Raw genomic sequence first — 72089 nt, 5'->3', positions numbered from 1 at the left:
AGGTTTTATTTTACATTACTCACATTTATACCATTCATATTGTCTCTCAAATGGTAACTACAGGAGGCGAGAGATGTTCTTATGTACATTCCAGGGTAACTGTGTTTTTAGAAAATGTTCTTATTCTAATCAAAACAATCAATAGTAACTGACCTAAAATAATCAAAGCTACAAGATAGATATATTTGTGCTAAGTAGAGATAGAGGGATAAAATGTACATATTTGAAAATGATTTTACTATCTCAGTATTAAACCTGAATTGTTTTATTTGTAGCCACCAAGAAACTATATTGCCTCACAGTTTGAGGAAACTAACTTACAAACTGAAAGAGATTGGGGGAAAAAAATCTTATTTTTAAAATTAAAATGCTTCCAAGAAAGTGTCCCACGCAAAATAAACCTGGGTTCCTTCTCACTTTTCTCTGTTTCAGATGATGCCACACACTCCCATTTTACAACACATCATGAAGGATCTCTTCAAGTGCCCATCCCATGTGCTGTGATGGGTGTGGTCTTCACCACCATTTTAATTATAGTTCTCATCGCCTTATCAGGTGAGTGTGGGCTCATCAGCTGTCAGCATCCCACGCTCTTGTTAATTTGGGATTATCCCAGGGACCACACATGGCTAACTTTCTACTGGAAAATAAATAACAGTCCCTGTTTGGGGGAGGAGTCTATGATTTATGCATTATTTAGGCACAAAAATGACTTTTGAACACATGTTTCCAACTGGAATGAAAGGTGATCATTGGGATTCTAAGAAAGTAAATAGATGGAAAAAACATGGACCTCATGTTCCGTGTTGATGGAAAAACTGATATCAAAGCCATGAATTAACTAGGAAGTAGCCAATTTTTGCCTTTTATCTCAAAGCCCACAGAAGAGTAGCTGAGAATTCTTAAGATTGTATTTAGAAAGTCCTTATTAGTAGTGACACATGTAATGATACAGCTGCAATAAGAGACATTGGTGTCTTGCAAATCTGAAATTCTGTGATTTTATGAAAGATCCTCAGTAACAGATATTTCTGAATTTTGGATTTGTTTGCTGAAATTCACTTTTTGAAAAAAAATTTCCCCACCTAGTATAATAGCTATTGCTTCTTTAATTACCTCCACCTGGCATTTTGATTCAAACTTTTACTTGGAATTGATAATGCACTTTTTACACTTTTCAGTCCAAAGACTCTGGGTATTAAAAAATAAAGAAAAGAAATACCCACACTTTCTGATATTATGGCCCTAAGTTCCTTGCCCCCCAATATCCTGCACAATAATGTTTAGTCACCATGGAAGTCTGATTGAGGCGGGCTTTCTTACTTAGAATTCTCCTCCTGGCTGTGTGCTTTACTTTGACACCCAGCACAGCTCAGTCTCCGCAGCGTTGCATGCTGTGGGCAGGTGGATTCTTCCGTTGCTAACGCAGACCTTTTCGCCTTTCACAGTGGGCAAATACAATTGTCCTGGCCAGTTCTCAGTGCCTGCACCAGAGGGCGCCGCTTCTTCATGCTCAGATGACTGGGTTGGTTACCAGAGGAAATGTTACTACTTCTCTGCTGAAACACACAGCTGGCCCCTGGCCCTCAAATCCTGTTCCAGACTTGGTGCTACTCTTGCAGTCATTGATTCTGAAAAGCACATGGTAAGATCAAAGGCTATTTCATGAGATTCTGCTGTTGGATCTACTGGAAGGAGTCTGTGCTTTCCTTCTGTTTCTTTGTGAGAACACTGTACCTATTTTGTGTGCAGGAAACCTTAGCCACAGAGAGTCATAACATTAGCCTGCAATCAAAATGAGAGTTCAGTTTGGTCTTTTAAGTTTGATTTTATCACACAGCTTCCAAGATCAGAAATTCAAATGAGCTGATCTTATTTAGAACTAATAAATGATCTTAGTTTGCAATTTTGGGAAACAGGATTTATTATGAAATCTTCCAGTGATTTGTTTAACACAGCAATTCTTTTGTATTTTAAAAAAAGATCTTTCTAAAGCGATATGCGGGGAGAACAGACCATTGGATTGGGCTGAAAAAGGAGGCTGATCAGTCATGGAAATGGTCAAATGGCAAAGAATTTAACAACTGGTAAGCAAAAATCTTATTTTCTCTTTTGAGCATGAAGGATGAGCTCTTCATGAACAAATTCGAGCAGTTTTCCTATGATGATGCAAAATAAAGCAGCATTTTTCATCTTGTATTTCTGTTTTGGTGGAAAACCATTCCAACAACTTTTAAAGATTTCTTTATTTATTGGAAAGTCAGAGTTACAGAGAGGGAGAGATGGAGAGAGAGAGAGGACTTTCATGTGCTGGTTTACTCCCAAGATAAGTATGATGAGCAGGAATGACCCAAGCCAAATCCAGGAGCCAAGAGCTTGCTCCAGGTCTCCCACGTAGATGTAGGGTCCCAGCACCGAGGAGTTATCCTCCACTGCTTTCCCTCGGCGATCATCAGGGAGCTAGATCGGAAGCAGAGCAGTCAGGACTTGAACTTGGGTCCATACTGGCTGCCCACTTCACAGGTGGCAAGTTAACCTGCAATGGCACAATGCTGACCCCAATTCCTTTTCACTCTTTGCTAGTTTTCATCTCCACAGGGACAAAGTACATTTTCAATGCCTGTTTTTAAGTTTCCATGGAAAACTTCTCCCAGAATTAAAACGACTGACTTTTCATTACTCATATTTATATTTGATCTTTATTTTTGTCACTTGAGAACCCAACTTGAATAAATTTCTCAAGAATTTTTTGCTACATATTGAAACAGTAATAAGGCTGAAGCTTCAGCTCTCTAGTAAAGGGATAAATGTCTGATGGTTTTATGTTCACGGATAGGTCTCAGCGGCATAGACTCCTACATGTGCATGCACTGGTATGCATGATGCTGGGTCTATATAATTTTGGGAATTATTTCTTGATGAATCTATGAACTCAAAAAGAATGAAGAATCATTCCTGTGCAAGCCAACTGAATGGATGATATACTTTTATTTCAGCATGTTTTCTCCACGTGTTACTCCTTTCAATTCTTGTCTGTTGGACTTACCGTATACATCCTACTACACACACACACACAGAGAGAAAGAGAGAGAGAAAGAGAGAGAGCAAAGCAGAGCTCACCACCACTACAAAGTTTATCCTCACATAGCTGCATGGAAATGACATTAATTCTAAGTTTCTTTATGATTTCACAGGTTCAACTTTACAGGATCCGAGAACTGTGCATTTCTGAATAGTGCCAGCATTGGCAGTACAGAATGTGAAAGGAATTTACACTGGATCTGTAGCAAACCCTCCAAAGAATGAAGAAATCTTTTTTTTAACTATAAACTGTTGTATGTGAAGGAATGCTGCTCTACTGCTAGAACTTTCCGAGAAAGACTTTGTGAGAAAGCTTTGTAGCATCCCGGAAATCTTTAAAACAGGACGGTGGAAAAAGGGACAGACATTTCAGGAAGGTCTGCATTGAACACTCTTTAGTTTTGTTTTTGCCGTGAGATGCAAATGTCACGGGTTGGCTGATCATCATGCGGAAGAATGAGAATGAGGATTTTTTCAGATGCACTTTATGTCTATTTTAAACCCAGGAGTGATAGGCTACCTGGGTTTGGAGTCATTATTTATTGTTGAACCACCACCAGTGAAGGGCCCTTCACATACTTGCACTATTTGGAAGAGATGGAGGGTTGCTTTGCAAACTGAATGTAAACCAAAGGGGTTTTGAGTGGGGCTCAGTACGGATCAATGCCTTACACTCAGCATTTGCGAGTGGACACATGCTTATGGAAGGAAACTTTGTAACGGATCCCATTTTTTGGAGAAATTTGCCAGTTTGTCACTTTTCCTCTCAAAAAACAGTTGATTATGTACATGCATACTTTCTTAATTGCAGGGTATTTTTGATATCTCTGCTTTAAAGCCTTCTATGCAATGTTCTGCAGAGAAGCCATAAAGGCAAAGAATATGATGAAATTTGTAAAACAGATAAAATTGAAAAATGTGCCATACATGGTATGGTAAATCTCTATCAGGAAATATTTCATAATGATCAAACATAGACTAATACTATAAGGTTGTACCTTCCCTAATAGATGTTATCATGTGCAATATACATCATGTGAAAATATTTTCCTATGTGCAATAAAGCATGCCAGTCTGTTCATATTTCAAATTGAGTACAGTTAAGCTGTTTTTGTGTACACGAAAATAAAAGTAGAATCAGTACAATGATTTCTGAGAAGCATTTATTCATCAAATTACATTAAAAACAATGTCTCATATTCAAATACAAAACAGAACATCCTGACTTTTTTTTTAAAAGATTTTATTATTATTGGAAAGCCGGATATACAGAGAGGAGGAGAGACAGAGAGGAAGATCTTCCATCCAATGATTCACTCCCCAAGTGAGCCACAATGGGCCGGTACGCGCCAATCCGATGCCGGGAACCAGGAACCTCTTCCAGGTCTCCCACGCGGGTGCAGGGTCCCAGTGCATTGGGCCGTCCTCTCCTGCCTTCCCAGGCCACAAGCAGGGAGCTGGATGGGAAGTGGAGCTGCCGGGATTAGAACCGGCGCCCATATGGGATCCCGGGGCTTTCAAGGCGAGGACTTTAGCCGCTAGGCCACGCCGCCGGGCCCCTGACTAGTTATTTTGTTGAGACTCAGAAACTCAGTTAAGATTGAGCTTATACAAATGAGCATAAGACAGTATCTGGATAGTAGCAAACCCCAGAGATGATGAAATGTTAACAGTGATGCTTAGCAATGAAAACACGATGCCATCAGATATTCAGGTTGGGCATAGGCAACGTTTCTATGGAATAGATCTAATGCATTTTTTGGAGGACTTTCTAAAAATGTGTTCTTGGTAAACTGATAAGGATGCTGCTTGGGGTCCTTTATCTTTCATTTCCTGGTGCCTGGATTTGAGTCTTGGCCCCGTTTCTGAGCCCGTGTACTTGGGAAGCAGCAGCTTGGGGCTCAAACACTTGGGTTCATGCGACCCCCATGGGAGACCTGAATGGAATTCCTGGCTTCTGACTTTAGCCTAGTCCAGTGCCAGGTACTGTGGGCACTGCAGACATGGAAAATCTCTCTACTTCTGCCTGCTTCTCTAACTTTCAAATTCAAAATGAGTAAATTTTAAAAATAAAGTGAAAATATTCCATTTATGAGAGCACCTGCTATTGTGGTGGATGTGAGAGTTAAAATACTGGAAAGATTTGGCTTGACAGTTGGCTTTGTAGAATTTGTGGTCTATTTGTAAAACACACAGGAAGATACGTAACAAATATGATGACCAATAGAATATCACATAGAGGAAATGGAAGGTGCCGTGGCAGCCCACCGCAAATGTATTGCCCTTGCTTGTTTAGGGTTTTGAACTTTTAGTTTGTCTTCAAATACTAACTGTAAGATACTCACCTCAGAATTACATGAATGTATACGTATTTAAAATATTAATCACCTGTGTTTCAAGATAATTTCATCTTAATGGTTTTCATCTGCTGCTTTCACATAATTACAGGGATCCAGTGAGATCACTTAAAGATTTATTTATTTATTTAGTTGAAAGAATAATGATATTTCTATGTGTGATAGAAAGGGTGAGATCTTCCATCTGCTGATTTGCTCCTCAAATGGCTGCAACAGCTAAAGTGGAGCCTGGAATTGCACTGGGTCTCCCTCGTGGGGATTAGACAACCAAGCCTTTAGACCATTTGCTGCTGCTGCTTTCCCGGGTGTGCTAACTGGGAGCAGGATCCAAAGCGAAGCAACCAGGACTCAAACCAGTGTTTGAACTGATGCCAGAATCACACGGGACTTAACTCCCTGTGCCACAATACTAGCTCCTCAATGCAATTGTTTTTAGAAAGAGCAATTTCTATTAGAAATTATAGTAATAAACATAGCAAACGATTTCCTAGGGGAAAATGTTGGAAAAATAAATGAGCAGAAATTTTGTTAGCATTAAATTATGTTGACTAGTTCAGCTTTTGGGAAAGTGTTTGAAAATATTTATTGATGACTCTATGATATAGAAAATGATTCATGGTTTTCTAGTTTGGGGAAAGGAGGAAGTATTTTCACAGACTAATCTTGGATATGTAAAACATAACCACAAAATTGTTTAACAAAGGGTTACTTATACTTGTTAAAAATTTAAAAGCCATTTAATTTTCCCAAACTAAAGATTGATTTCCGTGTGATTCTGCAATATGATGAAAGGCTACGGAAACACTAAAAAATATCATTTACAAAGAACATTTATGTACATGCAAGAACACAAAACCTATTATTGCTGCAAGTTAAAATAACAAATGCAAAATGACTTCTGGATAATATGTAAATGTTTTTTGGGTTTGTGTATGCAGAAAGAAATTACTGAACGATGTTTTTTCTCCTGGCATAGTAGGAATATAATTGAAAGCATTTTTTGAGGCATCTTTATAATTTAACATCTTTCTACATTAAATAGGCTTTTTATTCTTAAGAAAAACTTTTTACAAAAAACACAAACAGAATTCGTAGAGGGAATAATTTTGTTATTGACACAGTTTTGTTTCCACGATCTCGTAACATTGTCCGCTTGATCACCAGTGTGCTGCAGCATCCTCTAGCGGCTGAATAAAATCATTGCATCTTTTAATTAGTTTTAATCAGCTTTTGTCTCATTTGCTGAAGCTAACAGTTAATGTAGATTTCAAAAATCTTTTTTTAAATTTTATTTTTGGGGCCGGCGGCGTGGCCTAGTGGCTAAAGTCCTCGCCTTGAAAGCCCCGGGATCCCACATGGGCGCCGGTTCTAATCCCGGCGGCTCCACTTCCCATCCAGCTCCCTGCTTGTGGCCTGGGAAAGCAGTCGAGGACGGCCCAATGCATTGGGACCCTGCACCCGCGTGGGAGACCTGGAGGAGGTTCCTGGTTCCCGGCTTCGGATCGGCGCGCACCGGCCGTGGCGGCTCATTTGGAGAGTGAGTCATCGGACGGAAGACCTTCCTCTCTGTCCTCCTCTCTGTATATCTGACTTTGTAATAAAATAAATAAATCTTTAAAAAAATTTTTATTTTTGATGACGTTTACATAGTTGATTAGGGTGGGAAGGGCCAAGAGTTAGGGGAACATAGACAAGACCATTGTTTCTATATTGTCTTTTTTTTGTCCTTCTGTACCTGGAGGAAGGGGGAAGACAGAGCATCCAGCCTTCCAATAGTCTCAATACCAAGGGTGAGAAACAGCCACCCAATGTCATCCCTGGGTCCCCGGTGTGGAGCATGCTCCTAGAGTCCTGCGTAGGTGATTTGGATTGTTCTGAAATGCTGTTGATGTTGCCAATCCAAGGATTGGGAAATCCTTCCAAGGTCCATTGGCTGACACAGTCCACCTTTGAGTCTCCGTTCACCCAGATGGTTTGCTGCCAACGCTCGGCTGGGGTAGTTGATCAATTTGTTCTGCCCTCCTTCCCTGTCTTATGGTAAGAGATGTCCTCTGCAGGCTCCAATGGACTGCCATATCCTCCATGTGTATCTGGGCATGCTGTCCAGTGCTCCACCTAAGCCACTGAGGAGGCCCAGTTCTGACACATGCACTCCACAGTCAGACCACAGAACCTGCAATTCTTTCCCATGGTTGGAGTTCTGAATCTAGCAATTCAGTTTGGGGGGATCCCTAAAGTAACCTCGTCTGAGATGATCCCAGACCTGACTCTTGTGTGTGCTTTCCAGTGTGGGGTTCAGCTCTCTCGGTCACCCACATCAGCCTATGTGTGCACTGGTAGGTGCAGTAGCTAGGTCAGTTCTGTTTTTAGCTCTGTTTCGTATGCAAACCAATGGTGTGCTACAGCCAAGCCCAGCCCTGCCCACCACACACTCGGCCTTCACGTATACCAGCAGCAGCTACAACCTAGCTGCAGTGACCCCCAATAACTCACACATGGCCCACTCCCAGCCTGGTTCCTATGCTTGTCAGTATGTGCCACGGACTGGTCCTCTCTGTCCCACAACCCATTCAGCTCTCGTACATGTCAATGGGCATTAAAGCCTAGCTGAACCCAATTGATCCCACTATCCAGCCCGCACTTGTGCCGGTGGGTGCCACCCCCTGTCTACCCCTGCCAGCCCCTAGTCCTGATTCCCATGCTCACCAGTGGGAGTTGCAGCCCATCGGAGAGGTGCTCAGAGTTTCCCTACCGGGCCCACTGTCAGTCCTGGATCTTGCACTCTCCAGGTGGTTCTGCAACCTAACTTAACAGGATTTGCCTGCTGATGCTGTGGCAACGCCAACCAGCTTGAATCTACTCTGACTTATACATGCATAAGTGGGTACAGACAGTGAACCCAGCCTGGTTCTCCCCCTAGCAAAGCTAACATGCAAGCCAATAGGCATTGGACCTTGATGTGGTTTATGGGTGTCACAGGCAGCAGCTGACCCCAAGTGACACAAAGCTGACTCCAACATCGCCTCAGTTTGATATCAATAGTAAAGCATATAAGAAAAGAAACAGCTTTAAGAGAAACTTCTATTAGCTTAATAAATACAGTGTATTTCAAGAATGAAGATACTATAAATTCTATTCCTTTCTATCACTTCTGTAATAAAATCCCTCCCTTTCCTTGTCTTCTTCCCAAATTGCTATTTCACTTTGGAGAATTGTACTGGCCATTTACAGAGTATGTCAGAGGAACATAGCTTGAACTGAAAGAGGAAGTGGGTTACAGAAGGTAGTGATGAAATATATTCTGTCACATTAATAAAATTATCTCATGTTTATGCTGAAAAGCAACTTCAGGAAAAGAACTATGGATAGTCATTTCTGTATTATCTAGCTATTCAAAGATCTATGACTTTGATAAGACTGAGTACAAATCTCCACCTCTGAAATGTGGTTAGTTTTACTAACATAAGAATAATTATTTAAGAATTGCTAGCTTCTGAAATCTGACAGGAAAGAGCTGGCGTGGATTGGCTCATGCTTCGCTGGGTGGGACACAAAGATTAGTCACTCCTCACCATGGTGTTGAGGATTTTCCCGCACACCTCCCCCCCAAAAAAATGTTCTGCACCTTAAATGTCGACAAATATCTTGTTAGAGTTACAAGCCAGTCTAGCTTATCCTAAAATCTGCCAAGATCAGCAAAATTATACTTCAACACAACAAATGGCTAAATACTAAAATGAAATAGACACGAGACAGCTGAATGGTACCTTATAGCCATTTTAAGGTATATAGCAGCCGGTCCTGTATATAAACTAAAATTGAAATGTCAATGAGCTAATCATAGGTTGTGGTTAGGACTTGCTTTTTTTTTTTTTAACATGCTGGTTACTCAAAAATGTCAATTCCATAATATTGCAAATTGCTGTTGATGTTATATTGGGACTCTTAATTGACTGGGATGATATTCTACCAGCTCTAACTTCGGACCAGAAATGGTCTCCCCAAGAAACTGTTCAACCCATCTGGACAATAAGTAGCTGGACTCTATGCTTGGTATATGTTTGCAAGGAAAGAATCTTGATTGAATTTGAACTGTAATACTGCATCAAGGTGGAGAAATCCACCAGGGGGGAGGGGAGGGAAGGGGTGGGGGGATTCCCAGAGCCTATGAAACTGTCACATAATGCAAAATAATTAATAAAAAAAAAAGAAAGAAAGAGGGTGGAGTTTGAAAAAAAAAGAATTGCTAATTCACATGAGATAAGAATTAATGAAAGCCTTTGTGTGACATCTGCGTTCTTTTGGGGTGTGAAAGTCTCTGTATTCTCAAATAAAGTGCATCATCCTGAAAGTGTGGATGATGGCCGCAGAGTAGAATAATAAGGTCATTTTTCTGTTAAGCTTCTTCTTCTTGTCTGTTTGATTAATGCTAACAAGAGAGAGAGGGAGAGAAAAAGACAGAGAGAGCTCTTCCATCCACCGGTTACTTCTCAGATACCCACAATGGCCAGTGCTGAGCCAGGGCAAAGCCAGGACCCAGGAGCTTCACCCAGGTCTCACACATGCATGGCAGAGGCCCAAAACACTTGGGTTATGTTCCACTGCTTTTATTAAGCAGGGAAATGGATTGGAAGTGAAGCAGCTGGGGCACCAGCCAGCATCCACCAGGGACCAACAAAACAGATAGCAGTATTATCCACTAGGCCTAACACTGACCGCTAGATTTTACTTTTAATCTGGGATCTGAGTGAGATTTATTGAATGCAATAGTATATTCTATTTGTAAAAAAAGATTTACTTATTTATTTAAAAGGCATAGTATACAAGGAGAAAGTGACAGCATGCGAGGGAGAGGGAGGGGGGGATGGAGAGAGTTGCTTGCAGCAGGTGGAACTAGGCTGATTAGAAGTCAGCATCAAAGACTAGGGTTCCCACCAAAGTGCAGTGATCCAATCATTTGGGCCATCTTCTGTTGCTTTGCCAGGTGTATTAGCAGAAAGCTGGATCAGAAGGGGCACGCACTTGAGCTGGTGCCCATATGGGATGCTGGCACTGCAGGTGGTGGCTTAACGACTATACCATGATCCTGACCTGAAGTGAATGCTCTTCATGAAACAACGGATATGCTCAAGGTCCAGCATGATGTTCTTGTGTGGAAATCCTCACCTTGCACCCACCAAGATCTCATGTGGGCACTGGTTCATGCCCCAGCTGCTCCACTTCCCATCCAGCTCCCTGCTTGTGGCCTGGGGAATCAGTAGAAGATGCCCAAAGCCTTGGGACCCTGCACCAGTGTAAGTATTCTAGAGAGGATTTACTGTACAGGGGAGAAGATGCGTTGGTCCAATGCTAATAATGCTGTGTCTCGAAGGGCTTTTGAGCGTCTATGGATTTTGGTGTTGACTGAGAGACAATTGTGCGGTTCAAAGAACGCAGGTCTTGTGTTCAACCAAAACCCTAGGCAAACCAGTGCGCTCCTGTCTATGTCCCTGAATTCCTGTGTGTCATCTGACTAGTTACAGGTGGCATTCGACGAGTTTCCAATAAACTGGCAGAGTCACGGGATGATAGAAACAGAAGCTGTTCTAGAAATCACCGAGGTGCAATTTGAGCAGGGGGAAGCCCAGAGATAAACAAGCTGACTAATTTCCTGAAGCTAACTGGTGCCCTGAGTGGGGCTCTGCTCTGGCTGGGAGGAGAGCCAAAGCAGTTAGCATGACTAGCCTCTGCTTTGTGTCTTGCTGTTCGGTTACAGCTCCAGATCTGTCTGCTGCTGAAACAACTGTAAAGCTGGCTGTTTTACTACCATAGATATATATATATATATTTTAAAGACAAGAGTTCTTTTTAACTGACAACATTTTTAGTTTAACACTTTTGTTTGATACTTTTCCTGGTAAATTCTGGTATAATGAGACTAGAACTGTTTAAAAGACAAACAAATTTAGTATATTAGTAATTTGGAATTTTTTTCTCTCTATATATAGTCTTTTCACAACCATAGATGTGCTTGTTGGGCAATACAACCATCACAGAATACAAGGCAGGAGAAATGGAGTTGGAACAGCCACCAGACAGGCAGGCTTGGTTCCACAGGCGCTACTGCCAGCTCTAAAATGGCACGTTGCTATGGAGCTGGAAGATCCCAGGGACTGAGTACGCCTCTGATAAAAAGCAAACCCTCCAGGACCTTATGCTTAAGGTTTTATCCAGCACACATAGGCTCTTCGTAAGATCATAAGACATTTTCCCCTCCTTTAGCTGAGCGGTTGCAAGGGAACTAGATTCCAGAGTTTTTCGCTAGTGGCCAAGGGGTTTAGTCTACTTTCTGTGAGCGCTGGGCCTTCCTGCTGTGTCATAATTCAGTTATCTGTCGCCCAGCATTTCCGTGTCTGCTGCTGAGTTTCCTCAGAGGGGTGATGCTAGACTCCTGCGGTCCTGAACTTTTGAGCCCCAAAAGTCAGCCTGAACTGGCAGAATTACTGTAACTGACGCAACATAACCTCTGTAACTTTCTGTAGAACTTTGCAACAGAATTGTATTTCAGTGATAGTTTTTTTCTACCGGATGACACTTTCCAAAAAGTGACACATGATTCAGGGGTGTGTGTGTGTGTGTATGTGTGTGTGTGTGTACGTGTAGAGTAACAATGAACAACAGTAACTAAGCCATGCACTGCAGCATAGTGGAAGATACAACGAGTAGATACCATACAAGAAGCTCAGGTGAGACGGGGATTTAGCTTTTCCCTGTTGTAAAGACCACCACAGCGGTCAGTGTTATATAACACACCTAGTTAAACTGCAGCTTGCATCACGACCTTTCCATCTCAAAGTGCCGGTTTGGGTCTGAGCGGTCCTCTAAAAAAGCCTGTGGCGCCACCTTGTGGCATTCCTGTCTCACACACCACACATACGCATACTGATTATTTCCAAGTACCACGGTAACCCTTGCAGCAGCTTCCAGGAAACTTGACTCTTTCTTTCCTCCCGCCGCTCCTACTTCTAAGTTTACTTTGCTTAGTTACCCGTTCCCGTTTATATCCTAAATGGAACTGTTGCTGTTGCTTTTGTCCTGTCTCTGTCCCGAATGCAACTGTGTCAAGTGAGTTCTAAGAGAGGATTTGGAACCTTTGCAAGCCCTGTAGGAGTGCCGGGACACGATGGGAATGGCTTCAGACTTACACGGCCGGGCCTGATGGTTCCACGTTTGCTCTACCTTTTGCTTGCTGACGATTTCACGCACTGGTTTCTATTGCGTGATATTCACCATTGTCATCCGTACGAAAGCAAGACCTGGTCTTCGTGTGCTGGGAGAAAGTTCTCTATACATTGTGGACAGAATCTGCACAGACACCTTATGAATGCTTTCCGAGGCAGAGAGAAATGTGTCCTAGACATTTTGTGCATTCATTCTCTTTTATCAGCTGAATGAGTCCCTTTTATTTTGACATTCCAAATCAGAACTGATTTGCTTTGGCATATTCTCATTATAGTATTTCTTTTTCAGCTCCTTCTTACTGTGACTAAGAGTATTTCCAAAACCCACCTCTAAATTTGGTATTTTTACTTCATGTTTAGATAATATCCTGATGCATTTCACTGCAGCATGCTTCATTTAGCCTATCCTGTTTGTGTTTGTGAGAATGACCTTTCAAAGACCTAAATTCTCAGGCGAATCTATTTGGATATAGGTCCAATGCTGTCCTAAATAAAGACTGTGACGTAGCCCCTCCACAGTTCAGCATTACCTTATATTCTCAGATACCTCTGAGACGTCATTTGTCTTTAAGCTTATCATACTTCTGCCCACTGCCAGTCCTTCGAAACCATTGCCCATCCTATATGACTCAGTTCAATGGTCAGAATTTGATTGTCACATTGTCTTTATCAAGCTTTTTTTCTGGCCCTATAATCGAATTAGTTATTTGCCTCTTCGACAGAAAGACAAACATGTCTTTTTTTCTCATTCATATTGATTTTATGTGTGTGTGTGATTTCAACACACACACATGCACTGTATACATACATGTAGTGTTGAAAGTCATGATATTTGGTACATTGGTATTTAGAAATGCTTTCTTCAGTTATGCTCTTACAACCATGTATCCTCACTTTCTCATTTTATGATTTTTTTCACGAACGCCACATTATGCAGTATTAACACACTCACGCCGGCTTTCAAAACACAGACTCGGGCCCGGCGGCGTGGCCTAGTAGCTAAAATCCTCGCCTTGAACGCGCTGGGATCCCATATGGATGCCGGTTCTAATCCCAGCAGCTCCACTTCCTATCCAGCTCCCTGCTTGTGGCCTGGGAAAGCAGTCATGGACGGCCCAAAGCTTTGGGACCCTGCACTCGTGTGGGAGACCCAGAAGAGGTTCCAGGTTCCCGGCTTCGGATCGGCATAGCACCAGCCGTTGCGGTCACTTGGGGAGTGAATCATCAAGGAGCATGTAAGGAAAGCAATTTCATCATGTTTGTTTTGTCTAGATAAACCAAATAGTATCAAAGTAATTTGCACAATACCAGATCAATTAGACAGAGTCCAGTTGCTAGCAGAAATGTTGACGCGTCTTTGCCCTTCCCGGAACAATGCGAATCACAAACTGGAAATCTAACATAAGAACCCAGACCTGAAACTCAAGGGAGTAGCACAAATGACTGTAAACAAAGAACCAAGTACCAACTGCAATAAGTAAACTCGAACTACAGGCCTGTGGGTGACACAGCTTAGAAACCTGCCATAAACAGAAGAAACCATTAACCAGAAGTACAGTGACTAACCCCTGCCAAGGAGCAAAAGCCTTTGCCTAACTTAGAGTTAACTGAAAAAGACATTGAGAAAATGGGGGATACAGAATTCAAAACACTGTTATAAAGTTTCTTATCAACAAAAGAATCACATACAGGAATTCAACGAACTTAAGGAATATGTAAAATAGGAAATAGTAACACTGAAACAGACATTGCAAATGAAGGATGCAACACAGCAAAATAAAGATTCAGTGGAAATTTTCAATAATAGAAAGAAGGAGGCAGAAGGAAAAAAAATCTCAGAATTGCAAGATATTTCCTGTCACAATATTTCCTAAAACAAACAAAAAGCTGAAAGCAAAACTGGATCAAGCTAAAAAAAAAACAAAACAAAACAAAACACGTATTCAAGAGTTAACAGACATTACTAAAAGACCAAAGGAGTTCCGGAAGGTACAAAAAAGAGAAACAGGGTTTAAAAATGTATTTAATGAAATAATAAGGGAAAATTTCCCTAATCTAGAGAAAAAATTGAGAAACAGCATCCAGGAGGGGCACAGAACTCCCAACAGGCTTGACCAAAAGCAATCTTCACTACAACACATGATAATCAAGCACTTTTAAATTGAACATAAGTAAAAGATCCTGAAATGGGCTTGTGAAAAAAATCAGCTGACATGTAAAGGAATGCCAATCAGATTCACAGAGTTTCTCACAGGAAACTCTACAGGCAAGAAGGGAATGGAGTGACATTTTGGTGTCAGGTGGGCCAGGCTGCAACATTCACCAGCTCATACTGGCCATGATGGAGGAGCTGGCATTTATGACATCTAGGTCTGGGAGTGGGCCGAGTGGGGAAACTTGGGAAACTCCCCTAGTGGGTCATAGCTCTTGCTGGTGAATACGTGGTCCAGGCCTGGGTGTTGGTCAGGAGAGGCAAGGTAGCTCCATTCATTGGCAAGTGTGTGGCTTGATTTTGGAAGGGGGCAGACTGGGCAGAGCAGAGCTAATCTTAGCTCACTAGCAAGTACAGAAACCAGGCTGGAGCGCAGGTCCTGCTGGGCTAGGCTGTTATATGTACCAGTTTGTATGAGCCAGGGAAGGAAGCAGACCGAGCACGGCTAGGTTCCACCACCTGCCAGTGATGATTCTTGGCAGTGGGACCAGCTACAATAACAATAAAAAAATTGCATAAGGCAGACATGTGTCTGAATTAATGTGAGTGATTCAGACAGAAGAAAGAGGGGTATATAGCAGCAGGTAAAGAAAGGGAGATCATAATAGGGAACCGGATTAAGTGGAGGTTTGAGGGGCACCGTCAGGTCTTTCACTCCCACTCTGAGAATAACCAAGAGCCATTGCAGGATTCTGGGTGAGGATTGATGTCACCTGGCTGTGTTTTAAAATGATCACCTGGATATTGTGTTGACAATAGGCTATAGGAAGGAAATAGTAGAAGAAGACAGCAAGAGTTGTCACAGTAATCCAACCAAGTTTAACAAGCACTTGGGCAATCCTCTGCTGCTTTCCCAGGCCATTTACAGGGAGCTAAATTGGAATTGGAATAGCCAGGATTCAAACTGGTGTCCATACGGGATGGAGGTTCCTCAGGAGGAGGATTAACTTGGTATGTGACACCAGAGCTGGCCTAGGAATAATGTTTTTAAACTAATCAGATTATCATGGTCTCTTCCGGGAGCCATTGGAACTCAAATCAGGATTTACGCAACACAGGCACTGTGGCAATGATGTGTCAATGATGCTTTGTTTTAAGAGAAGGCTAAAGAGGAGGAAGGGAAAATTTAAACAGGACTGCAAAGAAAAAAAGTTGAACTACAATGCAGTACCAAATAAACATCTCATTATATCCCATAGGGAACTGTGGTAATAGGACAGTCTTTCTGAACTAAGACAAAGCTGCCTGGCCTTCATGCCAACACAGTGTCTATTAATGCCCACTGAGCTGCCCTGGGTAGGAGGGGACCTTGGGTGAACTTGAATTAACATTCATTTGAGTGCTGATCAAAGGACATTCACAGGGTTATGAGCACATCTGCTGTAAAGAGAGTGTCCTCGTGGTACCCCCAACTCCCCTACCCAGAATTCACTGCTCTGATCTGATACATGCCATGCCTTGTCGAGGAGTTGTCTGAGAGTTTGTCCTGACATGACCTCTATAGTCATCTTTCTTCTACTTTTAAAGAGGGATGACACAGAGAGAAAGAGAAGGCAAGGATGAGAGAGAGAGAGAAAGGAGGGGGAGAATGAAAGTAGGGAAAGAAGAAAAAACAGAGACAGAAAAAAAAGTCTTTCCCATCTGAGTCTTCTGACAGAGTAGGATGCTGATGGGAACAGACAACCTTTGGTACTTTCACATCCAATAGAGACAAGAAAAGCAAATGACACTGATATAACTAAGGAAGCAAAGCAGGAAGAATACAAGGAAATCCTTGACGGTGTTAGTGAGCTGTTAAACCAGTCTCCAAATCACCATCTTGGCATTTGAGCAAAATGAAATAACAAACATTAATATTTTGGGAGTTTATTAGATGCTCCCGAACCTGCAAATGGCAAACTTTTGTTTTTAGTTATTTTCTCATATTTTCTGCATCGGGATCCCATATAGCATGTGAAAGCTCTCTCTCTCTGTCTCTTTTTTTTCCACTCTAAACTTTGAATCCAGGGAATTCATTTTGGTGAGAGGCAGAGCCAAGGGCCTGGCTCACATGAATTGAGCCCTTAGTGACCAGAACCTTGCAGTGTGTATATGAAATATTTAGATTCTGTAGGGAATTATCCAGTATTTTCTATGCATCAGTCACCATGCTGGTGGTTTCACATATATTACTTTATTTAATTTCTCAGACCAGCTTGTAACGTATTATCATCATCATTATTGTTATTGATAGAATTCCCATTTATAGACAGCAAAAGAAGCACAGGGAATTTGAGTAACTCCTGCCAGATCACTCCTCCAGTAAGTAGCAAGGGCAGGATTTGAACACCAATTGTGTGACCACAGGCCTGTTGTAACATACCCGGAAAGGACAGAAAAGGGAGTTAGACACACAGACCAGGCTCTACTACTATTAACATGCTATCAAGTGTAGCTCAAGACTGAAACGTTGCTATTTCCTGCAATGATGCTGCTTGAACAAGGGGGTTGCCCTCCCAGCAAATCTTGCCTGGCACAAAACACTCATGCCCACCCACGCTCTATGGAAGACTCCACCTGCCTCTACAAGCAAGAAGGCTCCAGAAAGGTTTACCGCTTGCTGTGCCAAAATTTAATGCCAAATCAAACAACTTTACAGATCCCTAATTATATGCAGTAATGGCAATCAGGAAAAGAACACTGTGACCCTGCAGCCCCAGACACAGCCATCCCACAGGTCCTCACAAAGCAGGGCCTTCAAGGAGAACACAACGTGGCATTGCTTACCGGCAGTTCATTGCACACATCCCTGCCCACTCCTTAGGACACAGCGCTGTTGAGCAGGGTCTGCAGAGCGGAGCACAAGTCCTCATTTGTTACATGACTCGCGCTAAACTCCTGGCAAATTTCCCTGAAGCCTTCTGACTCTACCTAAGCAGAAACACTGAATGTGATGCCAAGTGACACAGTCAAAGGTGCCACAATGGTGGAGATCTTCCCCAAAACTTCATCTTTTCTTAATTTCAAGATTATAAGCACTACCCAAGGAATCACACTTTAAAGAAAGTGAAGCAAGCAAGAAAGGAAAGAAGTAAGGCAGGAATTACATTCTGAAATTTACTCTGCTTTTCATTTTGCATTGTATGTATTAACTATTTACTTTTTCTTAACCTTTTGAAAGACAATATGTTGGAGAGAATCAAGATGGTGGAATAGGGTAAGAGCACATTTAAACAGATAGGGAAACATTAGCCAGGGTGAAGCAGAGAGGACACATTCCAGGAAACAGGAGAGGACAGAAGGACAGCAGAGGAACACCTGGATACTGACAGACACAGGAAAGCAGTGGACACAATAGTGTGGTATTACAGTGACTGATACCCCAGTGGCATTCAGGAAATGGTGATCTGAACTGCACCAGCAGCTGGAACTCCACCAGCAACAAGGTGGGAAGTGGCATTCACTGGGAGCTTAGGAAGTGAACCCAGAGGAAGAACTGCCCATCTTGCTTGACTGATTTGACCAGGAGCAGAGACAGAGCAGCAGATCCTAGATGGGCAGTGCAGGAACAGGGTGGATTTCACAACCCAGTACACCCCTAAAATCAAATTGGGCACCATTTTGTTTCAGGAGTCAAGATCTGTGGACAGTACTGGGCATGCACTGAGCTGGGAGTGAACTCATTTCTGGTTCAGTGAACTGCAACAATGTGGCATCCCACAGGTTCCACTCAGAATAGACCCAGGTAGCTCCCAGACCTGATGGCCAGCAGATCAAGAATTCTAGTAGTAGCGCATTGAGCACAATTTTGTGGCAAAGGCTTTCAGACTGCAAGGACAGTGGGAGAGAACTCCCTGAGCTCAGTACATTGCACTAGTCCCATAGGGAAAATAATACTAACTTTGGCATCATATGGGTCAAAATAGTTCTGTGTAGCTCTCAGACCTAAAGGCCAACAGGTTCCAGCAAGATCAGCACCACCAACAACCTAGCTGTTTAGGACAACTGGTATCTCCCTAATCCTGGGAACTGCTTGAATCAGAAATGGAAGAAAGGATATATGGACAATGTTGCAGCCTCAGCATGGGATAACAGGAGGTGGAGACTGGTGAGCCAGGAGCTGGGACTACGGAGACCATGGTGGAAATCTAACATCAGAACCCAGACCTGGAACTTACTGGAGGGAGTGGCACAAGTGACTGCAGACAAAGAGCCATGTACCAACTGCAATAAGTAAAATTGAACTGTAGACCTGCGGATGACACAGCTTAGTAACCTGGCCAAAGAGAAGAATCTGATAACCGGAAGTACATTGACTAAGAGAAAAAAGAAGAGACACAGGCACACTGAATATTACTGAGGAATCCCCTGCAGAGGAGCAAAACCCTTTGCTACCCTAAGAGTTCGCTGAGGAATACATCGAGAAAATGGGGGATACAGAATTCAAAACACTTGTTACAAAGCTTCTTATCAACAATGAGAAGCACGTAAAGCAGGCATTCAATAAATTCAAGGAATATGTTACACAGGAAATGAATCAAATGAAAGCTGGTGTGTCAGAAATTAAGAATAGAGTGGAACAAGTTAAAAGCACAGTGGAGAGTCTCCAAAATAGAATGAATGAAACAGAAGAAAGAATCTCAGAATAGGAAGATATTTCCTGTCACCAGGGGGAAAAAACCAAAAAGCTGGAAGTAGAACTGGGTCAAGCTAAAAAAAAAAAGCATTTAAGAATTGAAAGACACTATTAAAAGGGCAATTTTTAAGAGTTATGGGACTCCCAGAAGGTGCAAAAAGAGAAACTGGGTTTACAAATATATTTAATGAAATAATAAGGGAAAATTTCCCTAATCTAGAGAAAGAATTGGGAAACAACATCCAAGAGGGGCACAGAACTCCCAACAGGCTTGACCAAAAGCGATCTTCACTACGATGCATGATAGTCAAGCTCTCCTCAATCGAACATAAGTAAAAGATCCTGGAATGTGCACATGAAAAAAATCAATTGACATGTATATAAAAGAATGCCAATTAAATTCACACAGTGCAGTGTTTTCCTGCTGTTTGTTTTCCTTTGTTGTCTAAATTGGGATTATCCTGTACTGAACTTCTAGCCTTCCCTTTTTAAAATCTAACATTATATGTCATGATCCTGTCATGTCAATTTTATAAATAAAAACATGAAATCAATGGCTTTACATTTGCCATCATATAAATAATCCCTAACATATTTGTTACTCTTGTTGAGCTTTTGATAATGTTAAATAAAAGCAAAGCTATATATATCTAATAATATGTTTGTATCTTTTCACTACTTTTTGTTTTTAGTGTTTTTTGTTTTGTTTTGTTTTGCTTTGTTGTTGTTCTAGGAAGAACAAAAATTTGTTTTATCAGAATTTTATCAAGAGTGTTTTTTGGGGGCTCGGTGTGGTGGCCTAGCAGTTAAGCCCTTGCCTTGAACACACTGGGATCCCATATGGGTCCCAGTTCTAATCTCGGAAGCCACATTCCCATCCAGCTCCCTGCTTGTGGCCCAGGGATCCAGTCAAGGACGACCCAAAGCCTTGGGACCCTGCACCTGCGTGGGAGACCTGGAGGAAGTTCCTGGCTCCTGACTTTGGACTGGCGCAACACCAGCCATTGCAGTCACTTGAGGAGTGAATCAGTGGATAGAAGATCTTTTTCTATGTTTTTCCTCCTCTCTGTATATCTGACTTTGCAATAAAAATAAATAAATCTTTTAAAAAATTATGTTTTTAAAAAATCAGATTTACATGTCCCAAATGGCATCATAATTCCTGGACCAACTGTCCATCCTTAGGAAAGATTTAAGGACATGAGGGAGTTAACTTGTGAACCTATCAGAGGGTGGGATATAGGAGAGAATTTGCAAAAAGCAAAAGGGCTTTAAATTAAGTGTAAAGATACTCAAATGCTAGAGGAATGCAACGGATTTGGTTTGATTAAAGCAGAGACGGTAAAGAAGCAAGCAGCTTGAGCAGGTAGGGATTGGGAGTCCTGGCAAGGCTGTGTGTGTGTGTGTGTGTGTGTGTGTGTGTGTGCGCGCGCGTGCAGGCTTAAGAACATTCTATTCTCCTGGACTAAACTTTCACTGAAGACTCAGTTGGAAGACGAGGACTGTCCTGTTGCTGGTGTAGCAGTTTGTAATGAAGTATATTGGCAAAATATTACTGCAATCTTGAATCAAAACAGGTTGGAGAAATAACAGCTCAGATGGCCTCATCACTAAGTACTAACACAGTATAATTTTAAACGTGAGACATTTTAATCAGAGCAAAATTGCACATTCCTCAGATTCTTGATTATTACTTTTAAGATTCATTTAAATGTTTTTTAAAGCAGAGTTACAGAGAGAGAGGAAGAGATCTTTCATCCACTCATGAAATGGCCCATGGATCAGCTAGAATTGGGCCAAGGACGGAAATGAGAAACGAGGAGCTTCTTCCAGGTCTGCCCAGGGATACAGGGGCTAAATATTTGGGCCAGTCTCTGTTGCTTTTCCAGGCACACCACCAGCGAGCCAGATTTGAAGCAGAACAGCCAGGACTCGAACTGCCAACCACATGGAATGCGGACATTAGCTTACCCACTGCCCCACAATGCCAGCCCTCATATTTTTTTTAATCATTTTTTTCTGTTACTCAGAATCTGCAGGGAAATATTTTTTATGCGTATATAAATTTTCTATGCTGCTCTCTACCAGGCCAATAATTTACATAACAAGGAATACTGTACATCAGCAAATCACTATCACAGATAACTAACATTTTTGCTGCATTTTTTCATGGATATGATTACAGTTAACAATGCCCACCCCATGCGTTAATACGAGCTTTGGTTTCATTCTGCATGTGCAAACTGTCCCAACTCTGCCTCCCACTCTGTACACCAAAGTGGCAAGGACACTTCCTTTCATGTTTCAACCCACTCACAATTGTGCAACACTCAGCAAACATATTTCTCTTCAGTTTAGAAATGCTTCCAAAGGTTTGTCACAGAGGTTTTTAATAACTCTGATAATTTTTTAAAAAATTCTTTGTTATGCAATTAGCCAAATTATCAACAATTGCAACATCAGCTCTTTACCCATGTACTTCTCAATGAGTTCCTTTTCACAGTGCTGTGTCACTGCCATTGTAATTTAGATTTTATATCTGGCTAAATCTACTTCAGATTCAGCTTTGGCTTCTATTTCAACGCTATTTCAGGAATCCTTGGAACCATTCAGGATCAACAATTCTATGGATACTGCAGATAGTATTTGATGGCGTTAATCAAGGGTCTATTCTTGTAGGCAAATATTCTTTTACAGCTGTCATCTCATTTTAGATGTATCAGGGGATGACAAGCAATTTTCATTCAAGACTGCATTAGGTTTCCTTCTGTTACAGAATGGTCTGCTGGAAAATCATCTATCGAGAGTTCCTCCATTTAAGTCCTCAATGGAAGTTTAGTTCTGGAGAATAAACGTATCTAAGCCTGCACACATGCAGCCTTGAACTCTCAGTCCTCACATGCACAAATTTCTCTCTTTTCTACCTTCTCTACTTCAGTTGTATGGAATCCCTTACATTTGAGAATCTTTATGCTTGACTTAAAGCCCTCGTGCTTTTGGTAATTTTTCTGAGCTTTCTTCTGCATATTCTCACAGCACTAATTTGTAGTCTTTTATAAAGACAATCAAAAATATTAGTATTTGCAAAACCTTTATGCTGATAGCATATTAAACTCATTGCAGATCGCACATCCATCTCAAGCCTATAACAGGAACATAATATTATAAATGTGTTCTATCCCATTTTTATAATTTTCTGTAGTCACGTATGTTACAGAGGTAGATGGCACAATGTAGAAAATCTTGATTTAAAAAAAAATTTTTTCTTTAAAGTCAGAATTGCAGAGAATGGTAGAGAGGGTGTGGAGGAGAGAGAGAGAGAGAGAGAGAGAGAGAGAGATGTTTTACCTGCTTCCAAATGGCTGTCATGGCCAAAGCTGGACTGATCTCAAGTCAGGAACCAGGATCTTCTTTTTGAGCCTCATATGTGGGTGTAGGGACCCAAAGCCATTGCAGGGATCTGGGTTAGAAGTGGAGCAGCCGAGACAGGAACCAAAGCCCATGTTGGATGCCAGTGCCAAAGGCTGAGGATTAGCTCACTGTGCCACCATGCTGGTCCCAAAAATCTCGATTGTAAAACCGATTCTGCTGTTCTCCAACTATTGCAAATGTAAATCGGAGTGATATAGAATACAAGTTTGATCCTAGTTTTTGTTCCCAATTCCAATTTTCTATTAATGGACATCTTGGAAGACAGCAAACGAATGGCTCAGTTGATTGGATCCTTGGCTTCAATGTGGCCTGGCCTTGGCTGATGGGAGCATTTGGAGAGTGAATCAGTCTGCTTGTCTTCCTATAAGATAAACAAAATAAATATTTATTTTGAAAAAAATATGAAAGTAGAGATGTCTTACTTCATCTAAGGAATAAATACTTAACAAATCTAGTATAAGCATGTGTTAGTGAGCTTAACAGAATTAAAAATGAAGCAATATTTTTCTTATCAGTAATATAATCTGAGTAATTATTTTCATAATGTGTACATATTTGGCAAAGTAAATTATTAGTAAACATTCACATGAATACAATGGACTAAATATGTAGGTCATGGTTTTGATAAGATAAACACTTATTTTTTTTGTGGTGGTATATTGAAAAAAGGACATGCAATCAATATTACAAGTTTCCCAAATAACTTGAGTATGCTGGAATAAAATTGAACCTTTTTTTAAAGATTTATTTATTTTTATTGCGAAGTCAGATATACAGAGAGGAGGAGAAATAGAGAGGAAAATCTTCCATGCACTGATTCATTCCCCAAGTGACCACAATGGCTGGAGCTGCGCCGATCCAAAGCCAAGAGCCAGGAACTCTTCCAGGACTCCCAGGCAGGTGCAGGGTCCCAAAGCTTTGGGCCATTCTCGACTGCCTTCCCAGGCCAAAAGTAGGAAGCTGGATGGGAAGTGTGGCTTCCTGGATTAGAACCGGCGCCCATATGGGATCCCAGTGCGTTCAATGCAAGGACTTTAGCTGCTAGGTCACTGCACTGGGCCCCAAAATTGAATCTTCAAATAAGAATTTAATAACTGATAACCATTTATAAGTCTCGGTAGGCCTTGTGTCACACTCTTTAGGAACCAAGAGTGAGAATCAAACCACTGATTGCCCCAATTTTTTTAAACAACTAAGCTGGTTTCTAATGCTCTGTTTTAAGCAAAATTAATGATAATGTATTTAACTTACCTTCTTGTCAATAACTAAGATTATTTTAATTATAAGGTGATTTTTATTTATAATGTAGAAGCCTTAACAATTGTATTACATTGTTATATCAAAAGCTTTCCTCATTTCCCTCTCTGTGTGAACAATTTTCTTAGTACTTATATCCTCTTGATAGGAAACAAAATATGGCTATTCTAGACTAACAACACAAAAAATTTAAAAACCAGAATGCAGTAAAATTGAACATTTCATTCTAGTAATAATGATAGTCACATAAGGTCACACAGTTCTGAGGTAAGCAGATAAAATTCCAAACTTATTTGATGAAGAAACTACATTCAAACAAAATTCTCTTGTGTTTGATATTTACTGGTTCTGGTATAAAGTGTTACTAATATTGATTGTACTATTTTTTGCAAGGGGTTTTTATTGTATTCATTGTTTTGTTAATTTTTTAAATTGGCATTTATTAAAGATTTATTTTCACACTGAGGCTTGCCTTAGAGAACAGCCAACTGATTTTTTTGAGTTTAAATTTTTTTTTTTTTAATTGGAAAGGTGGATATACATAGAGGAGGAGAGACAGAGAGGAAGATCTTCCATCCGATGATTCACTCCCCAAGTGAGCGCAACAGCCGGTGCTGCGCCGATCCAAAGCCAGGAACCTGGAACCTCCTCCAGGTCTCCCACACGGGTGCAGGAACCCACTGCTTTCCCAGGCCACAAGCAGGGAGCTGGATGGGAAGTGGAGCTGCCGGGATCAGAACCGGCACCCATATGGGATCCCGGGGCGTTCAGGGCGAGGACTTTAGCCGCTAGGCCACGCTGCCGGGCCCCAAGTTTAAATTTTATTTTTAAATTTATTTGAAAGACTGACAGTGAGCCAAAGTGAGAGAAACGCTCAACCTAGAAAATGCTATTGTTATTCACAAGCCCTTTGCAAGTCCTTTTGAGTATCTTTAGTTATAAATGGTAAAGTTATCAATAAATATAAAAAAGCTTTCAACACCAACGTTACCTGGAGAAATAGAAAGCAAATACTAATCATCCTGAAGAAGATGTGGAGAAGGTCCCACAGAAGACTTTGTTTCACACCACAAGTGGTTAATATGTTACAAAAATGAATGTTGCGTACTTTACTTTCACTTCCCATTAGATAAAACAAAAACAAGTGAATCTGGAGCAAGAACAGAGTTCAAAAAACCAGGGGACCGGACCCATTGCTTCCGAAGCCCTCTCCACACCATGAGGGGGAATCTACTGCCCTTATCCATCTTGATCCTACCTTTTCTACTCCTTCCCAGAGATGCTTCAGCTGCAGAAAAACCGTAAGCAATATTCTAGAAAATTCTGTCACTCTTCTTTTTCAGGATGGTATCTAAAGCTTTATTTATCTATTGATTCCTTATGTAATGATTTGTTGCCACAAGTGCTTGGAAAATCAGTAAGCTATAGCTTGTGTAGAAAAAGATTGTTCCAATTCCAGAAGTCTTAGAAGCACAGGGCAGTAGTATTTATGAAAACGTCACCAGACAAATAGAATTTTAACAAAAACATAGAACAGCTCAGAAAATGGACACCATGGTTTTGGTCAATGTCTGCATGAATTGTAGAAAATCTAGAATTTGTGTGTCTATTAAACCTATCTTTCAGCTAACCTTCGGAGGCTGGCATGAGATCTTGGGACTATATAGATGAATGAAATTCAGATACTGTCCTCAATGAATCACACTACAAAGTTTCTCTATAGACAAAGAAAAAGTTGTGCACAGAAAATTGAAAATTTTACATGTGCATATGTGTGTAGCACAACAACACATATTTTCCATTATATATTAAATAAGGTATATATATATACACACATAAACACATAACCAGAGAAGCGGCCATTGCAGGATTCTGAGAAAATACTAACAAAGAAATCCTACCTCTTCCTAAGGCTTGATGTAACAGAATGTTCATGACCCAAATTCTGCATAGAGGAAAATTTTTTTGCTTTTTGAGATAAGTCCTATGAAGCAACTAGATATTTTCCAGCTAGACAAGGACACCCAGAAAGACAGCAGCATGTGCAAACAGGCAACATTACAAAGTACAGTGTGTTGGGTGGTTGCAGGTGAAAGCAAACGGGGACAGCAGGAGTTGAGTGTGTCTGAGTAGCCACTTGTTCAGTAGAGAAAAAAAGCAATGCTAATGTTCCTTCTGAAATGGAAGTGGAAAGCAAGCCAACTCCCTCCTACATATTAAATGTCGCTATTTTAGCTTTTTTGGAACAAAAGGATATTTGATATCATCCATTTGACATCCCAAAACACCTACCGACAAACTCTAAGTTCCTTCCCTGATGATTGTTTGTAATTTGTGAATGGTGAATTTTAATTGCTTGCCCGTAACGATTACAAGGAAGAGTATTTCCATGACAACCGGAAAAGTGCAAGGCTTGATATGAGGTTCCTTGAGTTCCTAGTACCTTCGGGGTTAGATTTTGAGAAGCTCCCTTCTGCTGTCCTCTGGCTCTGTCCTAAGGTTAGTCATCCATTGTAAAATGATCCTGCAAACATTGAGAAATAGCAGTGACTTTGAACTTTTCAATGGTTGATTCAGACTTCTCTACTCCATAGGCATTACCTAGTGTTGGTTCCATCAGAACTCTTTGCTGGCGTTTCTGAACAAGCCTGTGTTCTCCTTCAACACCTGAATGAGACAGTGACGTTGACCATGACTCTGGAGTATGGAACACAGAAGAAAAACCTCTTTACAGGCCCGGTGACCCAGAGGAACTCCTTTTTCTGCAGCCCTTTTCTTGTCAGTATCACCCAGGCATATGGGAGACTGGTAGACAAAGCGCATCATTAATCGATAGTATGTGTTCTGATTCCTCACAAATGGAAGCACCACCATAAGGAACCAGGAGAATGAGGAAAACAGTGATTTCCAAATTAGATGCTGTTCATGAAAATTCTACTGTATATGCTCAGGCCATACAAATAGCTCTAGGGAAATATATGAAAGGCAACAATACTTATAAAAAGGATTTCATTTTATCTTAAACTTCTGGTGAATGATACTCCTTCCATTGCAAAGATAAATACTGGGAATATTAAGATCAAGTCAAAGATTCACAAGGAAACTGTTCAATCACACTGGGTAGCATACTATAAAAGTAACATAAAATTATTGTTAGACTTTGAAAAATAAAGGTAATTAACCTTTTAATAATACTATATTGCTGTGAATGTGCAAGTATGCCACTTCTTTTGTTGTCATGGTTTGAAGAATTAGATCACTTTATTGCAATGACGTTTTCCCTTGAAATCAAATCAACCCATCGTTACTTAATACAGTCTATATATCTACTTAGAAAACTTAGGAGATCTAATTCCTTAGATCTTGCCTCTTACCAATTCCCTAGGGGGCTAACCAGGAACATCCTGAGCATCCTGACAGCTGGGCAGACGGGGCGCCTCAGCTCATTTCTTTTCTGCAGGTTTCAGCGTTGCCTTTCACACCTTCCTTGTCCCTCATCACGGTGCAAGTAAAGGGGCCAACTCAGCAGTTCATGCAGAAGAAACCAGTGCCCATCACAGAGCCAGACAGCATAGTCTTTGTCCAGACAGACAAGCCCATATACAAACCAGGACAAACAGGTAGAGGCGGACAAAACAAGAGTAACTGGGTGGGGAGTAGGGCTCTTCTTTATGTATTCTGCAGTCAGTCCTGAGCATTCTGGTAGGCTGCTCCTATCCTGAGCTACCAATTCCTGGGTTACACGGGGAAAATCTTTGTGTTTCAGTGAGATTCCGCATCGTCTCTGTGGATGTCAATTTGCACCCTTTGAATGAAACGGTGAGTCTGGGAACAGCGGATGAACTTGGGGAAAACAGATAAGAATGTAAGGTTTATCCCTTGGAAAACCTGAGATAGGCATAAAAGATATCAAGATCTACCATTGGAAAGATCTCGTAAGGCTACCTGTGGTGAGCTGGGAGGATGTGAAGGGTTGGAATCAAGGCAGTTCATCACCCACATTCTTAAATTCCTAGCAGAAGTTCCATTCCTGTATATTTCAATTCTTTTTATGAAGTAAAAGGAAAGAAGTGCACTTGGTTTCTTTCTTAAACAAAAGCAAATGCCACTTGCAAAACAGTCATCAACTTATTATCTAGGCTTTCTAAAAATCTGATAAAATTTCCTTTCTTTTGTCATTTGACAAAAGAAAAGGCATGACTTCATGAGAGGGGTACATCCCAAAATTAAGTATGAAAAGGACTGTGAACCAAATGGGACATTTCCTTTTTTGGGTAAGAAATGAAGAGGCTCACTTGCTTTGATCAATAAACTCCATTAATATTGAGCTCATGTTTTTTTCCATGTTATATCACATGCTCATTTTATTTCTTCTTTTTTTTTTTCCAGTTCTCTGTTGTTTATATCAAGGTGGGTACACTACTATACAGTTCAATTGGAATACGAACCCTTGCAAGTTGTTAAAATACTCCTTTCCCATAGCTTCCCCCCTATTTGCACCAAAATTAAATAAGCATTCCTTACATTCTTTGGGCAAGATATAATTGGAGGAATAAACATTTCTTGAGATGATGCAGTTTAGTGACTTATTGTATATTTCTGAGCAAAATGGATATGCATAATATCAAAAACTGGTATCAGTATGACACATCATCTGTAGTATTTCTTAGTTGGTAAACTTATTGCTCTTTGTCCATCATTCTTAGAAAACTTTGCTGAATCCCTTTACAGTAATTTACAAGCCACTCAGCTCCCAATAAGGTTCTGATCTGAAAAGCTGTCCCTTTATCCTGAAAGTATATGTTTTCAGTGTTTCCATGAACTAACAATATTGTACCTACAGAATCCCAAGAAGAATCGCATTTTCCAGTGGCAAAGTCTCAAACTGCAAGGGGGACTCACTCAACTCTCTTTCCCACTGTCAGTGGAACCCATCCTGGGTTCCTACAAGGTTGTGGTGCTGCGGCAGCCAGGAAAAAGAACAGAACACTCCTTTGAGGTTCAGGAATATGGTAAGAATTCTTACATAAGGCATTTGTGACATTGAACTAGTTGATACTGGGGAATTTTTGCACATTGGTAGCAAGCAAAGGTGTAGCATATAATACTTTAACAAAGTTCTTATCCACCTGAGTATTTACTAAGCACTTTTCATGAACTGTCTCATTTAATGTTTACAATTGCCCTCTATGGAAGACATTATCCCCATTTCAAAGAAATATATAAGTACATGAAAAGTTAGAAATTTTCCCAAATCAGTGAGTTATAAGATTTTTGAATAATACTCTTTGGCATTGAAGCATAACTTATTAAGACAATGTTGCATCCATATGCATTATACACCTGCTTGTTACCTATATCTTACAACTTTAAGTATTTCTTGGGATTATCTCACAGTACTCTTTAACCTATTTTGCATCAACTATGATTCTTAAATTATAGTAATTTAGTAGCCAAGTAGACGGTAGTTCAACTAAGTAATCACCGAAAGTATAACATAACTGAGTTAAATCAGACAAGTAATCTTACATATTCTTTAAAAACTATTTGATGGGGACTTGGTGCGATAACCCACTGGCTAAATCTTTGCCCTGCATCTGCCAAGATCCCATATAGGCACTGGTTTGGATCCCAACTGCTCCATTTCCCATCCAGCTCCCTGCTTGTGGCCTGGGAAAGCAGTCATACCCGTTTGAGAGGCCTGGTAGAAGCTCCTGGGTTCAGATTGGCTTAGCTCTGGCTGTTGTGGCCACTTGGGGAGTGGACCAGCATATGAAAGATCTTTTGCTCTGTAGATATATCTGCCTTCCCAAGCAGAAAAAAAAAGTTGATGAAAGAGAGAGAAGAGGTCTGTGTTGTTCCAGGACAAAGTTAGGACCCATGAACTCAGTTCAAATTTCTCAGCTGGGGATGACAGGGACCCAAGTACTTGAACCATTGCTTTTTGCTTCCTGATATGAATGTGAGCAGGAAGCTGGAATTGAAAGTGGAAGCAGGATTAGAAATCAGACACTACAATCTGGGATGTGGGTGTCCTAGCTGGCATGTTAAGTGTGTGGACAAGCACATACTCCATGCGAATTTTCTAATGTAAATTAAGTATTTCATGATGTGATCAAGGAGTTCTGTCATAACACGTGATTTTTGCAAACTATCCAGAACTATCTTTATAATCCAAGAATAAAGTTATATTGTAGGATTAGCAATTTGCACAAGTGATGGGAGCTGGGCTAAGAGCTCTTACCATGCATAGCTACCACTTCAGCAGGCCCAAGGCATCTATCTGGTGGTGGGCCTCAGAGCTCCATTAGTCAACAGAAGCTGCGTTTGGGAAGAAAAGAAAGAGTAAGGACACACAGGAACCCACTGCACCTGCTGTTACCACAGCTATGATGATCTTGTGTTTAACGGCTCTGTATTTTGACCTCTCTACACATTCGAAGCAGAATGCAAGAAACATGACAGAGATAACAAAGTACAGAATGCTTACAGTAGTGAGTGACAGCTCCTTGTTGGGACGGTCCCTGGCGTTCCCCGCTGCAATCCAAGTGCTTTCTTGTGAGCCTGTCTGACAAGGTTCTGCAAGAGTCCACTGCTGGTATTTAACACAGTCCGCTGCCCGCTCTCACCTCTTTTTCTCTGCTGTTTTTTCAACAACACAGTTTTGCCCAAATTTGAAGTCAAAGTAAAAATGCCCAAGACGATTGGTATTCTAGATGAAGAATTTCCAGTGACCGTCTGTGGATCGTGAGTTTTTTCATTTAAAAAAAAAAATCCCACTTCTGTTTTCTACTTTTATTGATGGGTTTGTTGGAAATAATGGCTACTTAACTTTTAATTATTTTTTATTAGAGTGTGAATTACTCATCCAACTTGTTTAACACGCTCCCACTCAGGAGCAAGAGATGGTAGCATATGACACTTTTAATAATATGACACTTCTAATAATAAAATCATTTACTGGATATTTGAAATGACAGCGTCAGAGAGATAACTGTATTCACAAATAGTTTTAGTTTTACACTAATCTGTCATGTTGGGAAAATTATCATTCTTACTTTATGATGAGAAAACTCTCACATAAAGACATTTTTAAAACTTAATTCAAATGATCCTAGATCATTCATGTCAGGCCGCAGTTAACTACAGCAGTCTGGCTCTGCATTTGGAACGCTGCACCACTGTTAACGGGAATGCATAGTATGAAAAAAATAAGCAGTTTTCAATTTAAAAAATCGTTATTTCCTATTTTATTTTATTTTAAAGATTTATTTATTTTTATTACAAAGTCAGATATACAGAGAAGAGGAGAGACAGAGAGGAAGATCTTCCGTCCGATGATTCACTCCCCAAGTGAGCGCAACGGCCGGTACTGCGCTGATGTAAAGCTGGGAACCAGCAAATTTTTCCAGGTCTCCCACGCGGGTGCAGGGTCCCAAGGCATTGGGCCATCCTCGACTGCTTTCCCAGGCCACAAGCAGGGAGCTGGATGGGAAGTGGAGCTGCCGGGATTAGAACCGGCGCCCATATGGGATCCCGGCGCGTTCAAGGCAAGGACTTTAGCCGCTAGGCCACGCAGCCGAGGTCCTATTTTATTGTAAAATAGTTCAAATAACTCAGAGAAACGTGAAGCAGAGCTCTGAAAGCACATGTGGAGCTAATGTTTTCTAACATTTTAACACACATCCTGTTTTTTGAAAGCAGAAGTGAATATATTAATCTACATAATTTGGGACTCACAGAAAAATCATAAAATGGGGAAGTAAGCATAACAATATATATGATTATATATAATTAATATAACAGTGTATGTGTATAGCACTATGGAGCCTTATGTATCCCAGACACTGTGTTAAACGTAATCATTAAATTATGGAGCTCACAGCCACACTTTCTGTGTCACTCTCTGTACTACCATCTCAATCTTCTTTACTGCTCCTAATTTCTTAAAGCATAAAAAGGCATGGAAAAATCACTCGGTAGAAACCAAGCATGTGCTGTAGCTGAAGTCCTGGAAATACATGGTAGAATTAAGAATATACACCAGAGTCGTTTCTTCCTCAGTTGCCTTTCAATTCACTAGAGCCTCCTCCACATACGCACAAGAAACGTTGCTAATGCCATGAACAACATCAACATTAACGTCCTGATTTTTTTCCAAGAAGTCCTTTGACTAAGGCTTAAAGATGAGACTCGAGAAAAATTGCAGTTTAGCAAATGATTTATTAGTACTTTAAAAAGCTCATGAGGAAAAGAACAATAGAGGAAAGGTTGGGGCTCTGACCCTAATCCCTATCTAGTTCCAAGTAGGGATATGAAAATAAATTGCAGGCTTCAGTGTGCTTCAGGAGATATGGGAAGTTCTTAAAGCGCTGATTCCCTGGCCTTACCTACTAACCTAAATAAACATGAGTATTCAGGAACCTGCATCTCACTGCATGTATCAGGTAATTTCCATGTAGGTGATGGTAAGGCACAATGCAGGACCCATGCATTTCAGCATTGCATCATATTGTCTCATCATATTTGGCTGAATGAAACGGAGTCATTAGGGTATTGTCACATATCATATTTTTGTTGTATAGCTACTACTTTCCCATCCAACTGCTCACTTATCCTTTTAGAACACGATTGAGTTAGGTGGGAATTGCACAATTACTCTCTACATAACCTTAGTTTATTTTTTTTTTACCCTAGAGCAATTCAGACACTGTTTATGTTAGTAAAATTGTAAGGGAGATAATTTGACTGCAGAGAAAGAGGGAAATGACAGAGTCTTAGAAACAAAATTCAACTGAAATTGGCGAAGGGTATGAGGAAAACTAAATTGGTAATTTTCCATTTGGATTAGTTTCAAAGGTTCTGTTAAATATTCTTTCTTTGTTAAGTAGTAACATATGTGTTACTGTTTGGGTATGTAGGGCACATTCCCAGAATAAATGCTTCCAAGGTAAATGTATATAAATATAAAATGGCTGTATGAATGGATGCAATCAGAGTTACATGAGATGTATTTTTCCTCTGACCATTGTGTTCTTACAGTTACACATATGGAAAACCCGTCCCTTCTCTGGTGACCATTAATGTATGCAGGAACGTCATCCAGCAACCTTCCTTCTGCCGGAGCAATTATCCACTAAACGTCTGTGAAGAATTCAGTCAACAGGTATGTGGAAACTGCTTTCCTCAGGACACCAAGTCCATATCTTGTTAATAACATAAAATAGCATTCAATAAAAATTACAGTTGAACCAGTGTCAAGTAGAATCATAGAAATATTGGAGATTAATTGGAATTGTTAGGAGACCACTTCAGGGGTGAACTCACAAATTTATACGGATAATTCATTTTGTCTGTTTTGCATCTTCTCCCTCCTTCTTTTGGTTACTTGGGCTAATGGTGAATCTATTTCATTGACTTTCTCAAAGAATCAGTTCTTTGATTCATTGATCTTTTGGATCTTTTTTTGGTCTCTATTTGGTTTATTTCCTTCTTTATTTTGATTATTTATTTTTTTCCTCCTAATCTTGGGATTGTTTTCCTGTTGTTTTCCTAGCTCCTTCAGATGCATGGTTAGCCAATTTACTTGATTCTTTTCTAAACTTCTTGACATCAACATTGATTGAAATGAACTTTTTTCTTAATACTGCCTTCATTGTGTCCCGTAAGTTTTGGTTTGTTGTGTTGATGTCTTCTTCGTTTCAAGCAGATTTTTGTTTGTTTTCTCTTTGGTTTCTTCAATAACCCATTGTTCATTTAGTATCATATTTTCCCGTTTTTAAGTATTTGCATATCTTCAAGGGTATTTTGACTTATTGGTCTTCAGTTTCATTCCATGACGTTTTGAACAGTTAAATAGTATGATTTCAATTTAAAAAATTTGCTAAGGTTTGTTTTATAGCCTAAACTGTAATTAATCCTGGAGAAGGTTCCATGTACTGATGAAAAGCAAGTATATTGTGCATCTGTAAGATGAAAGGTTCTATAACTATCAATTAAGTCAATTAGTATTATTGTCTGAGATCTGTTGCTTCCTTGCTGAGTTTCTGTCTCACCGATTTATTTATTGAGATTAATGGGGTGTTAAGTTCCCCCATTATTATTATATTGGAGTCTATCAATCCATTTAAATCCATTAAATTTTGTTTTACATAGCTAGGTGCCCTGGTATTTAGTGCATATATGTTGATCATCATAATTTTTTCTTGTTGATGGATCCTTGATCATTCTGTGGTGTTCTTCTTCATTTTTTCTAATGCTTTTTGCATTGAAGTCTATGCTATTTGATATTAGAATGGCTACACAACTTGCTCTTCCTTTCCATTAGCCTGAAATATTTTTTCCATCCTTTTGCTTTCAATTTCCATGTGTTTGTTGGTGAGATGTGTCTCCTATAGGCAACAAATAGATAGGATCTGTTTTTTGATCTGGTCTGCTAATCTTTGTTTTTTGAATGATGAGTTTAAGCCATTTATATTCACATAGATAACATGTGCAGGCAGCAATTTGGCCATTTTAGACATAGGTTTTTGGTTTCTTTCAGAGAAATAATGATAGAGAATAACTCAGTAAAACCCTAATGTGTGAAAAACCCAGCCATTGTAAGGTTAGAGAGAAGGCAATTATTGAAACTACTGAGTTAAAACAAATGAAAGGTCAAAGTAATAATGACATAAATACATCAACATTTTCAAGAAAAATAGAATTAAAATATAATGTTCACTTCACTTTCTTTTGGATGCCTCCCCCATATTATAATGAGCATCAAGATAAATATTAATATCCTGGTAAACATAAGAGGACTCTAACCACAAAATGTTCAGTTTATTAAGGATACTAGAACTCATTTTTAAATTTCCAAATAGTTTATGACATCTCTACAAAACAAACTCAATATGATTAAATTTTATACATGGTTAGTGTTTTCATGTAGAAGTCCACAAGGAAAATAAGTATTAAAACATGGATTCCAATATTTAATCTGAAGCTTTCATTACTACAAAGCTTCATCTGGTCAACAAATGTTGTATACTTTGGGAAAGCACAGCTAAGCACATAATATCCTCAGTCCATATTTAAGGGGAAGTTGTTATAGAAGGCTTTTTTGGAAGATGTTACGTTTCAGTTGAATTTTGAGCTGTAGTAACTCTTGGCCAAGGTAAGAATGAGAGTGAGAAAGTTATCCATTGAGGAATAACATATACAAAGAGATAGAATTAGAAAGGATCATGGCGTACCTGGAAACACCAAGAAGGTGGAAATTGAATACATTTCCAGAAATGAGGGCAGACAGCAAATACATAATTTCTGCCAGAACATTCAAAATTTTTATTCCTAAGACCAATGAAAGTCTTCATAAGCTGAGAGTTGTCTCTGTTGATGATATACCAGAAAGCTGAAGAATTTCTTTCCTTTCCTTTCAGGCAGATAATCAGGGATGCATCACAAAACTCGTAAAGACTAAAGTGTTTCAGCTGAGACAAAGATGGTACAACATGAGCATACAAGTGGAAGCCACAGTCAGAGAGGAGGGAACAGGTTGGTATTGTTTTTCAATATTCCCTCATTTGATGTACATTCACCAAGCTTCTATTCCATGTGAAACAAATTGTACACTCTGAGCCCAGGAGCGATGTGGTCACTCCTTAAAAAGTAAAGTGTCTCAAAACAGAATTCTGTATGCATGGATAGCCACAATAGAATTTTCACAAACACTAAGGACCCAATGAACACAAAGAGAGATCATGAATTCTAATAGAGAGCCAGAAGAAAGCTCGATGAAGACAACGTGATGACCAAACTATAACAATTGACCTGATTCATATGGAACGGGTGGTATTTTGAAAGGTTAGCAATGGAAAGGGAATTATTATAAGTGTAAAATACAGTAAATCTTGGAAGAATGTGAAAGTTAAGCAAATGCTAAACTGTGGCAGGAAACAAATCATAGACTTTATTCAGAACAGTGGACCTACATCCAATTTATTCTTAGATTCATTTGAGAATTTTTCCCTTTCAAATATCATTCTAGCCAACATAATAATGGGGTAGGCTAAATGAAAAAATGCTACAGTGAAATGCATCAGGATATTATTTAAAGATAAAATACAACTTGCTGAATTTGGGGCTTGAGTTATGGAAATAGTTACAGTAAGAAGTAGCTGAAAAAGAATTGCTGTGATAATATGTCAAAAGCAATCAATTAAAACTTGCAATGTCAAAATAAAAAAAGATTCAGTCCTCTGACAAACTTAAAAGAGAATGAATGCACAAAATATCCAGGACACGTTTCTGTCTGCCTCAGGAAATATTCACAAATCGTCTGTGAAGATTTCTGTCCTGGTGTGTGTGGAAATCTTTCTCCCTGCACGTTAACAACAGATTTTGCTTTCTTGCCAATTACAATGGTGAACATAGTGCAATAGAAACGCATAGAGTATGGGGAACCATCAGGCCCAGCGGTGCAAATCTGAACCCATTCCCATCATATACCAGTGTTCCTAAAAGGGCTTGCAAAGGTACCAAGTCCTCTCTTAGAACTCACTTGGCACAGTTACATTTGGGAGAGAGGACAAAAGGGAGTCCCACAACAGAAACAGCTCCACTTAGGAGATAAACGGGTCAAGTTAGTCAACCAAGCAAGCTTAGACATCAGAGCAGCAGAAGGAAATAAAAGAGTAACGTTTCCTGGAAGCTGCTGGAAGGGTTACCTTCAAATGATATTTAAAATATCATTGAGAGTGTACGTACCTGTAATGTGTGAGAGACAAGAATGCCACAAGGTGGCACCACAGGGGCTTGCCTTTTTTTTTTTTTTTTTTTTTTTTTTTTAAGTAAGAATAGCTTGGTGTTTTATCTGACTGAACAGATATGTTCATAAATTCATTGAATGAAAAAGTGTGGTGACTTGGCTGTGCCTTGCATTGTCAATGCCATAAAAAGAGAGATTTTTGTTAGGAAAGTAGCTTGGGATAGAAAGTTTAGGATGTTTTTTAGGTCAATATGAATGTGAAGAATTTGCAGGCAGAAGCTTTATGGGGAAAGCAGGAAAGTGAAAGATACAAAATGAAGAATGGACGAGGGCACAAGATAAGAGCTTGAGAACAAGTAAGTGGAACAAGGAATATACCATGAAGCAGGGATGAGGGTAACATAATGTTTCATGTGAATATGAAGCTAACGTCAAACTGTTTATCAAATAACTTCCATATTCTAAATATAAGGAGCTCTGGAAAGGGTAAGAAAAGCAAAACAGGGATCATCTTTTGCTACGATGGAGTGAAGCTGAAATGGCGGTAGGCGGTGAAGCTGTAGGGCTATTCAACTTCACTTTTTTCTTTTTCAGGGGTGGAACTAACTGGCTCTGGATCGAGTGAAATCACAAATAATATAAGCAAAATGAAATTCACAAAAGTAAAATCACGTTACAGACTTGGAATACCTTTTCGGGGGCAGGTAAAAAATACCTTTTCAACACATTCAACTTTGGAACATAAGAGTTAGAAAATGAATTTTAAAATCCATATCTATTCCAAAAAGAGTATTTAATGTAAGAACATAAATGGGGACTGTATTGTAGCACAAGTCAAGCCACTGCTTGTAATGTAAGCATCCCATAGAAGTGTTTGGTTTGAGTCTTGGCTGCTCTGTTTCTGATCCGACTCCCTGCTATGCACCTGAGAGGCCAAGGGAAGATGGCCCAAATGTTTCAATCCCTGCATTCATGTGGGTTATCTGGATGAAGTTCCAGGCTGCTGGCTTTGACCTGGCACAACCCCAGACTCCAGCTGTTGCAATCATTTGGGGAAATGCAGCAGCAAAGGAGGAGGACATTTCTTGCTCTCTTTCTGTGTAATTAAACTTGACTTTTCAGTAAACCTTAAAAAAAAAAAAAGAAATCAAATGATAAAAAATTATAAATTTAAAAGGCAAATATAATCACAAAATCCAGAAAAAAATTCCTAATGTGTGTCTGTATTTGTGTATATGTAGTGGTTGAAACTTTGAGTACATTTCTATTCTGTGTGTGTTTGTGTGTGTGTATTTAAAAATTTTTATTCATTTGTGTACATTTTTTAGAGGTAAAGAAAGAGAGACAGAAAAAAAACTGGAGAAAATAGCATCACAATATGGGAGAAAAACAAATAAGCAAATGAAAAGAGAGTGCTCCTACTGCTGGGCCGGACCAGGAGAAAGCTGTCAGCAACCCAGTCCGGGAGCGATGAGATTCCAAATACTGGAACCATCCCATGCCCGTTAAGGTTTTCAGGAAGTTGGAGTCAGGAGTGGAAGTAGACTTGAACCATGGCATTCTATTCTCAGATATCAGAATTCTGGCATCTTAACCGATACCAGAATCAGCTCTGGCTGCCTCTGTATAAATAATAATTTCATCAAACTTTTTCCATTCAAACAGTAATATACACTGTTTATCTAAGTGGTTGAATTTTTAAATACTGAATTTCAAAAGTTCTTTTATTTTCAGCGCAAAAGCTCAAAACTGACAGCATCTAGTTGAGTGAACTAGCAGCTTTTATACAGGAGATGTGAGATTTCCAGCATTTTTAATTTTCTCCAAAGTAGCTAAATGTTTGAATTGGCAATTATATATATATTATATATATATAATATGTATTATATGTATATCATTTTATATTTTGAATTTTCTTCACTCCTTTAAATATTTTGTGTACACTTGGCAAGAAAATAATTCATAGATAATACAGATGTAGTTTGATAAGACCATTTCAAGTAGAAAGAAGATTGTAAGAAAACCGCCTACCTGAGGCTCAGCATGAGACAACCAGGGATTGAGGCTAGAAGGAGAAGGGCAAAGGTCCTGGGTGTGAAGTAGCTTTTCATAGGCCAAGACTAAAAGGCAGACAGTGTGACTGCTGCCAAGCCAACAGGCACAACCAAATTGGCTGAAAGACTGCAGATAAACCAGACAGACCTTGAGTGACACCGAGGATATCTATTAAGACTTTTGCATTGAGCAGTGACAGTATTTTCAGAGCAGTGTCATGATCACATCATCTTGGACTGTAGAGAGAACAGTTTCAACTAAGGGTAATGTGACAAGAGGGAGGATTGCGAAAGATTAAATAAGAAGTTATTGGAAATCAGAAGGGGGGAAAAAAACCATGTTGTGGTTTTAACCAGAATCTTAGCTATCTCAGAGAAGTTATCGGGATTAAAACATGTCTGACAGAGGAAAGGAATCATATCAGGCAGTGAGTCCAGAGACAGGCAGTGGACGAGAGAAAATGGCTCCTAGGAGGACCCCTGCACTCTGACATGAGATAGTAGGTAGAACCGTGTGCTGAAACGGTGATGAAGCAACTGTAAAAGGTAACACTGCAATCTCACTTCCGTGAATTTGTGATGCGAGTGGCCTTGGAATATAGAAACAAAAATCTTAAGTTTTAAAAAGCAATCATTTCAATGGTTGAACAGGACATCTGCATCCCATACGGAGGAACATGGGTTTGATAACTGTTTTGGGCACCTGATCCCAGCCTTCCTGACAGAACAAATTTGAGCTCCCAGCTCCCAGCTCCAGCCCTGTTCTGCCACAGCCACTGCAGGCACTTGGGGGAATGAACTAATGGATGGGAGTGTGATTCACACTCTCTCTCTCTCGTTAATTATAAAGGAAGAAAGGATTTTGAACAGAAAGCTCTAATGATGATGCATGACTTATTTCAAATAACTTATAAAATAAACCACAATTGCCTCACCAGCACAGAGGAGAGGCAGGTGGGTCAATAGAAACACACATTAGCCAATCTCATCATTCCACGCGAGACATTTTGTAAGCATCATATTCTACTCCAGCAATACACAAAGTGAATTATGACTTTTCACTGACAAATAACTAAAATATCATCCAGCTTCAAAGCCATTTCTTAAATATCATAGGTTAGAGCCCAGAAAACAAATCTGGTTTTCTAAGGTTCTTAATGAATGATAGCAAAGCTTAAAATGCGATGAGGTGAACATAGCAAAAAGTACAAGTTGTCATTGATGTATGGCCCGTGTCAAAACTATTGCTTTCTTATTTCTAGGCTCTCCTGGTTGATGACAAGGATCAACCGATTCCCAACGAAGCTGTGTCTGTCCAGGTGGATGGAATTCCAATCCCTCTCAGTTTTACTACTGATGAAAATGGATTGGTGGACATTTCCATTGACACCACCAACTTTACAATGTCCACCATTTCTGTTTCGGTGAGTGGAAAGAGTTGTGTAAGAGGCAAGGGGTGACAAGGACAAAAAAAGTAACAAAAAACTGAATTATCAATTAAGCAATGTAGAGCCTAAATCATAAGAAAAAGAACATTCTGTTGATAAGTTTTACTTTCAGGTATTCTGGGTACAACAGAGTCCAGTTCCAGAAAACAGAGAATCAATCATCTTAGTAGGTCATTGAAATGTTTGACGTATTTGTAGGTTAGATTGAATTTGGTTCCTGTGGCATTTTGTTCCTTTGCTTCCTGTTGAGCATTCAGATGTTCCTATGCCACTTACAATCACAAATGATTCGAAAAGCGAATGAAATACCTATTGAATTAGTACATCTAAGTGATTTTAAGAAAGGTTTTCATGGGGTCTTGTGCAATAGCCTAGTGGCTAAAGTCTTCACCTTGTACATGCCGGGATCCCAAATGGATATCGGTTCATATCCTGGCAGTTCTGCTTCCATCCAGCTCCTTTCTTGTGGCCTGGGAAGGCAGTTGCTGGGAACCTGCACCTGCGTGGGAGACCCAGAAGAAGCTCTCGGCTCCTGGCTCTGGCTTCAGATCAGCTCACCTCCAGCCACGTGGGCTACTTGGGAATGAATCAGTGGATGGAAGATCTTCCTCTCTATCTCTCCTCCTCTCCGTATATCTGACTTTCCAATAATAAGAAAAGCTGTTCATGAATTATCTTGTACTGAGGAAAGAGCATTTAGACGGTTCTATTACATCTATGTGTAATGTAACAGCTTATGTCTGTTTATTTTTCCATTAGGTCACGTACAAAAAAAATAACCACTGTTATAATCACTTGTGGCTTGAAGAGCATCACACACCTGCACACATTGTTGCAACCTCTGTCTTTTCACCAAGCAAGAGTTATGTTCAACTTGATCTTATTGATTCTGTGCCTTGTGGACAAACCCAGGATATTCGGGCATATTACATCTTGAACGGACAGATTCTGAAAGACGAAAAAGAGTTAACTTTCTATTACTTGGTAAGGATAAAAGCCCCCGTAACTTTCCGTGTGTGTTTTAAGAGTACAGACTCAAATGTTGGTAGATTGTCGCCAAAGTGATGCCTTTTATGAAACATCGATGCTGATGAGTTTTTGTTTTGTTGCTTGATAACAAGTTCCTTTCTAGAAAATTAACCATGTTTTAATTTTTAAGTTATGGTATAGTCATCACTGAAACTTTTATGCTTTTCTCTCTTGCTGAATTTCAATTTCAAATTAGTGAGTGGGACAAGAAAGTGCTTAAGACAAAAACCTGATTCAAAAGAAAAAAAGGGGGGGTTATGGGGCTGACATTGTGGATCAGCAGGCTGACCCTCCACCTCATGGTGCTGGTATCCTATATGGATGCCAATTTGTATCCTGCCTGCTCCACTTCTGATCCAGCTCTCTGCTTCTGGCCAGTGAAAGCAGTAAAGGATGGCCTGAGAGCTTGGGACTCTGCACCCACATGGGAGACCCAAAGGAAGCTCCTGGCTCCTGGCTCCTGGCTTAATCTCAGCTCAACTCTAGTTGTGGACATTTGGGGAATGAACCAATTGGATGGAAGACCTTATCTCTTTATCTCTTCTTTTCTCTATACATCTGCCTTCCCAATAAAAATAAATATTTTCAAAAGAAAATAAAGGTTATAAACAATCTTATAAAATTAATACAAATTGTATGAAAATAAGTTATATAAGTAATTTACAAAGCTCATGATTGATGTAGTGCAAAGTACAGTAATGAGCATATCACAAGTTGACACAGCTTTGAGGTCAACACAACAACGTGTATTCCTAGGTTAAAAACGCCCAAAGCTGTTATTTGTTTACAATGAATTGCTTTATGAAGAAAAAGTTAAATATATTTTCAAAGGAATATCAATTATACATGTTTTCTTAATTGTATAAAAATGCTGAAAAATTAATGTTATAATTGTAACTTTTTTTTTTCTGCTTCCCATTGGCGTAAACTTGGATCATTTCTCTCCTATAGTCTCTGTAAAGAGAAATGTCAGGCTCTGTGTTGTGACACAGAGTGTTAAACTACCAGCTGCTACAACAGCAGCTAATACCAGAGCCTTGGTTTAAGTTGCAATTGCTCCACTTCTGATCCAGTTTTCTGCTAACACACCTGGGAAAACATCAGAGAAGAGCCCATGTGCGTGGGTCCCTGTCATGCAGGTCAGAAATCAGGATGAAGTTCCTGGTGCGAGTTGTGTCTTGACTCAGCCCTACCATTGCAGCCATTTGAAGAGTGAACTAGCAGATAGTAGATCTCTTTTTCCATCTGTCCTTTTCCCTTCTTTCTGTTACTTTACCTTTCAAATAAAATAAATCTTTCCAAAAGAAAAAAAATGTCCGAATATTAGAGATTATTACATACTTCATAGATTTACTGTATAAATTAAACAATTGAATTGAAATTTATCTCAGTGCCTAGAACATATTTTTTCTCTAAAAAAGTGAAATAAGTGTTAGAGATCACTTTTAAAATTTTGTATCTGTGTTTGCTATATATTGCTTTTTTTAGGATGTTTTAAATTTGTTTGAAGGGCAGTTGCAAAAAAAAAAAAAAAAAACAGAGAAAGAGAGAAATAATTGATTCAGTCCTCTGGTTCACTCTTCATAGAGCTGTGATGGCCTGCTGGTGTCAGCCAACAGCCCAGGACTGCAACCTGGTCTCCCATATGGATGGCAGGGGTTCAGAGTCCACAATCCTGTTTTCCAAGGCCCATTTGTGGGCAGTTGGATTGAAGTAGAGCAGCCAGGACTTAAATTGGCATGCTAGAGCTGCAAGTGCCTGTATGTGTCGAAATGCCATTCCCCATTATATATCACTTTACATACATTAGGTGTGTAAGATAGTTATTGAAACAAAATGTAAATTTGAAGCACATTTAATAGATATGTTAAGATAAAGAAAATATTAAATTATACATTTTGTTATTCAAGATATGTGTGTATATATATATATATACACACACACACATATAGAAAATGACTGGATGGGAAATATCTTCTGGATTGGATTGGTAAAGTTATTGTTCAGGCACATATTATGAATATCTTTCAGTAAGGTCAATCTGTTTCCAAGTAACAATGAATGAATATGATTCCCTCTGTCTTCAGATCAAAGCAAGAGGAAGTATTTCAAGATCAGGAATCCATGTGCTGAGCATCACAGAGGGAGACTGTAAGTATTTCCAAGATTGTTTTTGTTCTCTCATCTTGTAAAGTCCTGAGAAACAGTTAACAACCTGGAACTAGCTTTCCTCAAAGAAATGGTCACCAACCTTCTTGTTGTCTAAATACGGGAAAGTTAACATGGTAGCCTGCTTAGCTCCATTATAACCATTCGGCATTTCTAAACTTTTTATAACATCAATATTTTAAATTCTATGTCTAAAGTGGAACATATTCACTTCCAAATTAAATATCTTCAAAATATAGAAAAAGTATGAAAACACAGTAATATATGCCAAAGGAAAACCCTGTAAATCAGAGAGTCTTGAAAAAGCTCCAGACAAATGGATTTGATTTTTTGTACCAAAATAAACCTGTCTTTCAATTCCATTTTTATGCTACAGACTTCAAAAAAATCTTATATTTGTTAATCAATTCCTTTTAACATTGTGGCATGTAAATCCACATTTGCTGGCTTAAAGCCACACACATTTATTATCTTGCAATATTTGATGTTGTAAGTCTCACCAGGTTAAAATCAAGGGGTCGGTAGCTCCTCCATTTTCCTACCTTGACAAAGGAAATGTGCAAATGGTCGTAGTGGCCTTTGTATCTCTGGGGGAAAAATGCTTTAGTTCAGCCTGTATGTAACTACTATGTGTACAGTTGTATAACTGTTTCTCTTACTGTACTCGGGCTGAAAATGTGAGAAAGTTACCTATCAGAGGACCCCTTCTTTATACGATTGAGAATTTCCTTTCTAAACTGTCACCTTGACCTGTCTTTCCTCCCCAGTGAAAGGAGAGTTCTCCTTCTCCTTCCGCGTGGAGGCGGACATTGCTCCCACTGCTCACGTTCTTATTTATGCTGTTTTACCTGATGGAGAAATTATCGCAGACGTTGAGGACCTGGAGATTGAAAACTGTTTTGCCAACAAGGTGGGTTGCTTTATTTAAACCTAGTCCTTTAGCTTCTCCCTTTTTTTGAAGCATGGATATCAAGAAAGTTATATTTGGGAGCAACATGCAGTGCTCCAAAACGTTCTTTCAAAGTACCTCTAAAGATACAGGGTGGAGACATGCATTGCGGTGAAGCCACCTCTTGTAACACCAGCATCTTGTATGGGCTCAGGTTCAAGTCTCAGCTGCTGCACTGTTGATCACCACCACCACCCCCCCACCCCCCCACCGCTAATGGCCTGAGAAAGCAATGAAGATGCCCCAAATCCTTGGGCACCTGCACCCACCCTAGGAGCCTCAGGTAGAGTGCCCAACTCCTGGCTCCAGCCAGGCCAACCTTGGCTATAGCAACCATGTAGGGAATAAATCAGCAGATGCAAGATCATTCTCTCTGTCTCTCTCTGCAATTCATTCTTTCAAATACACGAATAAATATTTTCCTAAAAAGGGCCAAGTGTGATACCACTACCATGAGAGTTTCAATGGCAAAGTCTAAATTAAGTGGACAAAAGCATAATTTAAAAGGGAGGTTAAGAGGCAGAGAAAGAATTATAGAGAGAGAGAAAAAGGAGGGAAATAAAGAGAGATCTCCATGTCTCCCCTCTTCTGAGCCAGGCTGAAGCCAGGAGCTCAGAACTCAGTCATGTCTCCCACATAGATGTCACTTGAGCTTGCTTCCAGGGCATGCAGTACCAGAAAGCTGGAACTGGAAGCAGAGCCCATGCACTCTGATATGCAATGGAAACATCCCAAGTGGTGTTTTAGTCACTGCACCAGAGGCCCTCCACAACAAGCACTTTTCTTATTTTTTCATAAAAATCATGTGGATTTTAAAATCAGTTCCACTATAAACCTTTATATTTTTAAATATTTTGCTATCACAATGTCAGTTAAATATGATACTTGCCAGAGCTGTAGCACTTTTGCCCTGCTATACCTCTACCATACTTGCATGTATATATACTGCTACAGAAAACAGCAAGCTGCCATGGGCACCATTTCAGTTTGATGACACACAACGGAGACATATGCATGTACTTGTTTTGTAAAGCATAGCCTGGAAGCTATAATTAATTAATGTAGCATAAGCATACAGCATGGGGCAAATGATATCTTTTTTTGGTTTTGTTTTTGAAGAATAGAATGCTGAAATATGAGTCTCACTGAGATATAAATAAACTTTCATCAACAGAATTTGGTGCTGTTTATGAATGTTTTCCACCCTGGAAACAAACTCTTAACATTAATCAGATCAAATCTGCATACTTTAGATGTCATTGTCAAAATAAATCTAGAAGGACGCTTTGATGAGAACCCTATGGAAATTTAGAAATGTTTTTATTATCTAGCTGAAAGGCAAGAGAGAAAGAGAGAAGGGAGAGAATAAATCTTCCAGTTTCCAATTTCTGGTTCACTCCCCAAATGGCTACTATGGTACAGCCAAGGATCGTATACTCCATCTGTATCTTCCACAGGGATGGTGTAGATCCAAGTAAATGGGTCATTTTCTGTACTTTCTCAAGTATATTATCAGAGAGATGGGTCTGAAGCAGAGAGAATCCAGGATTTGAATTGACTCTCCAATATGGGATGCTGGTGGTTCAAGCTAGTAGTGTAAACCATTGTGCCACAATGTGTTGTATACATGTTAATAGCAGGTAAACATTTATACTATGAAAACTGTAGTTAGATTATCTTTTTAGGCATAAAACAAATAAAAGCAGTGCTTATGCAAATCTTTAATGTCATCTTACTAAAGACGCAGTGATTGCCAGTGTGGCTCTACTTTCTTTGAATCTTCTATATGTTTCCTATTACTGGGAAGAGTTGCCAGCTTCATGCTTCCATGTCTTACCTGTTAAGCAAGGGGAGTTGACTGTTACATTTTGGAATGGCCCTGATGCACTACAACTTCCTCCACATTTGTCTTGTTCTAGAAGTGACACTCTGGCCTTTTTCCATTGAGTCATTATTCTCCGCACATTCTGAAGCCTGAGAGAGGTAAAATAAAAACATACATGGTGAAAGAGTAATTTTCTCCTTGGAATCAAATCTGAAAAATACTTCTAGTTCCTCAGAGTGTGTCTCTGAGACAATTTCTCTATAACACCGTAACAAAATGTACTCCCAGTTCTCTGCACTCTAAAACAATTGATTTAAATGCATTTTCATTATTTAATGTTTGTAGCCCAATAAAGCCCAAGCAAAACAGACAGTAATTGCATCACTTCAAACATTCCAAAGGCTAATAGTGCCCACTAGAGGAGAGTTCAGTAGGCTGATCTCAGAGGTGAAGCATATTCAACACAAAAATGGTACACAAAGAGTTCATCCACAGCAGGTTCCATTCAGGATTCTGTTTCAACATGATCAAGAATCACCGCACAGATAAGGAATTAGATCACACCGGTTAGATAAGGAGTCAGAAGCTCATGTTAAGTGGAATGTCATTTCCAGGGAGTTCTAGAGAGGCTTACTGGTTAGTTCCTAGAATGACTAATTCCTTAATACTGAATTCAAATGGAGAAAGAAAAAGGAAGTAGAGCAGAGGTTTGAGACAATCATTGGAAAAGTTGCTGCTATAATTACATCTTGTTTACAGGTGAATTTGAGTTTCCTCCCATCCCAGAGTCTGCCAGCCTCAAACACACACCTGAAGGTCACGGCCTCTCCTCTCTCACTTTGTGCCCTCCGTGCAGTGGATCAGAGCGTGCTGTTGATGAAGCCTGAGGCTGAGCTCTCACCTCAATCGGTGAGTCCCACCTCTAACTCAGAACTCACAAAATGCTCCCATAAGATCATCTTGGAAACTGCAACAGACCAGTCCTTCAGAGCGACAGGTGAAATGTAACTTCACAAGAAACGCGCTGCGCACAGTGTTTTATGTAGACCATCTCGTTTGAGGCTCTGTGATATCCTTGGTGATGGAGCAATCTTGGATCCCCATACCTAGAACAGGATTTGGTACATGAGGTGTTTAGCAGTTGCTTGGTGATTTAATTAGTGGGTAATAATTATTGGTTGTGGGTATGTATTTTCTGCCAGAATTCAATATAAACTCCGGGTCCGGTGTGGTAGCCTAGCAGTGAAAGTCCTTGTCTGCACGTGCTGAGATCCCATATGGGCACCAGTTCATATCCTGGCAGTTCCACTTCCCATCCAGCTCCTTACTTGTTACCTGGGAAAGCAGTCCAGGACGGCCCAAAGCCTTGGGACCCTGCATCCGCATGGGAGACCCAGAGGAGGCTCCAGGCTCCTGTCTTTGCACGGCGCAGCTCCAGCCGTTGCAGCTACCTGGGGAGTGATTCATTGGACAGAAGATCTTCCTCTCTGTATATCTGACTTTGCAATTAAAAAATAGAATATAAATCTAGACTTGTTTCTTCTTTTGGTTGCTACTATTCAGAACATTTTTTATTTTTTGACTTTTGCCTTATTTCCCTCTTCTTCCTCCTTCATTAAAATGACTGTATTCATGCATTCAATCCTCAAGTTCACAGCAAATGAGTGACACACAAGTTTCATAAGTTGCTACAACACAATTCTCATAAATTCTCAGGTCAGTGTGACATTAATGCAAAGAGCACATTCAGTGTAGTTCATAGGTACAATTCTAACTCCATAATGGTATCTACCTATCTCTCCACCCTTCCTTTTCTCTTTCCTTCTTTCCTTCTCTTTCCTTCTTTCAGTCTTCCTTTCTTTCCTTTCCTCCCTCCTTCCTTTCTTCCTTTCTTCTTCCCCCTCCCTATCTCACTGCCTTCTCTTTCTTTCTTCTTCTCTCCTCCTCTTTCTTCTTTTGTTCTTTTTTCTTTCTTCCCTCATTTTCCTCCCTTCCTTCTCTCTGTCACTTCCTTTTCTTTCTCTTTCTTTCTTTTGTCCTTCATTCCTTCCTTTTGTCTTTCTTCCCTTATTTCTAATTTTGCATTATACTCAGACTCAATACTCCACTAAATAAAGTGTTCAACAAATGAAAAGTTTAAAGGCCAAGGTTCAGCAAGGATGTTGGCAACTATCATAAATAATAATCAAACGCCAATATGACCAGTCACTTAAATACAATAGATGTTTGATCTGAAAGCTAAACACCTGTGCTTTATTTTTATTTTGTCAAAATTGACTATGAGAACATTGATCAATTCATTTCTTCCTTTTCTTTCACGTAACAAGAATATTGGGGTTAAGTCTTTAAACTCTCTCCATGATTCTTCTGTTGCTTTATAGCAATGTAACCTTGGGAATGTTGAACATATACTATAGTCTTTGACATATTAAACATTGCCACATTTGACATTTATTCTCTTTGTTCTCTTGACTTTTACAGATCTATAAATTGCTACCAACAAAATCTGTTTCTGTTGGAGGACTTGAAAGTCCAGAGTATGAGGATGAAGAATGTATCAATGCAGGAGACATTGTCCACAATGGACTCATTTATACACCAAGGCAAATCTTCAACATTGACTTTGTAGACCATATCTTCAAGGTAATTCTTCCCCACAAAATCCAAAAGTTGTGTCTGATTCATTCTATGATGAAGGCTTCCAGTGTCTAAGATTTGATCCCCCTTCACCTCAGCAAAGCAATGAGTAACTGAAAATATTGGAACCACCCAGGGTTAGAGAAGTTTGTAGACATATAGATATAGAAGCACAAATTCTCTAGCACCTTCAACAGCAAATTGCTTGCTTTTTGGCCCTAAATCTTAATCAAATTGATCCCAAAACTCCTAACCACCACCCTCATGTTTTCCTCTTAGTGATTCTAGAAGTTCTAACATGTGATGAAAACAAGTCAAAATATTATTCCATAGTGTGCTTCACATCCTTGGAAATGTGATTGCCTTGTTGGAAGCCACCATGTCAGTCATGTGCACAGTACTGCTTGAGTAGTTAAACAACTGAATATGCTAAGCACAATACTTTAATCTTCATTTTAAGGACGACTGGACGTAGACTTTCACTTAGAAAAGATTAACAAGCTTGTATTAGAAATGTTAATATATTTTTAAATGTTTATGTTTAAGATTAATTATAGTCAAGTGAAATTATGAAAGGAGAGGTTAACCAGACTACAAAATTAAATCTTGTCACTACCAAAAAGGATTAACATCTTGTAACTGAGTAAAACATCTTCAATTTTTGTGATAGGTGTCAGCAACTTGGCTGATGGGAAGTTAAATTTCTCTCTTCTGGAGTCTCCAGAATCATCCACCAACTGGTGGAGACCTTGATAAAAAATTCTGTATTAACTAGATTATTTGAAAAGCAAAATAATGGTATGAGAGAAGCAGAGAGATTGAGACAGAGAAACAGAGAGGCAAAGAGAATGAGCAAGAGAGAGTTGCCATCCACTGGTTCAGCCTCCAATGGTTTTTCAATAGGCAAGATGAGGCCAAACCAAAACCAGGAGCTTAGAACTCAACTGAAGTCTCCCATTGGATTTCACGGGCCCAAGCTGCTCTTGAGCTACCACCTGCTGTTTGTAATGTCTACATTAATAGAAAGCATGAATTGGAATTGGAAACAGCCCTCAAACCCAGGGACCTTGATATATACATGGGTGACCCAGGTGGCATCAAATTGTTTCTTTCCACCCTCCATATTTTCTTTTAAGTGTACACACTGGGGTTCTCCTTTGATGTATCAGATTAAACCAACGCCTGCAGTGTTTGTATTCCATATGAGTGCCAGTTCAAATCCTGGCTATTCCACTTCCCACCAGCTATTTGTAATGCACCTGGTAAAACAGCAGATGTCCCAAGAACTTGGACCACTAGACCCTTATGATAAGATCAGGGCTCCTGGTTTCAGCCTGGCGTTGTAACCATTTGGGGGATGAACCAGAGAATGGAAGATCTCTTCCTCTGTCTTTCCTTCATTCTGTGTGTCATACTACCTATCAAAATAATAAATCTTTTTTTTTTTAAAAAAGCCTATATTTTGCTTTTTAAAAAAATTCATTTATTATTTATTTTGAAGGTAGAATGATGCAAAAAGACAGAGAGAGGTCTTTTATCTGTTGGGTTACACTTCATGCAGGGTCCCAAGTACTTGGACCATCTCCTGCTGTTTCCCTGATACATTAGAATGGAGATGGATGGTAAGAAGAGACTCCAGAACTCAAACTCAAATAGAAATGGTGGTACTGCAGTATGGGATGTTGGAGTTGCAAGTGAAGATTCAATCTGCTGTACGATGTTGCACGAAACATTGGTCCCTGGTTTATTCATCTTTAAGAATTCATTTCATTCTATCCTATATCATGACCTACCACAGGCAGCTGTACCTTGGAGTGCATGGTTTCCTGTAGTCTCTGAGATAAGTCAGCAGGTGGAGTTCTTCTATGACTAACCCTGAAGAAGTAGGAGGCTAAGAACTGATGAACATTAGGAATGTCTGAATGTGTATTTTGGATTCAGACTTTCAGAGAAACTGAAGGTGAACAAAGGAAAAGGACAAATCAAGTAAGGGGAAAACCGAGTGTTCAGGGAAGGTCATGTTGTCCAACAAAATGTAAACAAAATGAAATTTTTCTGAGATTGTGAAGGAAAATCTCCAGTATGTATGCAATCCTTCGATTTCTAGCACATGCCTTCTCTCTCTTTGTATGTTTGTGTGCGTGTCCTCAGAGATATAGTCTTCTCCCCTCCCTCCTTATACAGAAAAAGAAAACATCCAGGAATAAAATAGCTTCCCAGGTGCAAAAAAAGATTAAGAGCCAAAAGATACAACAGACAATATCTAAAAATAGAAATTGGAAGAAATGTGTTTGAATTCCAATTTCACTCACTAGTTGATCAAGCTGGACCTTCTGTGACTTCATTTTCATATTTACAAAATAGCTTTCAACACTATTCACTATTTCACTGTGTGAAGTTCCATGATGATCATATGTAATAGTGAAATAGATCACAAGTAATATGTAATAGATCATAAGTAATAGTGAAAGTGAAACAGATACAAAATCAGGAAATGATTTTGAATTGTTCAGGATCAGATTGCCACTATATGCCTTATCAAGTAATATTTTTTTTCCAGTCTGTAGGACTAAACATGTTTACCAACTCAAAAATCCGTAAACCCAGGTTTTGTGCAGTACCTGTACCAGTTGCAGGAATACCAGCAGGTGGTATATTCGGTAAGATGGTGCTAGAGGGTAGAAAAGTATTGTTTTCCTGTGTTCGGTTGGGATAACTAGCATTTCTTTAAGTATTGGATGTTAAGACAGCAGAATCTGCAGTAGCTTTTTCAAAGTTGCCAAAAATGCCCCCCCCATTTTAATTGATAGTCAAGTACTCTTCCCTCCTTGACACCAGGATCAACAATTTTTTAAAATTTTTGTTCTAGCCCTCAGTCATCTTGCTATTTCAGATTCTATTGATTTCCTGGAGATTAAATGCCTGAATTACTCAGCATAACATTGAATGCACACAATCCACACCCATTTTTTCTAAGATGTGTTTTCACAATTTTTTGAAAATCTTTAGTGTCAGAGTTTTTGAACCAAAATAAATTTCTCCTTTAATTCCATTTTCTGTAAATATTTGGAAGCACTTCATGCTGCAGTGGCTGAACATATAACAGTTCAATTTTTGTTTACACAAAATCAGTTTATGAGTCCAGCATCTCTCTAAGGACAGCTCATGCCAAAAACCAAGTCAGGCATGGCCAGTCTACTTTCATCTGGAGACTCCATCATCTCTAGCATGTCTGTCAGGGTCATGATCTCGGAGAAGAAACAGCAAATTTGGCCCTGAATTCACAGCTGGGATAGAAACAGCATATCCCAATTCTGCCTGCACATGTTTCCCTAACACAAGTGGTTAGGATCTTATAGATATGAACTATCTCTTACATGTATTTTTTATGAAATTGAAAGCCTTTGGATACAGTGAACATATATTAAAGTCTCATTTTTTTGGCACACATATTACTAGTCTGTTTTCTAAGTATAAATGGAAATAATGAGACATTTAAAAACAGTCTATTCTTTTCTACTTCCATCAGATTGTAGACATTCCCCTCTGCATATTTTAATGTAGCCTGCTCATCTTTGTAATAACAACTTAGGGAGGTATGACAAATTTATTCTATTAAAAAAAGAAACATACATTTTAATCCAATAGATTATTTACCTAGTAAGACAAAAGATGAAGTTCAAGTTGACAAAAAAGAAGTTAAATAAGAATACTCTCTGAACAGAAAGAAAATCCTACATAATGGGACAAGAACAAATGTTTTAGGAATCAAGGACCAATTCCTCATCATACCCTGCCTACTATGACCATGAAACAAAATTCAGACTCACCTAAACCTTAGATAGCTCATTTTCTTCAAATCTAAACTCAAAATGATAATTCCAAACTCACTGAGGTGGTTTGAACTGAAAACACCTAATTGTGATTCTTTCCAACAGCATGCTGTTTTGTTGAAAACGCTGCAAAGCACTTTAAATTGTTTTCACATGCCTCAATACTAAGTATGTATTTCCTTTCCATTCCTAAGAGAAAACATATTCATGAGATGGCCCAACAACTCCTCAAGACTTCATCATGGCCTTATCACAAATATTATTTACTATTTACTATTTATTACTTATTATTTGTTATCTATCTCTCCTTTTCAGGTACATTCTTTTATTCTTGTTTCTCATGATTTCATTGAAACATATATCCTGTTTACCTTCCTGGTTGAGTTTTTCCCACCTCAGTCTAACTTATACTCTGTGAAAGGTTAATTACCTTGAAGCATTTCTTTACTCACTACACTTATTGTACATAGTTGCTACTTCCAGAATTCATAAAATTATTGTAATGAAGGATTTAAAAGAGATATTTGAAGCTATTATCTTATATAGATTACATGCATTTATAATTTCAGAGCTACATATAATTATAATAAGAAAGTAATATCATAGAAAATATATAAAGATATAATCGTTTTATTATAAAAACAATTTTAAAGATACTGCCTGCTGATCTCTGGAATAAAATTTCCATGTTTATTAAGCCAACAAGTTAATGAATAAATCTAACTTATTAGCAATCGAATTTAACAAATCCAATTCATTTGTTCTATTACATACACTCAGTGTTTATTCATCTATGTGAAACATAACCTCAGCACAAGAATTCTAATAAAAGCATCCCTCCCTACCCATTAATACTTTGGTCAGCCTTTTCTTGGAGGACTCTTACCATTTCCCTCTGCTACATGTCAACAGGCACCTAACGTTGTACTTGGGCAAACATTTTCTGGCCAAAACGTGTTCTTTTTCCTTTTGTGAGTCCCTGCTGTCAAGAACACCTAATGTTCAATGTTTATATCTCCATATTGCATTCACGGTTAAACCTAAGAAAATCATGCTTGAGAATCTGTTCTTCCATGTTGTTCCTTCCTGATGGGAGCTAGCTGATCATGCTGACCAGATGGACAATCTTCTTAGAGCTGTACCTTTCCTTTTAGTTATGTAGTGAAAAGCATTTGGCTCAATGCAGAGAATCAATACGATTGGTAACAGAACGAATAGATTATGAACAAAGAAACAATCTGGGCATTGAAATTTTTCCAAGAGCAAACATTCTTTGGGTATATTATCTTATTCTACTTGAAAAATAAAGCAAATAAAAAACAACGACAAAAATTGATATAAACTTGAGGCCTCTGTGTTGTCTTCCCACAGGAGCTGCAGAAAACATGCCTCTCCGTAGCATGATGCCGATGCCAATGCCAGGTGCTGGTATAGGTGCAATGGGAGCTATGGCTCCCCCAATGTTGATGCCTTTACTCTCTCAGACCATGCAAGCCAAAGAGACACTCCGGAAGTACTTCCCTGAGACCTGGATCTGGGATTTAGTGGTGCTTGAGTGAGTTGTGTATTGCCTGGAGTTTAAGAGAAGATGTGAATCCTGTTTTATGACCCTGATGCTATCTGCCCCCTTTCAGTTTTGCTGTACTCATTTCTGGTTCATATTTAGGCTCATAGTTCATTTCTCTCCTATCTAGACAAAGTGTTTCTTCGGTTCTGAGAAAATGAAAAAATAATAGAAACAGGAGGCTACCCTTCCAATTAAAAGAAGAGAGAGCTGAGGGACGGAGGGGAGAAAAGGAGGGAAAAATAAAAGAAAGAAGAGAGGGAAGAAAGGAGGGAAGGAGAAAAACACCCAGAGACATCACTAGACTCATTAAAACTTAGATCAAGTTTAGCATTTTCCTCATCAGGTTTGCTGCAATGTTCTATAATCAGCTATGGTTTGGGCTAAAAATGAACTTTGTTCACTCTACTCTTCTCCCTTTCCTCAGTTCTTCGGGTGGAAGTGAGTTATCAGTGAAGGTCCCTGACACCATTACAGAGTGGAAGGCCAATGCCTTCTGCTTGTCTGGAACCACAGGGCTTGGCCTGTCCCCTGTCATCTCTCTTGAAGTCTTCCAGCCCTTCTTTCTAGAGCTCACGCTCCCTTACTCTGTGGTGCGAGGAGAAGCCTTCATACTCAAAGCTACCGTGTTCAATTACTTGTCCCACTGCATTCGGGTAAGTGCATTTCCCTGAAGATGAGTGAAAGTTGAAGAAAGTCACCCCTGAATACCTAGGTCTCCTAAACCACTTTTTGAGGAATCAGAACTGGTATGAATTATTCTAATTTTAGTGTAAAACAGATACCTGATAGGTGCAGGGTAAAAAGATCATTTTTTCTTGGGGCCTCGATATCTGTTTCTAAATTCAGATATCCTCTGTTTACCTTGTGTTTCAATTGTGACTAAAAAAAATACTCCTCCCTTGTGTTGGCCCAAGGTGAAATGCTGAGTATCTATCCTAATTTCTGTCAGTGTTTCTGTACCCTTAATACAAATGTCTATGTGCTAGGGTTAGGCTTACGGCAGGAAAATAAGAAAAAAAAAAGTCTAACGTTTCATAGGATCTACCTTGCTTGAACATTCTCCTTAGTTTCTGACCTGGTATGTTTGTCAGTCTCAGCCTCTCTCTCCTACTACTGACCCCTCCATCTGCCTGTGTCCTCTCACAAACCTCTCGTTGGTGTGGGGACAGGTCAAGGTGCAGCTGGAGGTCTCGTCGGCTTTCCTGGCTGTCCCAACAGAGAAGAACAAGGAATCTCACTGTGTCTGTGGAAATAGGCAGAAAACTATATCCTGGGCTGTGACTCCATCATCTCTGGGTAAGTGGCAAACGTGGTCATTAATTCCACTTCTTAGGTTGGATGACTGAATCTGGATGAACTCCAAGACTGCTCAAGAGAAAGAAACTGTTAGACATGTTGGGGGACTGGAAGAGAGGAAATCCTTCAATGCAGAATTGCCATTTAACTCTTAAGAACCTTATTCCCCAGGAAAGGTGAATTTCACTGCTACTGCAGAGGCCTTGCAATCTCAGGAACTGTGCGACAATGAGGTGACTGAAGTTCCCACACTTCAACAGAAGGACACTGTAGTCAAGACCTTAATAGTTGAGGTATGTTGGTATTCTTTCTGAGTTGTGAGGTTTTTTTAATTACATCATATAGCATTATCTAATATTATGTGACTCTGAAGCTTCATTTTCAAGAACTGAGATGGGTCGGCCAATCAACTTTTTCACCAGCATTTTCTCCTCTAAAACAATTGATTTTTCCCTCGATCCATTCAGTGTCGCTTGACCTTTTTATCTCTTTTCCTTTCATTACAAAGCCTGAAGGCATAGAAAAGGAAGAAACTTTCAACACACTGCTCTGTGCATCAGGTAAGTGTAAGAGAGATAAAATTCTGTTGTTAAGCTACATGGTAGAGTATAGAGCTATAGACTGGATTATCTTTGGAACATATTGTTCCTTAGGAAAAACAAAACAGAAAGAAACTCTTATACTCTCCAATGTACAGATTTGAAGAAGACTAGTTTTCTGATGAACACCACTTGGAATTAGGTTCTCTTTTTTCATGGGAATAAAGAGAGGAACTATTGAGTGTGTCAGTACTGTCACATATTACAGATAAAGAAGCAAAGACACAGAGCACGCAATTGCTTTGTAGTAAAGCTCTTGGCTAGCAAAGAAGACTAAAGCCATTGATTCCAACACAGTGCTCTCTTCTATTACTCCAGCTTCCCAAACTTAGCTCTAAAACTTTTCAAAATATTGAGATGTTTATGTGGTAATAATACTCTTTGTAAAACCAGGAGTTCAAAGTTAAACTACTTTATGAGGGATGTTAATAGGTAGAATACCAATATTTCACTAAAACCATTAATATCATATGCAAAATTATAATTAAAATTTAGATTTCTGTGCCAACTAGCATTCTATTTGTTATTATTTTATCGTTATTTTTGTTTTCCATAATACAGTATTGTAGGTATAAGAACTCCTATCTTTTCTTCCCCATTCCTCCCTTCCCATTTAGCTCTCCTACCCTTTTCCTCCACATTGTTAAAGTAATATAGTCCTTGAGGACAGTTACAAATCCAACATTCTGCTATTTAAGTATGTCATGACATTGTAGGTATACACAATGGTAGGAAATCTGTATCAAATTGTCAAGGTATATTTAACTCATTGGGAGTTCTCCTTTTCTTCAGGAGTACTGACGTATACTGCAATATATGTTACTAGTCTCCATTATGCAGTTCATCTATGAGGATATATATTTGCATGAAGGCTGCCTTATATCAGAGAAAATAACAAATCATATTTGTCCTTTGGGGACTGGCTTTTTTCACTGAGTATAAAGGTCTCCAGTTGAATCCATTTTGTTGCAAATAATTCCATTCTTTTTAATGACTAGATAGTATTCCATGGACTACTATGTACCACAGTTTCTTTATCCACTCCTCTTCTGTCAGGTATCTGGGTTGTTTCCATGCTTTTTCTGCTATAAATTGTTCTGCTATAAATATAGAGATGTGGGTCACTTTTTCATATGCAGGTTGCACTTCATTTGGATATATTTCCAGGAGAGGGATAGCTGTGATAAATGGTAGATCAATTTTCAATTATCTGAGCATATTCCATTCTGACTTCCATATTCCATACTGGCTGCACTGGTCTATACTTCTACCAACAGTGGAGTAGAGCACCGTAGTCCACCACATCTTTGCCAGCAGTTGTTAATTGGTTTCTGTCTGAAGGCCATTTTCACTGGAGTTAGGTGAAACCTCAATGTGGCTTTTATTTGCATTTCCCTAGTAGCTGGGAAACAGCTCCTTTCGAGTCCTGGAATGTATCTACATATTCTAATCTCTGAAATCTTTTATATTTTTGTTCCTTTTCCCTGGAAATGTTATTCCCCAGTATCTATAAATGTAATGCCCTTACTTGCTAATAGTCTTTATTCACATATGACTTTTAATCAATGAGTCTTTCAATTTTCTACATCCTGCACTTCCTGGTTGTGTTTGCTTTACCAACCCCTCATTGAAACAAATATTCACCTGATTTAACCTTTCCAATATTCAATACAAATATCTGCTATACTCAACTTTATTTATCTAAACTCTCCCATAAAAGATAAAGCTCTATTGGGTCAGAAAAATTGTTTTTAAATGACTACATCACTACAACTTAAAACTACATGTGGTGGGGTGGGCTTAGAGGTCAAAAAGCTAGTTAAGACAGAGTACTTGGTGCGATACCTGAATCTCACTTCTGACTCCAATTTCCTGCCAGTGCAGATGCTGGCAGGTGCAGGTGATGGCACACGTTGTTGAATTCCTGCTACCTCTGTAAGAGACCTAGCCCAGTTCCTGTCTCCTGAATCTGGCAAAGGTCATCTCAGGCTGTTGTGAACATTTAGGAAGTTAGGTAATGGATAGAATCTTTCTTTTTCTATCTTTGCCTCTGTCTCTACCTCTCAAGTGAATATATATATATATATACATATACATATATATATATAAACATATATGTCATAATATATAAAATATAGAACTTAACAAATAACATGCACAATACATCTTCATGGAATTAATGTAAATTTGGGAAAATTGACAATGGTGGGAATTAAAGAATGAAGAGAAGAAAATAAGCTTACTGTCTTGCATATGCTTATAAGAAAATCTACAGAAATTCGGCACAGATTCATATAATTAATATGAATCTCTTCGAGAGATTAATCATAGCAAAGAAATTATACCATTCTCAAGAGAAATGAATGTTTAGTCTAGATCATATAGAAGAAATATGTTCAAAGCAACAAATAAGATTTCACCAAATTAAAGAGCTTTTGCACAGTTAATGAAGTCACCAACAGTGTGAACAGAGTGAAGACACAACCTACAGAATGGAAGAAAATGTTTGCAAGTTCTATGTCTAGAAAGCATTTATACCTAAGACACACAAGGAACACACAGCAAAAAACAAAACCCCGTAATTTAAAATTAAGCAGTAGAACTAGTAGACACCTACATGGTAAACAGGCATGTGAGGAAATGTTCAACATCATTAATAATAAGAGAAATCAATACCACAAAAGATATCATCTCACTCCAGCAGGATTAGTCATTATCAAAAAGTGAAAGGAAGCTGATGTTGGCAGGGATGTGGAGAAAAGGGAGCCTTTGCACGCTTTTGATGGGAATATAAATTGGACCAGGTGTCAGGATTAATCGAACAGACAACAAGAAGAAGCTTAACAGAGAAATGATTTTATTATTCTACACTGCGGCCATCATCCACACTTTCAGGATGACGCCCTGTATTTGAGAATACAGAGATTTTTACACCCCAAAAGAATGCAGATGTCACACAAAGGCTTTCATTAATTCTTATCTTATGTGAATTAGCAATTCTTAGAATAATTATTCTTAGAATAATTATTCTTATGTTAGTAAAACTAAACAAAAGTAAGAGAGAAAACATTAACGCAGCATCTTGGTATGCTTTGGTCTGTTACTTACAACTCAAGGAAAGCATAAGAAGAGATAGTTGAGGCCAGAAATGCTCTCTTCTGTTATTTTTTAAACAGAGGGATGAACAAAGGAGAGATAGCACTGTAAATTCTGATCTGCTACTTGGTGTTCCAAGGTTAGACACAAGTCCAGGTGTTCCTGGCTTGTGAATCGCTCCCTTGTCCACTGATGCACTCAGCAACTTCAACCAGGTATTTGGGGAGATAGTAGTCTCCCCCAACATTAAAGACTGCACTACCACATGGTCCAGGAATTTCATTCCTGTTTATATATTCAGGGGAAATTAAACCTGTATGTCAAAGAAATCTCTTCTTACATGTTTACTGTGGCACGATTCACCATAGCTAAGAAATTAAACAACCCAAAATGTCTGTCTAGTGATAAATGTATAAGGAAAGATTATTCATCCATGAAAAGAAGAACCTTGTCTTTTGCAACAAATTGGATATAACTTTGTTATGTAAAATAAGCCAGAAATAAAAAGACAAATATTACATGGTCTCACTCATAAGTTCTAAAAAAATAGGTTATCCCACAAAAGTTAAAAATGTAATGGTGGTTACTACAGGCTGGGAAGGGATGAAGAAAGGTGAACAGATATGAGGTGTTAGTTGTATAGGTGTAAAAAAATTCTGGGATAGTATTGCATCGTAGCATGTCTAAAGAAAATGTTAATGTACTGTGTATTTTCCTACATAAAAGATTATTTAAAAAGATAACTTTGTACGTTTTCATTACAAATAAATGTTGAATGCTTGAAAGGATAAATACATTTACCTTGACTGCATGCTAAACAATGTATTGTATATAAAGTAGAACATAAAATAGTACTTGATGATTATGTACATTTTATGGGCCTATTAATTTTTTATTATAAAAGTAGCTAGTTTTCAATTCTTCCCCCTCTTATATGTGTTTTCTCATGTGCATTCCTTCATTAGACGCTGGAGTAACAAAAAACATACCTCTGAAAGTGCCGTCAAATGTGGTTGAAGGCTCTGCCAGAGCCACCTGCTCGGTTCTGGGTAAGTGTCTCAGATGAAAGGAAACAGCTGTCTGGCTCTGTCACTGCAGTCATGAGGCCTCGCCACCCGTGACTAAGGAAGCCCTTGGTAACAGACATCGGATGGAGACAGAGCTGTCAAGGAAGATGCATTATGTTACCAGTTGGAAAGGAGGTTCTATATTTGTTGTGCTACATTTGATGTCTTATATACCCTAAAAAGCAAAGAGGGTCACCTGTCTGTGTCTTCATCTTCACTGATTTACTCAGTGGTATTGCTTCTCAGTGGATTTTCAAGTTTTTAGTAGGCCAATTTTAGGCCAATTTCAGAAAAGGTATACCACCGCTATACAATTTATTCCCAACTTACTCCATAATTGAAACAGTGACTTTACTTTTTCTCACTTTATGTGTTCCTATTTCTTATCTCTTTACCTTTTATATTTTCTTGTTCCCCATCCATCACTTAAATAACTTGATCTCTCAGTTAACTTCCTGGCACCAATATCCAATATTCAGATTTTGTTGTTGTTGTTGTTTCCCAGGTGATATACTAGGCTCTGCAATGCAAAACCTTGAGAATCTTCTCCAGATCCCCTACGGCTGTGGAGAGCAGAACATGGTCCTCTTTGTCCCTAACATCTATGTTCTGAATTATCTGAATGAGACACAGCAGCTGACACAGAAAATTAAGTCAAAAGCCATCAGCAATCTCATCAGTGGTGAGAAATTACTTCAAAGGAATTCTTCATTGATGTCTGAAATATCTTTCAGTGAACTCAAATCAGCATCTCTTTGATTAAAAGCTAGACAATCCTTTTTTATGTGATAGCCAACCTATCATTAGAAAATACAATGGTGTCATCAAACCTGGGAGACTTTTTAAAATAATAATTTCCCAATGATTCCTCGAGAGTGTTAAGATAAAACCATGATAAATTTTCCAAGGCTGCTGCTGCTTCATAAATTGACACAAACTTTCTTTGCAGGGTACCAAAGGCAGTTGAACTACAAGCACAGTGATGGTTCCTATAGCACCTTTGGGGACCGACATGGTAGAAGCCAGGGAAACACCTGGTAAGAATAATTTCTGAGCGTTGGCAGATCTGTAGCACTTCAAGACTCTGTCAAAAATCTTGGAGCTTGCCATGGAAAACTGGTAGTCTTTCAACACCTGCCTGGGTAATGATCCCAATTGGGTGTCTCATCATTTCATCACTCATGGCTTACATGCTCTGATAGCACAACAGATAGCAGTGAAATAGATTTCCTCCAAAAAGAAAATAGAGAGCAAAGGTCTCAGTGTAACAGTAGAAGACACTTTCACACTTTGCCATTCGGAGAAGAGAGGAAAAGGAGGAAAGAGACCATAATACAGTACCAACAGAAGTTGTTCAGGAAGTGCAGTTTTAATGGTCAGACAACCAATTCAGAGGAAAGAGATTCAGGTGTTTTCTAGAGGACCAAGTGTTCTTCATTGAATTGTGCAGTTTGGAGCCTACAGGAGGTACATCCATTCTCCAAGAGAGGCGCTCCTCATGTCTGTCTCTTCTCTGCTGAACAGGCTCACTGCGTTTGTGCTCAAGTCCTTTGCTCAAGCCCAGTCACACATCTTTGTGGAGAATGTACACATCATGAATGCCTTCACCTGGCTCTCACAGAAGCAAAGGGAAAATGGCTGTTTCCAGCTTTCCGGAACACTGCTAAACAATGCCATGAAGGTGACATCTTCCCTAATTTTGTGGTAGTTCGTTAACACGATGATATGTGGGACAGATATGCGGTTTCTATGAATTCCTTACTCCTGACTCCTTGTCTTTGAGGAAGATGGATAGATCCTAAAGTTCATGAAATCTAGCAATAAGTAAGCAGCTTTTTCTTTTTAGTTGGAAGCACTTGGGTACCTGCCACCCAACACGAGAGACCTGGATTGAGTTCTAGGTTCTTGGTTTCAGCCTGACTTAGCATCAGTTATGGCGGGCACTTGGTAGACTGAACCGCATATAGGAAATCTCTCTGTCTCTCTATCTTGTCTCTCTGTCTCTGTTTTCAAAAGAAAGTTTTTTTTTTCCCACAAAGAAGCTTCAAGACCATGTGTATTTTTATTAAAGAAAGAGGAGGTAGTTTGGGACAGACTCAAGACCTTAAGGACGAAGGAGAAAGGGAAAAATAAACATCACAACATAAAGAGAAGACACTATTGAAGGAAAATGTCAAAAGGAAAAAAAAACCAGAGTAGTCAGTGCCAACGAATACAGGTGTGTTTGAGCATCTCTGTCTCTGACACCACAGGGTGGGGTAGATGACGAGGTGACACTCTCGGCCTACATCACCATCGCGCTGCTGGAGATGCCCCTGCCTGCCACTGTGAGTACCAGCATATTCCTCATGCCTCCATGTCAAATAAAGCAATAAAGGTCATGAAATTTCAGATCCCTAGGTGAAATGATCCTGTTTTTCATGATGGTTAATTTTGGTTTGTTTCACTGGAGTATGAAGGACCTTTTGGAAGCTGGAGGGCAATCAATGCTCCAGTTAGAATTACGTTGTTTCACGGGCATTCTGGAGTTGTTAATCTCACGTGTGCCTGGAGACAGTTCGTACCCTCACACTGCTGTTTTGCTAGTGACTTTTGTTTGTTTGTTTGTTTGTTATAGCACACAATTGTCCGCAATGCTCTCTTCTGCTTGGAAGCGGCATGGAAATCCATTTCAGAGGCCCAAGGAAATGTTTATACCAAGGCATTACTGGCCTATGCCTTTGCCCTAGCAGGAAACCAGGCCAAAAGAAATGAGCTGCTCAGATCACTAGAGAAAGAGGCCATGAAAGATGGTAAGAACTGCCACTTTAAAAATTCACCTCTACCAATCATAACTGGCCAAATTAGGGAGAACACTATCTTAATTACAATGGCAATCAAATAATCAGCAAGATCTAATGCTGAGATCCTCCAGATCACATAGACCCTCACACACTAGTTTCTCTATGGTTCAGCTTCTAATGTCAGACATTAGTGGACCCAAAGACTTAGTCTGATTAGCACAAGTCTTACTTTACTGTCTTGACAAAGATTTGCTTGAGGATGACTAATGCTTTCCCTCACTAGTTATTATCATTATTCATTGATGACATTCTAATGTCAGAATTCTTTACATTCAAGATTCTACCCCTTTCTGTTCAAAGAGGATTCGATCCACTGGCAACGTCCTGGGATTCCACATCAAGACCTCACACTGTATTATCAACCTCGAGCTCCTTCTGCTGAAGTGGAGATGACAAGTTATGTACTCTTGGCCTATCTTACTGTGCTCCCTGCACCATCTTCAGAAGACCTGTCTGTGGCGTCACACATCGTGAAATGGATCATCAGGCAACAAAATCCCCGTGGGGGCTTCTCCTCAACGCAGGTCTGTGGAGAGACTCCAAGAGCAAAATTACAATATGGACAACACTGTCAAAGCATTTGCGAAGAAGTAGAATTTTAAAAATTAGTTTGGTGCAAAAAAAAGTTTTTGAAATTCATCTATAGTTTTTTTCTTTTTCTAAATGGGTATTTTCCATGAACTTTTTGAAGCTCTCTTCTCAGTGTGAATTGCAGAATGTTTTGCACCAAAATGAATGTATCTTTAGTTCTACTTTCCAAAACTTTTTGAAGTGCCCTCGTGTAGACACAACCATACTCCAGACAGTGAATAACTAAAGAACTGGAGTTTATAAAATACATGCTTCCGATTTTCCACCACCAGGCAAGATTCAGCCTTATTCTTTTATAGAAGGTGACTGTTCTGTCTTCTTAGTCTCTTGTGTGTCTCTCCTCAGTGAACTCCCAACAGTATAAGTAATCCAGTCTTCCCAAAGCAATCTTTTCTCAGAATCACTTCCCTAAGAATATATAATTTTTTTCCAAGGCAGATGTTCTGTAATATATTTACAAAATATTTTTCTTCTCTCGGAATACATGACTGCATGAATCCACTTCTCCAGACTTTCTTCATTTTTGTATGTTTTTGTTTTTCTGGAATCAGCTTCCTGACTTCGTTATGTCTTAGAACTGTTCTCACTCGGAGACTACCTGATGCTATTTTCCAACTATGGAAACCCATCTCATTATTCAGGAATGGTCTTATTTCTCACCTTATGCAGACTTCTCTTGTTATTCTAGCTCATATTTTCTTCTACCTTCTCTGAATGCTTACAACAAATACTATTTAATAAATGTCTAGATTATTAAATAACCTCTGCTTGAATCAAATATTTGAGCCTTTTCTCTACATGTGTGTTATAGAGAGGTCAAATGCAGGAAGTTTTAGATATTTGATTCCAAAGTAGTAGAAATGTTCATGTGAAATAATCAGATATGAACTGATTTGGAATTGAGTTAATAGCTAAAATCGATGAATAAATACTTCTGAAACAGAGGAGAATTGGAATGGCTTATAGTCACTGTGATTTTGTTTCCTTCTCTGTTGAGATTTCTGTGCCCATCTTTTGCTTAGGATACAGTGGTGGCTCTCCAAGCCCTCTCCAAATACGGAGCAGTGACTTTCACAAGAAATGAGAAAGGAGCCGTGGTCACCATCAAATCCTCCAAGACCTTCTCTGAACAATTTCGAGTAGAGGAAGCCAATCGCCTGCTACTACAGGAGGTTGCGTTGCCAGAGATCCCCGGGGAATACAGCACAACAGTGTCAGGGTCGGGATGTGTGTACCTCCAGGTGAGACTGCCACAGTTTGAAGGGATGCTACAAGACAGACAGTATCTCAAATGTTAAAGCTCAATTTAAAAATTTTTTTAAAAAGTTGCATGTTAAAGAGCAGCATGATTCTTTAGACTATTAACCTATGTGATTACAAGGATAATTTTTTTCTATTTGCTTTAGACATCCCTGAGATACAATATCCTCCCCAAGAAAGAGGGGAAAGTACCTTTCAGTCTTCAGGTTGCTACTGACCCCAAGAATTGTGGTGGAGCACATACTCGCAGGACATTCCAGATTAACATTAACATTAGGTAAAGAGCTAATCATGGCTGTATTTTTTGTAAATGGGGATGTTATTTCTTTTTGTGGGAGGGAGGAACTCTGTTGTCCCAAACCCCATATAATGAACATGGAATCCTGACAGTATTTCTTAGCCACAAACTTCTTCATTCTTATTGAAAAGCCTGATGACTTTGAGAATAGGAGAGTGTGAGTTTGAAATGATGGTTTTCTCAAACAACCTTAAGAGAAGTAGAGAAACTGAGTGAAGTCCTGGAGAGAGGGAGATTTCTATCTTAAATGAATTTGCATTGTTTGTGCCTTGGCTTTGTAGTTATACTGGGGAACGACCCACCTCTAATATGGTCATTGTTGATGTAAAGATGGTATCGGGCTTCATACCGGTGAAAACATCAGTGAAAAAAGTAAGTCCTGAGTTCTGCATGTATCAAAATCATGACAGATGCTGACTGGCATTTATGGTTCTCTATTTTATTTATGTTTCAAAAGGTTTCCTCCCTCAAACTTGACTCTCTAAAGTGTGCTTCCATCATTTTCATTCTGGGTCTCATGATAATGAGTTGTCTTCTAACTACATATGCAAAGAAAATAAGATCATAAGGGTATTTACATATTCACACAAATTTATGTTTGTTTTGTGTGTTTTTTGGGAAATTCATGCAAAGAGAGAATAGAAAGATAAGTTTAATTTAGTGGAAAAAATTTATGAAACTCATGCATGATTTTTCATAATTGCCTTTGACATGAACTTTCTTAAGATTCTCATATATTTACCTGTATATGTAAACACACTTATAGCATACATATATGCATCACATATATTAATCAGCATATACAAGCATACCATATATAGAGAGAACTTTCAATAAATTTTGAATTGTCATTATTACTATTCTTCATGAAGAATTCTAAATTGCTGTTGGGATTCACCTGAGAAGTTATTTAGATAAGAAATGTATGTATATACAATTTCTTCATCCATATTTCTGCCTTGGTCAACAGCTCCAAGAACATCCTCGGATTCAGAGGACGGAGGTGAACACCAACCATGTCCTAATTTACTTTGAAGAGGTAAGAACACTCCGAGCTCTTCTGGTTGGGTGAGAACTATGACAGGCACCAGTGAGCCAATCCAGGTTCCAAACAGGGCTGTTCACATCCACATCCCTGGAAGAACAGCCACAATGGGAAATGAGGACTGGCCTGGTCGCAATGTTCGATTTACTACATTTATCTGTTCATAGAATTCTATCATTTTATCTGTGCTTGGGCACATTATGCAGGTCCCAAGATGTCCCCTCTCCTACATTTTGGTACAAGATAGCATAATTACAAGGTTGTATAGTATCTTAAGAACAAAGAATGGGGGGGTGGGCATTGCGGAACAATGGGTTAAATCCCAGCTTGGAATTCCCATGTTAGTTATCATAGTCCCTGTCACTCCATGCTTCCAACCCAGCTTCCTGCCAATACACCTAGGAAGCAACAAACGATAACCCAAGCATGGATGCCTGTCAGCTAGGTGGGAGACCCCGGTGGCGTTTCTAGGTCTTGACTTTGGCCTGGCCTAGCTATGGCTATTACAGGCACTTAGGGAGTGAACCAGAGAATGGACCTTGAGAGCTTGTTTGGAGGTTCTAGCAGGGGAGTGCAGCTACTCGTATACCCTTGACTGAAGACCGGTCCTCCTCTAGCAGGGATGGTCGTCCTCTGCGACCGAGCGCGCAGCTTCGGGAGGGACGCACATGGAGCGGTGAGGGAGGAAGGGGACACCCGTCTAGCCAGCCAGATCAGCCGAATCAACCCTGGCGATCAATGGGGTGGCAAATGTCGCAGCCAGATCGCCCTCACATCCATGAACCAGAGATTGGGAAACCCCTTTTTCTCTATGTCTCACTGTCATTCTAGTTTCCAAGTATATAAGGAAATGTTTCAAAATAAAAAAAAAAGAGACCTACTAACCAAGTCAATCACTGATTCTAACTTAGTTTTCTTTTCTCTCTAGCTAACAAATAAAACTCTGGATTTCTCCTTCTTGGTGGAACAAGACATCCAAATAGAGAATTTAAAACTAGCTATGGTAAAAGCCTATGATTATTATGAGACAGGTGAGTGGCATTTGGATGTGCAGAACTTCAATAGAAAATTATGAATAAATTAAAAGAGGTTGCCTTAAGTAAAGCAAGACTTCACAATCTTTCACAAAGAGAAAGAATTAAGTCTGTGGTCTGAGTAATGATGTTCTTGTATTAGTCCCCTGAATGAAACTCAGAGGCATTCCTATAAATCAATCATAAAGCAATACATCATCTCTTCCATCTAAATTTTCCTGTAAAGGTATTTGTCTTATGACAGACTTCTCCCTCAAAGTCTTAAAGGTAGCAATCACAACAACAACAAAGTACCTATCAGTACTGATTTGTCATGGGAAAACTTGTTTTGTTTTTGAAATGTACTTTTGGATAATTTCACCGATTTTTGGAAATCTTGTAATATGTCAGGAAATCGTTCCATTGCGTTTGATGTTGAACCAGAAATATACCAGCAGCATCACATGCGGATAGCTTTGAGATTTGCTTTCCTGTAAGACTAAGGAAATATTCAGGAAGGAAGGTACAGCTCAAGGATAAACCATAGCTGCCAAGGGTGACTACTCAGAGGCTTGTGGTTACACACAAACCATCATCTGTGTGGGCTGTGCCTCAATTCTGTGCCCAAGTTCAGCTTTCCCTAGGTCTTCTCCTCCAAACAGGTTAGGAGAGAAGTGAATCGTTGTGTTGCTTGTATTGGCTGATGAAAAATCTTGGTCTTTTCTTTCTTAGATCACATAATTCATTGATTATTATTAATTTTTAAAATTATTATTCCTTGATAAGGTGCCTATTTCTGAACATTTCATCCTTTCCTCCCAACCACTTTTGCATTTCAGATGAATTTACCATTGAACAATATCATGACCCCTGCAGTGCTGGTAAAGTATTAACAACAAAACCTAATGTTAAATTAAATAAGGAAACATCTCCATTCATTGAATAAGGATGATTCTGGAGTCAAATGTATCATTTCCATGTTATTAAAAAAAACCCTGTTGCATTATTTGTGCGTTGAACTGTATGAAATATTTGACAGTTTCTTAGGAAGAAGAACGAAGTAATTCCTAGTCACTACTGTCTGATGCGATTTGTTTATAAATTAATCCAAGAACCTGCTGCCATACAGGACGAACTAAATTACCAAATATGAATTTATATCCCATATCCAGTGATGGTATAGTTATCATCCATGATCTTTATATGGTATTTTTAAATGTAGTATGTTAGTTAAGATCATGAAATCTGTCATTGCAGTTATGCAGCTAGTAGAACATGAGAGATGTGATATATAAAAGCTTCCTTTGGTTTTGTTAATAATATAGTATTTGCCTCAAAACATTTGATTCTCCATTTTAAAATATGAGGACTTGGTAACAACCTTACTAAAATAATCGACAACAATTAAGTTCAACTCTTTACAATGCAAATATCTAAAATTTCTGTAAGTCACAGAATTCTTCTGATTGTTCTTTTTCTTCTGTTTAGAATCTGAACAAGGAAATGCTTGAAAATGAATATTTATGGATGTCAGCAGTTGAAACAAAGAACAAAGACTCATAAAAAGAGAGGATAGTGAGAGAAAGAATGGAAGAGGATTCATGAGATTTGTATCTTGAATAAAGATATAGCATTTGCAATTCTGTAGGTTTTTTCTTGCTGAAATATGATTTTTATTATTTGGAGCACTTTTAAAATAATTGTTATAAAAGATATTTGCTCAGAAACACTTACCTGTAAAGTTGGTTTCCAAAAATGTCCGATCAATATGTTACAGCATCTGTCCTCTGATTCAACCTCTTCCATTGAATTCCGTCTCAAATTATTGTGTTGTGTGTTGTTCGGGAAGTAGGTATCCGAGTGGATTTTTCCCCTTAGAGTTTTCTAATAATCACAATATCATTTATTTCCCTGATAATAAAAAGAGATACATCAGATGAACATTTGGTTAGTATTAAATTCCCAGTGGAAATATGCTTAAACAACTTTTTAGTAAGTTTTAATGCGTAGTAAAGTTGCTCTTATTTAGGTAGCAATAGTGTGGGAGGTATCTTTGTTTTTCATTTGCTATAATAAGACATGCATAATTTAAGAATGATAATTCATGAGACAGCATTAAAACCCCTGCTTGTGGCCTGGGAAAACAGTCCAGGACAGTCCAAAGCTTTGGGACCCTGCACCTGTATGGGAGACCCGGAGGAGGCTCCTGGCTCCTGGCTTTGCCTTGGCTCAACTTGGGCACTTGCAGTCGCTTGGGGGAGTGAATCATTGGACAGAGGATCTTCCTCTTTGTCTCCCTCCCTGTATATCTGACTTGCAATAGGGATAAATAAATATTTTTTTGAAAGATAATACTAATTCAAGGGACTAAAGCAAAGGTTCTGGATGGATTCGAGTTATTGTTGAACCAATTTCCACCTTAGACTAGGGCAGCAATGTGTATTTAATAAATAAAGTATACTTGACCTGGTAAGCTGCTACCTGTCATGTTCGGGAAATCCTTCTGATTACTCAAAATCTGTTAATATATTAACCACACAAAAGACTTTCATCATCAGAAACCAAACAGCCTCTGGCCAAAAAAAAAAAAAAAAATACTCTACGCATAGAATGGAGCACCTTAATGAAATCAAATGTCTTCTCTGTAGCAAGTATGAAAAGGGGATTAAGAATAAAAGGGGGGCCCGGTGCAGTGGCCTAGTGGCTGGGGTCCTCACTTTGTACCTGCAAGGATCCCATACGGGTGCCAATTCCACACTTCCCATCCAGCTCCCTGCTTGTGGCCTGGGAAAGCAGTCAAGGACAGCCCAGGGCCTTGGGATCCTGCACCTGCATGGGAAACGTGGAAGAAGCTCCTGGCTCCTGGCTTCAGATCGGCTTAGATCCAGCCACTGTGGTCCCTTGGGGAGTAAATAATTTGCTAGAAGTACTTCCTCTTTGTCTCTCCACCTCTCTGTATATCTGACTTTGCAGTAAAATAAATAAATCTTTTTTAAAAAATAAAAGAATAAAAGGAATGTCTTTGCCAGATTGTACAAAGTTTAAGTACGATTTCTATAAAATCTTGCATTATTGATTCTAGGACACTTAGATGAATATTAACTGATTTTCTATCTTGATAAACTATCAAACTATAATTTTCAAAAATACAAAACTGTTATTTTTTGGCAAATATAAAAACAGCAAACAGATCAACTATTCCATTAACCTATTAACTAATGAAACAACTTTTGGTTCAGCAAATTGGAGTGGAAAGTGTATTCCCCACTCCTGCACAAGAATGATGCTCCTCAGCATCAACATCCCACAACAGATGAGCAAACACATGGACATAGAGTGACCATCCTAAGCCCACACTTCACCTTAGTGCACACCTTGATTTTTGTCTCTTTGGAAAACAGGCTATTGCATATTTTGGTTGTTGTTGACTTTAGAGTTCTTTGAATAGTTTCGTGAATAGTCCTTTAGGAGACACGTCTTTTGCAAATATTCTTTTTTTGAAGTCTGTGTCTTGTCTTTTCATCCCATTGCTGTTGTCTTTCATAGAGCAGTGATTTGAATTTTTGTGATTTTAGATTATTATTTCTTTCATGGTTGATTGCTTTTTGGTGTTGCATCTAAAAGGTACATAGTAGTTTGTTCAGAATAATAATAGCAACAATTTGTGTGTATGTGTGTGTGTTTATATGTTTGTTAGATGCTTATGTGTAAGTGGAATGAATGACATCCAGAGACAAATCAACTCAAAAGGACTCACAGACTTAAGTGTGAACTGTAAAATGTAAAATCTCCTAGAAGATAACGTAGGATAGAATCCAGTTCCTGATCATTCGTACAAAACTTTGTTTTCACAAAAGATGGTTGATGGGAAAAAGAAAACAATCACCTCATTAGATTTGGATTATTTTCATTGGTATGTAAAATATGTGAAATATCCAGGTGGTTCTTCTTTAGTTTGTTGGAAAGTCTTCTTAGAAAGCAAAATTTCTAGATATTTACATGACACGATGTGTTATTTTGACTGAAGTAAACTGTGTAATGATGTAATCAGAAATTAGCTGTATCTTTTGTCTTCAATTATTAAGCAGTTACAAAAGGTATATCATTAACTCCCATCATGAATATTCATAAAGAGTCTTTTGGGGGGGATTTTCAGTACATCTATGATATGTTGCATTTATTTGTGACACTATGATGAAATGAATTCTCCTTCTCCACACATTCCCAAAATGTCAAGTATCTTTGGCTTGCCTGAAAACAATATTCTTTATTTTTATGTGACTGGGATCCTGTAAGTCAAGAAGTAAATCGTTTTCATGGGAGCACTATATAGGCATTAACTCTATAAATTTCTTTCTTATTGGCGAACTTAGTATGCCTTATTAAATGAGAGTCATTTTCACATATTGTTATTTCAAGTACGCCTTGATTTAACTGGGTCAGTGTGCCCAGGCAAAAGGGAAAAAAGCTTGTTATTAATAGTGTGACTGTTATACTATCAGGGAAATTAGAAAGACTCAGTAAAATTTTTTTTTTCTAAATTCC

The 72089-nt window shown here is 39.1% G+C and overlaps 2 protein-coding genes across 2 annotated transcripts in view; both read left to right on the top strand.

The window, feature by feature from the left end:
• CD69 (CD69 molecule) overlaps positions 1-3722 on the top strand; it is a 7113-nt gene extending 3391 nt beyond the window's left edge. The window contains exons 2-5 of the mRNA XM_004599066.2: positions 433-555; positions 1449-1645; positions 1984-2087; positions 3195-3722. Coding sequence (XP_004599123.2) covers positions 433-555; positions 1449-1645; positions 1984-2087; positions 3195-3306 — 536 coding nt within the window. The 3' untranslated portion in view covers positions 3307-3722. The remainder of the gene's footprint in view (positions 1-432; positions 556-1448; positions 1646-1983; positions 2088-3194) is intronic.
• A 21620-nt stretch (positions 3723-25342) lies between these two features.
• LOC101517697 (pregnancy zone protein-like) lies at positions 25343-69192 on the top strand. Its single transcript, XM_004599065.3, has 36 exons — positions 25343-25475; positions 26769-26956; positions 27603-27794; positions 27941-27993; positions 28564-28584; positions 29018-29186; positions 30837-30921; positions 33217-33340; positions 35598-35712; positions 37520-37629; positions 40242-40403; positions 41187-41411; positions 43544-43607; positions 44393-44535; positions 47159-47308; positions 48881-49042; positions 51597-51696; positions 54241-54424; positions 54861-55089; positions 55606-55732; positions 55904-56025; positions 56241-56292; positions 60393-60476; positions 61000-61176; positions 61444-61531; positions 62019-62175; positions 62747-62821; positions 63112-63286; positions 63638-63861; positions 64951-65169; positions 65335-65465; positions 65768-65858; positions 66457-66525; positions 67460-67562; positions 68384-68425; positions 69033-69192. Exons 1-36 carry the CDS (start codon positions 25393-25395, stop codon positions 69053-69055), a joined length of 4518 nt encoding a protein of 1505 aa, XP_004599122.3. The 5' UTR covers positions 25343-25392; the 3' UTR covers positions 69056-69192.
• The last annotated feature ends 2897 nt before the right edge of the window (positions 69193-72089 follow it).

Source organism: Ochotona princeps, chromosome 27, assembly GCF_030435755.1.
Source record: "Ochotona princeps isolate mOchPri1 chromosome 27, mOchPri1.hap1, whole genome shotgun sequence".
Taxonomy (NCBI): Eukaryota; Metazoa; Chordata; class Mammalia; order Lagomorpha; family Ochotonidae; genus Ochotona; species Ochotona princeps.
This window is presented reverse-complemented; position numbering and strand designations above follow the sequence as displayed.

What these genes read in the sequence shown, in the direction of transcription:
- LOC101517697 (XM_004599065.3), top strand. Translation starts at nt 25,393, where the DNA reads ATGAGGGGGAATCTACTGCCCTTATCCATCTTGATCCTACCTTTTCTA. An exon ending in GCTTCAGCTGCAGAAAAACC is followed by an intron (nt 25,476 to 26,768) that starts GTAAGCAATATT and finishes TCTACTCCATAG; the next exon opens with GCATTACCTAGTGTTGGTTC. An exon ending in TCTCTGTTGTTTATATCAAG is followed by an intron (nt 28,585 to 29,017) that starts GTGGGTACACTA and finishes TTGTACCTACAG; the next exon opens with AATCCCAAGAAGAATCGCAT.